General features: G+C 35.1%; 1 long non-coding RNA gene across 1 annotated transcript; it reads right to left on the bottom strand.

Moving 5' to 3' along the window:
* Positions 1-40,721: 40,721 nt before the first annotated feature.
* LOC147826796 (uncharacterized) lies at positions 40,722-71,128 on the bottom strand. Its single transcript, XR_015453479.1, has 3 exons — positions 70,502-71,128; positions 50,340-50,430; positions 40,722-49,576 (listed from the first exon to the last, which is right to left on the bottom strand). It is a non-coding gene; the product is annotated as an uncharacterized LOC147826796 (long non-coding RNA).
* Between the last annotated feature and the right edge of the window lie 961 nt (positions 71,129-72,089).

Raw genomic sequence — 72,089 nt, 5'->3', positions numbered from 1 at the left:
CATATAATTAATCCTTTCAAAATTTCACAAATGAGAAAATGGTTCTAGAAAATAAGAAACTGAATCATGTTTGGGTAATATACTATGGAATAAATGACAATTTTGTGTGGATTAAGGTGAATGTGGTAATAAATTCATTTGAACCTTTTTAGAAAGGAAAATCCTAAAGTTTAGAAGTGCTGGCATCTGACCCTAGAGCTCTATAAGATGAAGCCAAAGATGACAAGTAGCTGTTTTAGCTGTCTTGAGAGTGAAAATAAGCCACAATCAGAGATAGGTAGTGAGATAGTCAACCTTAGGATAGTCCCAGTTTAGCCTCCACAGCTTGACATCCCAGAAAAGTCCTCCCTGGAATGCAAAAATCCAAAAGTTTCATGGGAAAATAGAAATACTCATTGGACGTTTCAAAAAAATAAAAGGTCTGAATACAATGCTGTTTTTAGTGTCAAGTGATCAGAGCATAAACTACTTATCTGCTGCAATCACTGCCACAATTTGGTCTCTGCCGCTATGACTTGGTGTGACTTGCAATGCACAAAGGGGATCTTTGGGATCTTCCACTGCCCCACCACTCCAGGGGACAGGAACAGACTCCTATCATTTTTCATCAACATGGTGTCAAGGACCATGTTTCCTAAAGGATCAAGTAATAAAAATGAGACTTATTATGATATTAATATTAATATGATCAAGACATCACCAAAGAAGGCTAAGTAGTTGTGTTAATTTAATCACAGGAGAAAGGATTAGGAAGCAAGATAACCAAAACAGAACAACATGTACAATATGTCAAAAAGTGTGTTGATTTGGTGTGGCGAAGAAAAGAATATGAAAATACATATGAGTCAGGCACGGTGTCACTTGTCTATAGTCTCAACACTCTGGGAGGCTGAGGCAGGAGGATTGATAGTTCACACATTAATGGCTTAGTGAGAGTCTCTGTCTCAAAATAAAAATGCTGGGGATGTAGGTCAGTGTGAAGGCCCTGGTTCAATCTCTAGCACTGAACAAAATCTATTTTCCAGAAAATAGAACCTCAGAGATTCTGGAGCACAAAAATGTATGGAATCTTACAACAACTTGTGTGTAATAGAGGCAAGTACTTCCAAATAAATAACTTTTTTCTTCATTTGCCCAAATACTATCAATGCTTATTTGAAAATAGCAAAAATAGCAGGCACCAAATTTACTTGAGTGTACCATTGGCAGGAAGCTACATAATCCCATCATTCCGTTGATTTTCCATGAAACTGAGTAATGTTTTGGTTCCTTACTTAGATATTGCAAATGAAATGTGGGCAAGCAAAAGAGAAAATTTAGATTGAATATGTAGTGGTCTCTTGTAGTGTGAAGTTGATTACGTCAGATCTAACCAAGAACCAAAACAAAAACTTACATTAAGATGAAATAACTCTTTTTTGCGTTGGAAATAATATTGCTTCAGAACCCAAAAATGTGTCACCATAAAAGGGCAGCCAAGTTCAAAGGAACTTTCTCAATTTGCTTACTAAAAGTCTAACTTATTTGAATCCAACTTTTCAAATTACTTCTGTACTTCTTTTTAAAAAGCATTTTAACTGACAAAAACAAGTTTCACCTATGATAACATCCAACATGTTTTAAAATGATGACATTTTAGACCCAGCTACCCTATGTGGTAAATTTAAAGATGCAAAAGACTTGATTGACTAACAACAGCTGGTCTACCAGAATAAGCCTGTAGATAGTAAGCAAATTCATAGCTTTGGAGAGGTTCAAACTAGTTTCTACAAGTTTAAAAGCCTGCTTTTGCCAATAGGAATAATTCCAGGGATTTTGTTCTTGGATATTTTTGTGGAAAAGATATTAGGTTGTTAATGTCATAACTTTGGAATGATTCCACAATGATTGTCAGGTGGGCCAAGCTACAAGTAAAAATGCATTGTACATGTGACCGTTTTAAGTTTTGCTACTGTAAAAAAGAAAAAAAATCTTCAGATAATTCTAGAAGAATTATTTGGAAAAGAACCAGGAAAAGTTAAAATGTTCATGGCACATAAATGTGCTTAAAAATTAAATATAAATGACATCTTTTAATTACTTCTTGAGTTTGGGTTCTCTGTTTAAAGTATCTTACATAATTTTTTTTAAAAATAGGTTGGTATAGCCTACAAATTTACATAACCATATAGAGTAAGTTTTAAAAAGTTAAAAATAAGCCATATTTCTACATGATAAAAACATTGTTAAGTGTTTTTATATTTTTCCCAACACATTATTTAACTAGTCCTTCTATTTAGTTTCTATAGCACTGTTACTATTAATTGTCATGGTAAACTAGCCCTTTTGGCTTAAATGAAAGCATTTATGTAACAAAATAAATTACACAGCATAATATGAGTTTTATATTAATATTTATTTTATATAAGTTTGTAATTATACACATGTATGTATATAATTATTTATTATATATTATATTGCTTATCCTACATTGACTCTTAAAAGGTTGGTCACTTTTTTCTGTCAAAAAATAGAAAGTAAGTTTAAAGGAAGAGGTTAAGAAATAGCCCCAAATATCAGCAGCTTAGTAAAACAAGGGCTGATCTTATCTATGCCTTCCCAAATTGGGCCATTGGCTATGCTTCTGCTATTCTTGTCTTCATTTGGAAAGTGAGTCTAAAGGAGCAGCTCCTATTTGAGGCAAGCCACTCCTATTGTGACAGAGAAACAGTAAACCTTTTCTCAGATGTAGCATGCACTCATTCTAGGATATTCAATTAGCCAAATGAGCCATGGCAATGAATTGGGGAGGTACAGAATCAGGAGATACTACTTGAGAAAAACCATAATTTCCTCATCTTTCTTGGTCATAGGTATTTGCCTTCCATTCTCAATATACCTTTAAGTCCTCCCCAAGGAAAATGTCATGTACCCCAGATTCACTGGAGATAGCCCTGGTGTTTGTTTTTATTCTGACCCTGAGCCTGAAGAAGCACCCAGTAGGGCCTGCTGTTCTTGGAAGAGAGAAAAAGGGAATGGTGAAATCGTGGTACGGCTTTTCAGTTTTCTGCTCACAGTGAGTGTCTCATTCTGTTCAGTTTAGTGACCATTGCAAGTTGCTATCACCACAATTGATTTTAGTTGGTAAGTTGACATCATTTTCTTACTAAGTGAGGCTGGGGAGTCTTGGAATCTATAGTCAGTCTTCCCAGAATGGGAGAGAGAAACCACAAGGCAAAAAGAGAGGATCTGACATAGAGAGTGGAAGACAAGAAATAGTGTGATCCTATGAGCCAAGAGAGCACCAGCCCATTTTGTCTTGTGCCTGAAGCTTTGGTTTCACATGGAGAGGACTGGTAAGTGAGGATTACAAACTACCTCACACAGTATGTGAGGAGTACTGTATGTTCCTCAATGTGGAATTTCTGTCAAAGCTTCCTAGACAGTATAACAATTCAATGCCTCTAATTAATATTGTCTGTGTGTTATCTACAATTTACAAGCTATTTTCCTTCCTAAAGTTAAATAGGTAATCACAACTATTTCTCATTTATTCTTTAAAGGTTATTTACAATAATGTGGTAATTATTGATGTAGTTCAATATTCTTGACAAAAATGTACAAATCTCTAAGAGGATACTTTTTAAGAAATATCAAGAACATACATTTTAAGTCCATAGTGACACTAATAATAAAGAATGAGTGAAGAGATTTTTCATTAATACTATAAAGTACTTGAATTAATCAGGGATGCTCTACTAGGTTTATTATTAAATATTTTCCAAAACTCTTTACCATATAAGACCAGAAATAAGATTTGAAGTAAGTGTCTAAAACAAGTCTTGAAATAGGAATTAGGACAAAGCTTGCAGAATGCTACATAAGGAAAATATGTAAAAATCTATGGTTTTGCCCATTCAGACCATTAAAAGATCTAATAGGGAAATAATATTCTATTAGAAAAAGTATCATAGACTATAAGGAGAGACAGAACATTAAATGTGTTGTCAAATTGAACTGAATTTCATCCTAGGTCTGCCACTTGCTGTGCATACCTTACCAAATTGTTTAGCTTTCTAAGTTTCAATTTCTCTCACTTGTGAAACATAGATGACAATACTACTTACCACATAAGATTTTTTCAGAGATTAAATAAGTAAAACTTTTAATATGTGTGACAATTAAAGGACTTTTAATATGTGTGACAATTGCACATAGTCCCACTAGTTCATCCCTACAAGGGCTTTATGAGGTGATATCATTAACTCTGTTTTGAGATAAATAATGTGAAACCACTAAGTGCTAAGGAGCTTACAAAGCATCACTTGGCTACTAAAGCAGTGGTGGAATCTGAGCCCAAGGTATTTTCCTTCAGCACTCACACTCTTAGCAACTACACACCATTCATTGCTATTTATTGAGGGGCTACTAAGTGTTTGAGATATACCAATTAACAGAATAAAGATCTGTGATCTCAACAAAGTTACAATCCAGCCTGTAAAAGAAGATAGACAATATGAACATAAATAACAAAGAGATTATATATTGAGCTAGAAGTTAAAGATGCAAAAATATTTTAATGGAATCACAATAAAGAAGTGCTAGGAGACATGGAATGAGCTTAAATAAGATGGTGAGGCATGAGCAAAGACAGCGAAGAGAGGGAGTTTGCAAAGCAGATGTCTGGGGAAAGTAGTCTAGGAAAAAGGGGGCAACTAGTTCAAAAACCTGAAGACAGAGTCACTTATGAAGCAGAAATAACAAGGATACATAAAACCAAGGTGGACTGAAAAAAAGAGAGTACGGTAAGCAAGGAGAGGCAATAGCAGAGGAAAGGACATCTGCTCTGATACGGCAGCGTCCAGCATAGATACCACTGTAGTGTACACCACGGCAGCTGTGGGAGAGCTGGTTGGATGCAGTTATATTGTCAATGTAGAAAAGAGATCCAACCATTAGATGGATTGAGTGTGAAATATAAGAGAAATTGTGGCATCAAAGATATCACCTTTTTTTTTTTTTAACCTGAATTAACTGGTGCAACTGGAAGATGAAGTTGTCATAAACTTCAGCAGAAAAATAGCAGGAGGGATGTATTTGGTAAAAAAGAACGAAGGGTTTATTTGGGCCTGATGATCATACAATATCTCTTAATGGTGTACATGGAGATGAGGAATTGGTAATTGGATATACACATGAAAAGTTAAGGAGAAATGCCTGTGCTAGAAATATACATATAACCATGACAGGATACAAATATAAATAGAGATAACAATGAAGGACAGAACCATGGAATGATTCAACATTAAGAAGTTAGGAGAAAGAGAAGCATCCAGCAAAGAAGAATAAGAAGAGAATGAAGTCATAGAAAAGCCAAAAGAGTGTGTATATTCTGCAACCAAGGGAAGAAACTGTATGAAAGGAATACAAAATAAGTGTGCTAAATGCTATGAAATCAAATTAAGTGAGAATTGATCAGTGGCCATCAAGTCATTATGATGTGAGTGGCATGGTAGAAGCAAAAGCATAACCAAGGTGAGTTTAGAATGGAGGTGAATTTATGGTTTGTGAATTACATCAGGGGAGAGTCAAAGAAAGAGAGAATATTGAGGAGGAAGAGAGCATGGTAGAAGGACAGGAATTAGAACATCTCAACTAGGGAGTTTTTCTACAAAAGTGAACAAATTAATAGTGTGAAAGTTGACAAGAAGGTGAAGCCAAAGATTTTTACCTTTTTCTCTCTCTCTTGTCTTATAAGATGGAAATATATTTTTATGTTGATAGATATGATAGAGAAAAAATTTGATAATGTAAGAAAAGGTGAGGAACATGGCTGTAAAAATATTCTCATGTAAGCAAGAAGCTAGGCTATAATTAGCAAGTGTTGATGTCGACTTTAGTTAGAGATGTGTCTAGGTGTGTTAGCTATGCGAGCTCTTGTCATTAGTTAACACAGAAGGCAGGCTACTGGTGCAGATACATGTAGAAGGGTAGATATGGTAGTGGGAATCTACTTGTGTTTATTTCAATTTCTCAGTGAAGAGACAGGATAATTAATTAGCTGAAACTGAGAAGAGCAGAAGAGCTGCTGGAAAATTTGAAAAGATAGAAGAAGAGGTGAAATAGTCACCTAATACAGTAAAAAAGCAAATGGAGTAGGAAGTATGTCTGACAACCTGGCATGAGTCAGGTCCAGTAGAGGTCTGTGTATCATGCTACACTATAGGAATGCAAAGTCCAAATTAAGCACATTGTGTGGCACAGGGTAAATGTTCAGTGTATGTTACCTGTCTCTTTTTTTTTTCCATTCATTTAGTCATATAGCTTGTATTATTGCATGCCATCCATGCACTAGACACAATCCTAAAGACTGGTGGTACAGCATGGAAGAAAAAGTATATATCTGCTCTTATGAGGTTTGGAGTCTAGAGGAACAATTTAGAAATGAAAGCATAGAAAAAATCAAACCACATATCAGTTAAGATAATAAGTAAAATGAAGAAACAGAGTGGCAATCTGGGGTGTTGAAAAAGTCACCTCCTGGAAAGTGACATATGTGTGAAATAAATAGATGTATACAGCACAAAAACCCCCTGAAAAATAGTGACCCAAAGAAAGGAGAAAACAAGTCAAATGCCCTGAATCAGGAATGACTGGGTTGTGACCAGAAGAACAAAATAAAGGCAGGTGTAGCTGGTTCTAAGGAGGAAAAGCAAACAGAGCCTTATGAGTTCTGATGAAGGAGTTGGACTATTTCTTCACTATGGTGAGAAGCTCCTAGAGGGTAGAGTGTATGCTCCACCCATTTTCCAATTTCTACTTAGGAAGTGGAAAAGGAAGGTACCAGATGGATTACAAGGTGGTCAGGATAACCTCAGCAATAACCTAGATAAGAAATGAAGGTAGTTAGGACAAAGGTTATAATGATGGTTACAGCAATTGAGATGACAGTGGGAGGATCTCAGGAATATTTTGGAGGTCATGTTAATGGATTGGATAAAATTAAGATGAAAGTGTGTATGAAAAAACTGTACTACACGAAAATTGACCTCAGTGAGATGCTTTATGGCTTATATCTAGATGCTCCTCCAAAGCTTCATCCACTCAGAGGTGGGAAATTTCAAAGGTGTCTAGATTGGGGTAGGTGAATGTTCTCATTATGGGTGTAATGCAAGAATTAAGGATGTTATGCTGGGATTAAGGGTGCCCCACTTGATGTGGGTGGCACCAATCAATTGGCTTATAGCCTGTATGTAATATAAAAGGGAGACTCATGCTGCTGCTCCTGCTTTACCATTTCAATACTGTGCTGCCTTTTGCCTGCCCAGCCACACCATAGACTCTCTCCTCTGTGATGCCACCCCTCCTTGGAGCCAGCTGACTATGGACTGAAACCTCTACAAGCTGAAAGCTGTGATAAACCTTTCTTTCTTAAATGCTAAGTGTCAAGTATTTTGTCTCAGCAAGGAGAAAAATAAGAAAGGCAGAATTTGATACAGTTCATTAAGGCAAGGAAAAAAGGAAAGCAGCAGGTTTGGGAACTAACTGAGGACAAGTGCAATCCGCAAGTTTTATGGTCACATTGGTTTTAAGATGACTGTTAATAAACTTCAAGTAGAAATGCTGAAATGATTGCATATTCTCTCTGAAAGTCAAACTAAACATTAGCTTGTTTTAGTTCAGGATTAGGTATTGCTAAACATAGAGATTTAGGAATAGTTTCCAGATTTAGCAAATATAAAAGACAGATAGAAGTCCAATTCTATTTGAAATTCAAATAAACTGAAATTTATTTTTTAAATACATGCATTTATTTTATTTTTTTATTTTAATATATTACATATAGAGGTTAATAAAGAAAATATAAAAGCCATTCTATGAAAGAATAATTTTTCATAACAAAATTTATTTAGAGACTAATCATGGTAAATACACTGAAATTTTTAGTAGAGGTATCCCATGTAATATTTGGAATACACTTATATTAAAAATTGTTGTGCATCTGAAATTTAAATTTAATTAGGCCTCTTGTTTTTAATCTGATAATCTTATCTGAAACTCTAATATGTATTTGCTTAATATTATTATGTAGTAATATCTTGGTTCACAAATGCTTCTATTTGCAAACAAATTGGTTTGCAAATAGAAACATTTTGCAGAATTGTGCTTCTGTTTGCAAATTCCACATTGGGTGGTGAACACAACTGCTCCAGGAACATGACTCTGTCCCCCAGAATCGTAGGACAAATTAAGTTAGTGAACTGAGGTACTAGTGTACTTACTTTTTATTATTTAACTTGAATAACCTTTATAAAAATATATGCTCCTCAAATATACAGATTTTTAATAAAAATTGCTGATAATTTAAAATCTTAAATGATTGAAAGTAATTTTGAAAATAGTGTATTCTAGCCCATTGAATTACTAACAAAACAAATTATTATTTACTATTATGAAGGAGTTTATGACATGAAAACATCTACTGTGAATATAATCAAACTAAAGGTTTCTAAAGAGCAGTTTGACAATATGAATCAAAATCAGTTGAGTGATATCAGGGATTTCAGGATGGCCTACCTCAGATCAAACTTGTCTCTGACATAAGAGCGACTTGACTTGTCACCATTATTCAATGTTACTGTGCAAATATCACCAGAAAGGGCAGTGCATAAAATGGTATCAGTCATAAATACAGGTGATCTCAAACTTACCATAGCTCAAATTAGATCTTTCAGTTTTATGAAGGTGTGAAATAAACCTGCATTTAATAGCAATGGTGTTTGAACATTGAAATTTGATGTTTTCCCAGTCCCATGGTTGTCTTGTGATCATGGGGAGGGCACTGAGCTGCAGCTCCCAGCAAGCTGCAAGACCAGGAAAAGAAACAGTAAATATTCTCTAGAGTAGTGTGATTCTGTGACATGATAATAGGTGGGATTCCCATTTAAAGATCTTTTCAATTTACAATAGGGTTGTATAGACTTAACCTCATCATTAGCCAGGAAAATCTCTACTTGTTTGTTTTGGAACTGATCTCCAGACAACTAGTTTGAAACAATATTCCATAGATCAAATCCAGGAAGAGCTTAGAAATGCTCCTTTTCAGAAGGGAAGGAGAACAGGAGATGGAGGGGAGGGTGTGGGAAGGAAAGGAAAAGGGATGAAAAAGGAGAATTGAAGAAAAAATGGAAATAGAGCTTTTGAAAATGGGAAAGGGAACAGGAGTTGGAGGGATCAGGGAACAAGGAGGGATGGGAGAGAAGGGACAAAAAAACAATCAAGATGTGTTACATACATGTACAACCTCCCCATGATAAATGTAATCATTATGTACTGCAAATATGTACTAATAAAAGTATTAATAAAAATTAGACTCATGTGTGGGAGAGCAACTAAGGATAGGGAAATACTAATAATAAGGAGATAACATTTAAATTTATGGGAAACCACAGCTTTTTTTAAAAATCATCTTACTTTAAAAAAAACTATAAAAAATATATTGCAAAAAAAGTTGGCATAATCAATAAAAGGCATCTAGTCCAAGAGGTTACAAAGGTGACTCCGAAAAGATGCCCTATCTCTGGCCCATCTGGATTGTGTGAGCCTGATCTCACTGAAACACAGGTTGTGTGGTGTTAAATAGAACACACCAGTGGATTTAGTCATGAAGGGGCTTGGGGGAGCAGCGCCCTAGGACCTCGCATTTTTACATTTGTTAATATGATAAATGACTTTATGATACCAGTTCCTTTGTCTTTTCTTCACACTCCACAATACTTCCAGAACTTCCTACTTGCCTCTGTATGTTGAATCTTTCTAATGAAAACAGCATTAACTCAGGCTCAATTTTATTTTGGGCCAAATTTTCATCATTGTAGCATATGGAATTAATTAAAATGTAACCAAGAAAATCTGCTGTGGATGACAGAGACAGAGTTTGATTCTAAAAACCTGAGGGAAACATGAAGGGCAGCCAGCCAGACTGTGCCAGCACACTGGCTGGTATTTCCAATACCATTTGTGAAGGAGGGCACGGTGGGTTATGGGCAAGGGGCAGAGAACACAGAGGAAACATGACTAAGAAATTGAGATAACAGTTTTGAAAACAAGCTTGGGCTGTTCAAGTTGGAAGCATCATTTGGTGTAATTGCATATGTTCAGCATTTAATATCTCTAGAGGGATATAGCTTGAGTTGCGACTTCTCACATTTAATGAAGCAAAACTCTCAGGCCACTGCAAGACATAGCGAAGGATGAAAACCAGTAATTTACAGCTTTAGTGACCTTATTACAGTGTACTTTGTGCTTGGCTGCTCTTCACTCTTATCTGGGCCATTATCAAAGACTCCTGTGGAACATTGTCCATTAGCTACATGCAGACCAAGGGGCTTTGTCTTCAAGAGCTGTGAGAGGGTGGCAAGAAAGATATTGAATATTTTATCTTAACTCTTAAGAAAAATCAAAATAGCAACACACTCTTGGAAACGCTAATATGCATGTGAATGGTGGTGATGAGGCAAAGTCTCCAATAACAACAAGCCTTGGTGCAAAGGCTCTGAAAAGATGAGCTAATTACACTGACAGCCCAAATAACAATGAATATTATCCACTAGCTGATGAATAGCTCCTGATTTGGAGATGTCTAACCTACATCTGTGCTATGGAGATGGAAATAACAAGGGGACAGAAAACACTATCCCATCAGCCAGATGCTAGGGGCTCACAGAGGGAGGATGAGGAGACCAGGTTCTCTCACAAGGATGGGTCTTATTGCCTGGAATTAACTCTATTGAAGACCCACTTCCTCACCCATGCCCGCCTGCCCTCATTCATTCAACAAATACATAGACCCCCTATCACATATATCTTGCTCCCAACAAAATTCTAGGCCAGGAGACAGCAAACAACAGAGAGTAGGTATTTCAGGCTTTTACAGACATACATCATCTCTATCACATTTTCTTCATTAAGTCATTTTATTAATAATGCTTTAAAAAGGTAAAAATAAATCTTAGTCTGAGGGGTGGGATCACACAGAAGTCCAGACTTATAAACTATAATTTGCTGACCCTTGCTCTATGCATTTGAATGAAACTACACAAACAAAAACAAACAACAAGATATGATCCTATCTTCAAGGAGCTTTGGGGAAAGAATGAAGCATAAAACATATTTGAAAGATCAAAAAGATATTAAAAGGTGATTGATGGTATGACAAAAGAAAAAACAGAAGGGGATCTTGGAATAGTGGGAAGATTACACTAAAGAAACATTTCACAGAAAAATGCGTTGTTTGATTTGAGATTTCATGATTTGATATCATAATGTGAGAAGCACATTTTGGGTTTAAATTTCAGTGCTTAGAAATGCAATATGTTTCAAGGAATCTCAAATAATTTACACCCAACATACTTCAGCTTAAATAACATCTCTGTTCCTTAAAAGTTGTATGGCAAAAAAAAAAAAAGTTTTGTGGCCACAAGAAAGTGGCCTAATACTGCTGGACCTTCATTCTCACATTTGAATGTGAAAGTCCTTATGCATATTTTGCAAGTTTGCTCTGAAGTCCAAGTAAGCTAATGTATGTGGCAATGCTTTGTAAATGGTAAAGCAAAATCACATCCACTTTAGAATTGCAGCTACTAGAAAGGTTGTGTGTGTGTGGAATGTATGAAAATAGATGGTCAGAATGATACATCTTGGCCTTTCTATGGCAAAAACAAAAGGGACAACCTGTGTCCATGGAGAAACCATTCTCCCATGTAAAGTGATTTAAGAGACACTATCCAAAATCCCATTTAGCATAAAATTTTCTTTTACAAAGATTGTTAAAGTCCCTTTAATTCTAGGTGCTAGTCTTACTCTCTCAACTAAAATAAGGCATGTAGCATCATGAAATCTCCCACAAATATGAACAAATTTGCCTGTGGCATCTCATCTTTGTGTATTATAATCTATGGTCAGGGAATAATCAAGTTCTTAACTAAGGAAGGGCTGGGCTCCAGATGAAGCATGATAAACTAGATTAGAGGCAGATGCTCAGGGACATCTGGCACAGAGTATGGATTCTTGTGCCTATGAAATACCCAGGTGGGAATCTAGGCAGTCAGGGTAAGGCAGAAGTTCATGGATATCCTTGGCTAGCTCTTAAGGCTAGAAGGTGAAAACCAAAAAGAAGGCATATGAACCCAAATATGACTGTCTTTTTTTTTACATTTTTCATAAAAAGTAAATCTTTGGAAGCTAGCAGGAAATTTTGCCATAGTCCCCAAATATGTGACCCCCATGCCATAATCTTGAATAATAACCTCTTAAAAGATAAAAACTCCCTGATGTTTAGATCCGTAAAATAAAAAAACCTCCAAACATCACAATGCTAAAAGATAAAAATCTTGAATGTTGACATCTTGAGAGCCAAAATCCTCATAACTAAAATTCTTATACAAAAACTGGCTAAAAGAGGCAAAAAGCCAATGACAAAAGAACATGTGATATCCATATATAGTGGAATACTACTCACCTATAAAGAAGGACACATTTCAGATATTTGTAGGAAAATGGATACACCTGGAAAATATAATGTTGAGTAAAATAAATCAGACACACAAATTTGAATACCATCTGACATTTCTTATTTGAATAGGGCAGCATACAAACTAAGAGAAAAATAAAGGAAAGCCAGAAAGAGGCAAGGAGATGGATCACTTAAAGACAGAAAGGTATCAAGGGGACCAAACACAAGTGGCAGGATGGGGGAGATGGGGAAATAGGTAGAGTGAAGATGTCACATGTGTGGGATCCTAGTAACCTCAATTTATGTGGACATTGTATCCCATAAATACGAACTAAGTTTAATAATATCAACAAGAATGAAAAGTGGGAAAGGGGAATTAGAGGAGAGAAGAGGGAGGGAAGGGGATTATTAAAAAAAAGAAGCAAGCTGTATTATGTATTTGTACCAACTTCCCAAGATGCTTGTAAAATGCATTAATACATTTTTTAAAATGAAAAAAAGCCAATGACTAGGGAGGGAAAGAGTATATGTCTGGTTGTATACAAGATAGTTCTACCAGGTCAGGTGGAACAATTGCCTAATGGCCTGGAAAAGCATTATTTTGGATGTATCTGTAAGGTGTTTCCAGAGCAGATTACATTGTGAATCTGAGTGGACAAGGTCAGGAGGATATTCCCTCAGTGTGGGCAAGGGCTGGGGAGAACAAATACAGGAGGCAGACAGGTGGGTCTCTAGGACAGTTTCCTTTCACCGCCTTGGACATAAGGACTCTAGACTATCAGCCTTTGAATTCCAAGATGTAGGACAGTACTTGCCCTCCTGTCATCTTCCTCTCTTCATCTGCTCATAACTGCAATATCTGTGCAGCTCTTGTTACTTTACCAGAGAGTTAATGCTTGCAAAAGCTTGTGTTATTATTACTGATTTGACTGTGTAAAGAGTCCTAGGAGTGTTCTGTCATGTTTTTGTGTTTCTCAAGTAAATCTCCTTTTAAAATGTAAATTTCTTTTAAAGAATTTATACAATTATTTTTTCCAGAATTATAATTTGGGAATTTTGACTTTTAGGGGTTTTCAGCACTCAAATGAGGTATTTGAGATTATTAGGGGAGGGTTGTTATGGCTTGTGTCTAGATGTCCCCGCAAAGCTTCATGCTTTTCAGAGGTGGGTGAACCTAGCATGTGTGATGCTGGTATTAAGGGTGTGTGATTACTAAATTAGTCCACTGAATGGTGTGGCATAGCTCTGGGTGTAGATAATGGGAAGGCTCATCCTGGGTGTGAGTGCTACCTGTCCTAAGGACATGTAGCCTGAATAAAATATAAGCAACAGGATGAGGGCTGCTGCTGTTATCACTTGCTGTTTGCTCCTTTCTACCCCACTGCCTTGTTGCTTCCCACCCTTCTGCCCACCATGAGCTGTTTCTCCTCTGTGATGTCCCTCTGCCATACCACTTTGGCTTGGAGCCAGACAACTATGAACTGAAACCTCTACAAACTGTGTGGTACAGTACCCCTTTTCTACTTTAAATGTGGTGTTAGGTATTTTGTCTTAGCAATGAGAAAGATAACTAAGACAGGGGTATTGTGGTACAAAGCTACAGAACATAATAAAATATTATGCATGTTGAAGAAAAACCTGACTTAGACACCATTGAATTTCTATAAACTTTTAGTTATCCACATACCCTGTGAAACCAAATGATAAACTGGTGTTCAGTCCTATCCCTTGTACTTAACAAGTGCTACAGAGTCTCCTTATGTGGAATCTGGTAACTCTGCCCTAAAATATTAACAAAGCTGGATGCTAAAATATAAAATGTTTTGAAGTCACTATCCTTGAACTGATGGAGAATCATTAGTAAAGATTTGACACCCCATTTGAAAGGGAAAAAATGGTACCACAAAATTCAAAAGTGGTGAGTACATCAGGGACAAATGGGGCACCATGATGTGAGGACATGTTAGGAGGAATGTCTTCTTGAGGTGGCAGAAAAAAGCATACCTGACCCCATAATTAGTCCAGTATATCTTTTTCTTCATAGCTACTCAGGTGAACTCTTTCTTCTAAAAAGATATATATGCACACATACACACACTGAACCAAAAAAAATATATATATTAACTTGAAAGCTATCCTTTTTAAAAACAATGAAAGGTAAGATCTATTTGCAGATTTCCTATGACAACCTATTACAAAACTCTTCTCTTTAACAGTCTGAGGTCAGTTCACTTCTAAAGATTTTTTTTTTCCTATATAATTAAAGAACCACTGCCACACTCTGGCAAGGTCTACCAAATATACTTTTAAAAAACAAAATTCAAACTCCATTTAGCTGGCATTCATCAATGTTTCCTCCTTGCCATCAGTGATTAGCAGGATATTTATATGTAAACAGAAGCTGTTTCAGCTCCAATCAGCCTGCCCCTTGCCTCTGGTGATTCATTCAACATACACTAGCTCTGAGGTGTCCACAGCTGGTGAGCTGGCTTGTCAGGAGGGGGTGGGTTAAGGGTGGACCCTAAGCCTCATCAGTGAGTCGGTCGATGTGCTATAGCTCAGATCACAGACTTTACACTCCAAATTTTTGAAATAACCAATTTTTACTTAAGAAAGTTATTCCCAGCTAGTTTTTAGTGCTCATGTGCTGTCTGATACATAGAAAGACCTCAATAAATATTTGTTAACTAAATATTGAATGCTTTCTTTTCCCCTGATATAGAATCTCAACTTCAGTAAGGTTAAGTGATTTGGTATCAGATGAAAATATAGATCTAATATTTCTATCCCATCCAACCTATGTCATAGATTCTGTATTGTGACAAGATTTCAATTTACAAAGCAAAATGGACCTTTTAAATACATTGACTTGTCATGTTTTAGGTATCAGAGATGTAAAAAATTACCAACAGAATCTGACTAAGATGATCAGCATTACCAGTTGGTACTGATATACCTTCAATCAAAATGAAAAATCTGACACGCACTTTGCCTGTGCAGTTGATCATGGCTTTTCATATTTAAAATAGCAAAAATAACTCACTCATTCTATTTTTTATATGTGTCTGTAGATCTTGCATAGGGTCTTGATAATTCAATAAAATTTGTAAAAGTTTCTCAGTTGTCATGAGTAACAAAGACTTCAGGTGGACACCCACTTTAATGAGTAGGTTACAGAGTTGTTTGTTTACCTGGTGTAAAATCTTAGAATGTTCCAGATGATTTGGATTTCTAGTTTAACTTGACTGCTAAGTAGCAAGGCAGATCTCTTAGCCATATAATCATTTACCTTTAATTTCTTTAACATGAATAGATAGGGATGTGCTACCAGCTATAAAAAATCATGGGTATGACATTGCTTCTAAACTATAACTACCACATTAACTTAGGTATTATAAAAAAAACAAAAACACCTCTTTAGCAAAGAGCTTGGGTAAAGAGGTGAATTTTTTACAAATATCATCTATCACGTGTCAATTTTGCCTGTTAGGAACATAAGCTATCAAGAGGACAAGGTCAGTGTCAAAAAAGTGTTCTTTGCTGTGGTAGTCATCAGTGTTAACATATGATGAACGGTAATGGGGAAAATGAGTAATGTTGATTGATTTCCAACTTTACAAAGAACAAAAATATTTGATTGCTATTATATTTGTTAGTCTTTAGTGAAAGATACAATGAAACATTGATTATTCTTTACATAATAAAGCCTAATCCCAGCAATAGCAGATGGAGGAGGAAGAAGAGGAGAATTTCATTAACAAACATGTGTTAAGGGACCATTGTGTGGAAGACTCCTTAGAGGGGAAATGGCACATTGTATACACTTCAAATAATCTGAAAAAAAATCTGATTGAGAAAATGCATGACATTAGATTTTTAAGTAATTTCTTAGTTTCTATGTAAAAAGCATTCTATGTTCCTCTTCCAGCTGGATTCACTTTTTCATTTAAAGATGCCAATATTTCCCACTCAGCTTGGGATTCAGCACAGTATCCTTTGTCTCCCTTGGCCTTTCCAACAATTGTGTGTCATGGAATCTAGTTCATTGTAGCTCCAATTATGTCTTAAATATGGACTTTCTTTTGTGTAGAAGACCTAAGGGAAGATCTTCATTGTTTACAATAGCTTCCAGGTTGTTGCACCTTTTATTAAACTGTGTGGATTTTTTTCAATGATTTGTAGTGGAATTAATTTTCTAGCATAATTTCATCAGGTCAATTCCCTGCTTAGAGCGATGAATGTCTCCTCCTCACCTGAAGGGTAACATAAAAATAATTGCTTGATATATAAGACTTTGCGTCATTTTCTGCTGCCTCTGTACATGTTCACCACTTGTTGATGCCTTGTATCTATTCTCCAGTGATCAATGAAAGCAGAGCCTCTGGTAATACTAAGGCTAGGACTTGGCAGGGACTTCCTAAATGTACTTGTTTGTAAATCCAAGCTCAAATTTATGTTTAGTATATATTATAAATTAAAATTTTCAACATCAAAATATACATAGTATGGCTTTTTAATTTTACTTTAAAAAATTTCCACATTTCTGAATATATACACACTTGTACATACATAGTATACTATTATTTTATGCTAGTATATGTATTAGATATATATATAAATATATATGCATACAGGAGATATGTTTTATAATTTCTTTGTATGTTTCCATTTTAACGTTTTGTCTTTGTGTAATTTTTAGATACTGTCACTGTTTTGTCCTTATCTGATATGATGGAATCAATAATGATCATATTGTTTTAAAATAAAACTTAAGTTCATCCCTTGCTTTGCATGCAAAAAGCTGAAATTAGACTTTAGAAAAAGACATTTATCTACAAAATCAGAAATTTTCTAGAATGCTTCAGAAAACTTTGGTCAGAGGGCAACCGAGTATCCTAAAATTTAAGAACATCAAAATACCTAATGCAAAAGTCAGAACAGTGCTTTAGTAGCTGCTCCCTGGCAATTTCCTTTTACAATGAGTGTTGTATTCACTTGTCTAATGAAGGCTGTATTTCAGTCTTTCTCAGCTCATCACTAGCACTTTAGATCTTTGGCTAAAGCAATGGAGCTTTATGTTAAAAGAGGGTGAGAAACTCAATGAAACCAAGGACAAAATAATTGAGGCAAAAGAAAGGAGCATTAAGCAGTAGTGAGGACTGAGGAGCACTGGTTGCCTCCTTCTAAAGGCTGTCGCTGCTATGAGCTTTAGAGGAATATGTGATTAGCAGAATGAGAGTGAAGTGGTGCCCATTCTTTGAATTCCTCAAGACAAGCTATAGATCCCTCAATTTTGCTTGAAATTCCCCAATTTGAAAATATGATGACTACATCCTTTTCTAAATCCCATGCACAATAAAATTCTATTCTCTATTCTATAGATTTTTCTCTTGTGTAAAATAAGGACAAAAACCAGGATAGCAACATAAAGGATAGGTGTACACCACAGTTTCTATTGCTCTCCCCAACAAACCATATCAAATTTAGATCATCAAATCAAGAAAACTTGATTTAAAGGGACCTTAAAATACATCCTCTTATCTTATAGAAAATTATACTTCACCCCTGTTTGATAAGTTATTTTAGTTAAGTTACTTTTACTTAAGTAAAATGACTGCAGAAAAAACAAAAATGAGCAAAAGCAATGGGATCATACAGCCATGTATGCAATACATATATTAGTATTGCAATAATTGTAGAACATGATCTCTCACATCCTCTCTCTCTCTCTCTCTCTCTCTCTCTCTCTATCTCTCTGACAATATACACAAAGCATTTAGCAAAATGGTTGATTAAAGGATATTTCTCTTAAAAAGTAGGCCCAATTTGTAAATACTTCAAGGACTATTTTATATAAACATTCTTAAATTCCAATTTTAAGGAGATTTGAGTGTAAGAAAAAAAAGACTACCTTCACAGTTTTAGGCACTCAAAACTTTATAAAACTTATAATTTATTTAAAGTTAGATTGGGTCCTTATTTTTGGTCGTGAGAACACGAGAAGATTGTCAGAGTTTAGTTCAACATGACAAATATCCTTTCTTTATGTAAGGGCTATTAAATACCATAGTAGCTTGTCACTAGCCTCAAGAGACCTTTAAAATTGGTGGACAATTTTGTCATGTGGGATTAGCTGCTGACTGACTAGGACACAGACAAGGACTATCTGGTTACCCTCCTGTGATTTCTTCCTCTATTGATTTGGATTGACTACCAATGCTCTTGGATAACCCCACCCCCATGCTTCTGTGACTTTACCATTTAAGGAGCACAGTGTGAATAACATTGTGCTCCCACTTCTAATATCATAGGAATTGTGAAAGGAAAGGTGAGACTTGAATGGCTTCATGAGAGGCCCCAGAGCACTCTGGAAGTGGCTACCTTGGTAACTTAGTATCATGCCATCCTACTTAATTAAATCCTAGAATCCTGACTCTTTTTTAAAACTTATACTGCGGCACTTAAACAGTCTCCTGGTCATGGGTAAATCCCCTTCTGTTAACATTTAAAGCTACCAGGGCAATTTTTAAAAAATTTACATGTGTATGTAAGGTGTTGACTATTCATTTAGTAGTCTTGCACATATACATTAAGGATCGTAAAATACATTTTCATAAAATACAAGATTGACATACCAAATCATATAAGTAAATATAACTAATATCAGCACTTAAGAGGGAAAAAAACTGGCTTACTACTATTTCCTAAATAAGAACTATACTTCAGAGTTCTCCTTTCATATGGCATGGGAGGAAAAATCAAAAGAATATCCTACAAATCAGAGAAGCTGCAAAAACAATAAAGTATTGAAACTCATTGAAAAGTTGAAGATACAAAGTACCTAAATTCCAAAAGTGACAAGCCCTACCTAGATCATTCATAGCTATCTTTATTCCTGCAGAAAAAAAAAGATGAAAAAGGTGACCACTTGAGGAAGAGAGACACTGTAAAAAAACAAACAACTAGAGATTGACTAATGTGACAGAGTAAAATACTGAGGAGTGCTGACACAGAGTAAGTCTTTATCTTGGTATCAAACTGATTTGGGCTTTCAGTCATTGGACGAGAGTGAAACAGCAAAATCTGAGGAATGGCAGCAGACCTGAAGGATATCCAACAGTGCTGCTTTAAGCCTCCATTGGAGGCCGCACTGGTCAGCTTCCCTGTCACTAGAACAGAATACTCAACCCCAGCAACTTAAAGGAAGAAGAGCTAAATTTGTCATTTGGCTTATAGTTCCAGAGGTTTCAGCCCATGATTAGATGACTCCAAAATAGAAATATTATGGCAGAGGGTGTGATGAAGCAAAGCTGCTCACTTCATGGTGCTCAGGAAAAAGTGCAGGAGAAAATCACCAGTGAGATATATACTTTTCAAACACACACCCCAGTGACATACCTCCAACTGGCCTCCACCTCTTAATAACACATTCTCCTATGAACTTCAGTGGTATAATCCACTGATGCACATAACACCTCCATGATACAATCACCTTTTCAGAAGTCTCTAAATCCAGTCAGATTAAAAATTAATATTAACAGGCATAAGTCTGTCAATTTGACACATAATCACATCTCCATAAGCAATACTTAATCTCAAAATAAACATAACAATAAGGTAACAATTCCACTTAATATGATACAACTATCCTGCATACAACCAAAAATATAATTTCATTATTGTTCAAAAGTCCAAGTCTAAAGTGTCCTCTAAGACTCTTAGCTGAGAATGCCTGTTAAATACAAACAGCAAATTACATAACTGCAACCACCAATGACATAGGGGAAAGAGTCCCATTCTAGGGGGAGGAGAATAGAAAAGAATTGGACAAAAGCAAGTGTAAAAACTGCAAGAAAAATATTAAATACTGCAACTTCTTGATCAGTATCTAGGGTAGGTTTTGGTGATATGTGAACTGCAAAGTTCTTCATTGACCCTGCTTCTTGGGCCTTGAGGTTGCAGCTCACAAGGCCTCTTTTGGACTTGTTCTACTAGCTATCTGAAGCTTTCTTCCAAACATCCCATATTCCTGTGGAACAATAGACAGACCCCCTTTAACTTTGGCTGCAGTGGCTTCTGAGTATCTGAGCCCAGTAAAATAAATTCTGGTATGTGAAACCAAGATAGTTCTTCCCAAGTAGGGTGCCCAGGGTCTCTTTTCTTAAATGGAAGTTTCATACTTTTGCACACTTGAGTGATAGATAGATGAGATGTGCTGATTCTTGGGATTCCCTCACAGCATCTTTCTTTTTGTCCAATTTCAAAGTAAATTTCTTATAAGATTATTCTCTTCAGTAACTCTATTTCTTTTGACCTCAACTTCACATATGCTTCTTTTCTGGCTAAAATTTAAGTTTTTCAAAAATTTTCACATCCAATTCTCACTATAAATCCAGTTAAAAGCAGCCAGCAGTATCCATGCCATAGCCTGAACACTGGGATGCACTTAAATTTCTTCCTTTTTTTTTTTTTTTTGTGATACCATGGATTGAACTCGGGACTTGCACTTGTGAGGCAGGTGGTGGAACCACTGAGCTAAATCCCTGGCCCTGCACTGAAATTTCAATTAGTCCACAACCTTCAAACTGGGCCTCATGCAAGATATTAGGATATGGACAAACTATAGGTTAAATATTTTGCCAGAAAGTAATATATAGAGCTTCTATTCCAATTCTGAAAAGCTCTCATTCCCATCCGAAACATTCTAAGCCTACCTTTACTGGTCACATTGCAATCAGTCTTCTGGTATTCTGAGCTCAAAAATGAATTGTCTGTCAAGCTCTGGTTCCAGCATTCTAGCACACTTTTCCAAATCTTTTTTCTAGTGCACTTTTTCAAATATTTCTAAATTACTTCTATAAACCAGTTCTAAATGCTTCTGAACCTCATTGTCAAGCACAGTCAAAGCAAAAACCCTACTTTTTGGGTACAAATTGTCTCTATTGGTCAGTTTTCCCACTACCAGGACAATATGCCCAACACTTGCAATTTAAAGGAAGAGAAATTTAATTTAGTTCATAGTTTCAAAGGTTTAAGTCCATGATCAGCTGCCTCCAAGGGAGAAACATGAAGGTGGAAGGGCATGATGGGCTAAAGCTTCTCATTTCATGGTGTCTGGGAAATAGATCATAGGGGAAGAGTGCCAATGAAATATATACCTTCCAAATGTACATTCCAGCAACTAATATCTCACTGGGCCCCATTTTCTAAATATTTTTAGCTATGAACATCATTGGATCAATCCACTGGTAAGTGTAGATTCCCATGATCTAATCACCTCTCCAGGAATCTTAATCCATAAAAGTTGAAAATTAACTGGCACAGAGGCATTTCAGCCATCTGGTTAAACTGATTGCAGGTCAATAATGTAGAACATCAACTAACTGCAAAATGCCGAGGGTAGGGCTTGAGAGTAATCATAATTCCTAAACAACTCAAAAACTAGCAACTAGGCTCTACAACAAGTGACCTCCCATCATGATATTCATATCCTTGCAAAATAGAATTATGAAAATGTTTGCAGCATTGGTAAAGTGAATCTGAATAAATCTGCTGCCAACTCAAACCCGACTCAGCCTATTATATCAATATTAGAGAATTAATGAGAAAAAGGACTTGACTTTAAAAAAATACTATTTCATAATACTATTTTAGTCATAGGTAGATAGGTTTTTTTTACACATGTACACACACACCAACTGTAATGCAATAAAAAATTATTAGGACAAAAGCAAAGAATTGTGGCTCATGGTTAAGGGAGAATAGAGTTCATATAAAAAAATTCAGAATTAACTCAAATATTTAAATTATTCTATGGAAATTTTATAATAACACTGACAGTTTTTAGTAGACTTTTGAGAAAGGTAGAAAACACATAAGAGTAAGAATGAAATATCATTAAAGATATGTAAGTTATTACAAATCAAATAAAAATGTTATACATGAAAAATAAATTGGAAAAGAAAAATTTCCCTTATGTACTTCAAGTGCACTGTACACAGAAGAGGAAAACATTAGTGAACCTAAAGAAAGGTCAGTTAAAAATCAACCTAATACAAAAAAGAGAAAAAAAGAAAGGAAAAATTAAAGCATCTGATGTCACTGGAGCACCATCGTGTGATCTAATATTCCTATATTTTATGTGTCAGAAAAAAAAAGAAGAAATGGAGCAATACTTAAAGAGATGATAGCTTACAATTTCCAAAATTGTTGAAAGGAATAAATTAAGATAAGTGAACCAAGCAGGACAACTACAAAGAAAAAGACATCTTGGCATATTAGTCATATCACAGAAGAGCTAAGATAAAGAGAAATTTGAAAAGAAAGGCAGGAAGGCAAAAAGGATGCCTTACAGACAGGGAACAAGAATATGATTGATGCTTACTCTTTTTCACATGTAATAGAGGACAGAAAAAAATAAATGATATCTCTAATGTGCAAAAAACTCTTCTCACCTGAGAATGTATAGTGAAAATATCTTTTAAAAATGAAAGCATATTCAAAAGACAATACTGTACATATTTACCTACAGTGGGCCTGTGAAAAAGGAAAAGCTAAAGGAAGACCTTAAGGCTCAAGAGAAGTAATGGCAGATTGATGTCTGAATCTTTAGGGAGTAATAAAGAGACCAGTAATTACATTGTAAATTAAAAACAGCATTATGGGAGGTTGCTTGTTTTAAAGCCTATCTTTTACTATATTTTTCTTTATATCTATTTATATATCTATCTACCTATAGATACTCACATATATCTATATGTAGATTCATAGTTATATCTATGTTCTCAAATTTCTTTAGAGTCCTTGACACTTTAAAGCAAAAAGAGCAATATATGATATTGTTTTTATAAATAGAGAGATATGATGTATTAGGCAACAAAAGGGTAAATGGCTAAGAAATTTATTTTATTGAAGTGATAAAATGGAGCAAAAATATTTCGCCAATAAAAGGAAGAGGAAAAGTGCCACAGAAATACAAAGAACTGATAGGAAAAAAATAAAACAAATATTAAGATGCTAGACAAACGCAACTGTTAAAAATTGCATTAAATATTAAGGTAATACTAGCTCTATTTATCAGAAATTGGAAAATGCAATAAAAAAGCATTATCCAATTATGTGCTATTTACTTATATATACTTTGAATAGAAACACAGTGGCAAATTGAAAAATATGTCACATGCTTGTGCTAATTTAAGTCATCAAAACAAAAATTACTAAAAGAAATACAGAGGGGCAGTCTATAATGATAGAAAAGAATATTCATCAAGCAGATTAAAAGCTCTAATTGTTTCTGTACCTGGGAAATTTTTCTATCACAAAGCAAAACTGGCAAACTAAAGGGAAAGATAAGCAAATTTACAGTTCTTTTTAATTCTTTTATTGGTACATTTTAGGTATACAATGTTTACATTTATCATTGGGTGCTTGTACCTGTACATGATTGTATCTTAGTTCTTATTTTTACAGTTTCATTTAAAGATTATTAGCATTACTTTCTTCTATAACTGATAAAACATGTAGAGATCCAAAAATATAAGTAAAAGTAGAATTTCAATAGGACTGTCTATCAATTATATCTACTTGGTAGTCATAGATGACACCAATCAGTTCAGAGCAATTATTCTTTTTAGTGCATTTATAACCATAATAAAGCATGCACTAGACATAAAAAGCATCAATATTTTTGAAAGTGACATCACAATACAATGAATGTTCACAGGTGACAAAAAAGTCAAATTTGAAATCAATAGTTATCTTGAAAATTCCAAGTACTTAGAAATTAATTAAAATATTTCTAAATATTCTGTGAATCAAAAAGTCACACCAAAAATTAAAGTACAGTTTGAACTGAATAAAAGAACAACGTATCAAAATTTATGGAAAATAGCCTATCATAAAACTTGGAAATAATTTTGTATTTTTGTACATATTACAAAAAACGAAAGGCATGAAATCATTCAGATGAATGATTTACAAATATTTTATCACTGCAGTCACGCTGCCGAGTTCCACATATTTCCTCATATTATACAGGTAGCTTGTCTCTTCACTCTACTCTTTGCTGTTCAGAAATTTCTGAGTGTAATATCTCCCTGCTTTTCTGTTATGGGTTTTTGTCTAATGTTTTTGGAGTCATTGCCAAACATCATCTCCCAAACCAAGTCAATGAGATTTCTCCCTATTCTTTCTCTTTCATTTTTAAAAATAAACAAACAAAAACACTGTAGAAATATAAATATAATGTATATAAACCATTGAAATGAAATATAAAAATGAAAGAAAATAAATAAAATAAAAATAGATTCTTTGAGAAATTAGTAACATTGAAAAATTCCTAATATAACTGGTCAACGTAAGGAAGAAAGCAAACACTAAATACAAGAAATGGAAGAAGGCATACACACTTACAGCTATACATATTAAGCATATTATAAATGCATAAGTAAATTCATCCAAATAGACTTCACAGATTAAATAAAACAAATATTTTGGGAAACCTACCTAATTTCAACTGAAGCAAATAAAAATCTTAAACACTATATTCATGAAGAAAATTAGTTTATAATAAAGACAATTCTAGATGTGTCCACTGGCTGAATTCTAACAAATATTTCATGATAATAATCAATGCTAATATTATACAAACACAAAGAAGGGACTAAGAATAAAGTCCCTGGCTTATTTAACAAAACTCTACCTCAATTAAAAGAATACAAAATCGCAGATCACTATATTTATTAAGTGATAGAAACTAAAACTCAGCAATTCATGAGAAGATAATATGTCCTGTCAATATTTATTGGAATGTTTATTTGGTTAAAAATTCAAAAATTAATCAACGTAAATTGCCACACTAAAAGAATAAAGGAAAATGTAACCTTCAAAATGATCCAGACAATTGACCAAGTTCAATTACCATTCATGAAAAGAACTCTCACAGCCAAAAGGAAATGGAGGAATTTTTTTTAACTTTACAAGGTGTAACTGTACAAAACGTAAACTTAATATCATAATATTAGTTATGACTGATATCATAAACACAGTCTTTATGATCGAAAATAATATAAGGATGAGCATTCTAATTCTACTTAACATTGTACTGCATGTCTCAGCCAGTGTAATAAGACAAGTTAACAAATAAATGTCACAAACAATAAAAAGAAGATAAATTGTCTTTATTTGCAGATGAAATTGTTGTATACTTGCAAAATGTTTCAAATTTAATTATTAAAACAGCTCTTAACACTGATAAGATTTAGCAGATAAACAATATATAGAAACCATATTAAATAAAAGTATATTTTTGTGCACTGTAAATAAACAAGTAGAAGTACAACTTAGAAAATAATATGGTTTATCGCATATTCAAAGACCATTAAAAATCTTAGAATATATATAATATAAAGGTTTATGACTTCTATACTGGAAAAAATAAAACAGTGTTACAAGAAAATAAAGAGGTCTTACATACATTTCATATATTAGAAGATTCAATATTGTTTAGACATTCATTATCATCAAAATAATCCTTAGTTTCAATGTGATCCCAATCAAAATTCTAGAGTAGCCATACACTTTTGAAAAAGAACAGAGAGGACTGTCACTACTCAATTTCATGGATTACTATGAAACAGCAGCCAAAAGAGTGTGGTATTAGAATAAATTAAACAATCTAATCAAAAGAATACAATGGAAAGTCACACAGTCTCACTTATTATCAGCAGATTTTAATTAAGCAAAGTATCAACTCAGTTTAGAAAGTGGAGAACAGTTTATTCCACAAATTGTTCTAGCACAGGTATTCATGTGAGAAAAAAATGAACTTGAAATTTATTTCATTAATAAAGAAAATTCATTTTTGATGGACTATAGACCTATGCACAAAAAACAATGCTATATACTAAAAGAAAACTAAAATGCCTGTGACCTCAGGCAACTATATGGTGTAATTGGAAATACAGTTAATATTTAAATTTTTTAAATTTATTAGTAAAAGATACACCACCATTACTCGCACTCAAAATGCTCCCTCTTTCTTTGAACACTTATCCCATCACCCTCTACCTTCTGAAGCAGTTTTGGAAGTCTTCTTTCATGAGTGTCTTTAGTTGGCCTGCTGTGGCTGACTGGATGTACTGAATCAATTCAAAATGTTTACCTTTCATGGTCATTTGGACATTGAAGAAGACTCACAACTCTACCAGTGTCAGAAATGGAGGATAAGGTGGATGCAGTTGCACCATAATGTTTTTAGAAGCCTGCCTTTCTGTTGGATGGCACTGAGCTGCAACATTCACTGTATCCTTTTTATCACAACTTGTAAAAATATTCAAGAAAGAGGAGTTCCAAAACTGCTTTAGAAAGTGACAAGAATGATGGGCTAAGTGTGTTTGAAGGAAGAGGAAGTATTTTGAGGAAGTTAATGGCAATGTGTCTTTTATTGTAATAAATATTTTTTTATTTAAACATTGTATTTTTGATAAACCCTTGTATGTATCTTTTAGGTAATTATAAAATAAAAACTAGGAAAGAAAAAATAAATTATACTTCTACAAAACTAAAATTTTTGCCAATCAAAAACACCCTTTAATAAATTAATCAGCAATCCACATATCTGAAGAAATTATTGGCAATACATGTGTCTGACAATAATCTGTATCCAGAATATATAAATAATTTTTGCAATAAACAGCAAAAACACAAATAATTAAAAATTGACAACAATCTTAAAATGGGCAATTCACAAAAGGAATACATCAAAGGCCAATAAACAACTGAAAACATGGAAAAATGGTCAACATAATTAGTTATTAGGGAAATGCAAACAGAAACTAAAATGAAATACAATCCTGCATGTTAGTGTGGCTATTATCTAAGAGATATAGTTAATATAAATACCAGAGTTAAGCTACAAAGCTTGAAAAAAAAAAAACCAGAAACCTCATCAGTAAAATCATGCAATCACTTTTGAAAATTGTTCAGCAGGTTGTTTTTTATAAGCCAATAGGTAACAAATGATGCAGAAATTCATCTCTTTGGTAAATATAAGAGAAATGAAAACATGTTTTATATATAAACATCATGCATATGAACATTTATAGCAACTGTATTCATAATAGCCTCAAACAGTAAACATTTAAAATGTCCACCAGCATATTACTGTATGGATAAATTACTGTATAATCATAGAATGAAATACTACTAAATAGTAAAATGGAACATAACTTCTTACACACACAACATGGATGAATCTGAAAATAGTATGATGAGAAACTGAACCCAAATGCAAAAGAGGGAATACTATGTGAATTTGTTTGTATAAAGACCAAGAACTGGCAAACCAAAATATAATAAATCAAAAATGATTCCTCTCTGGGCTGGGAAGGGAAATGGGGAAGGACCAACTTAGGCAAATCAAAAGGGGCTCAAAAGGGACTTTTGGGGGTGATGGAAATATTCTGCATCTTTTTGCTTTGGTCTTTTCATAGACGTGTATTCTATGGGTTTTTAGAGTTGGCAAAATTATCAGATTGATCATTTAATACCTGTGTATTTTACTATATTGAAATTATATCTCAATAAGTAAGAGTAAATAAACATAAGGGTAAACAAGAATTGGTAATCCAATTGAAGAAATTCAAGAGTAGTGGTACACTTGCATAATAATATTCACACCACCCTGTGGAGAAGTGTGCTCTCACATATAAACATTCATCTGCTCTGTGGGTGTTTTTCAGTGGAGAGCATATTGTATCGACAGCCCTGCAAGCGGCTGTGTTTATTTTCAGTTTAAGACAATGAGACAATAACAGGCTGTGAATTAGAGATGAGAATTATTGTGAGAAGATCTGTTAGGTATGTAAGAAATGGCAAGCAAGAATGTGAATCAAAAAGAACAGTCTGTCTCCTTCTCAAGAGGCTGACGTTATAAGGAGACAAGAATCAGGGTAAGGGGCTTCTGTGAACATAGCAGTTTGTATCATCCTTAGTTTCAAGCACCGTTCCATAAAGAAGCTTAAATGTCACTTGAAAAAATTAAATCTACAGGGTAAATAAAATCCTTCCTGGACAGACTTCCTACTCCCTTTAAAGAGTTCTAAACTCCCGATGGTCAATCATACATAAGAAAATCCCCACTGACAATCCTATTTGTGTTCTCATGAGTATAAGTAACATATTTCTGTTGTTACTAGATGGACCAGGTAGCAAATGTGGGAGAATCAAATAATTTTTTACATCTAAAGAAATCAAGAAATTAATCAACTGTGGCCAGTTTGCTGGAGTGAAGCCCTGGGGTAAGAAAAAATGGTCAATGATTTAGAAAATTAGCACTGAAAACTTCTACTTTTTATGGAAACAATAATATACTTAAGCCAATTATGCTGTAAAGTACACATGAATTAAGTATACTTTAATATACTTTAACCTAACATCAATTTTGCCATTTTAAGTTTTAATGTTCTTGTATACTATTATTTTGATAGAATACAGAGAGAGTTTTATCTTCCTTTGGTTTTCTCATTTTGCATGGAGATTAATGCCTTGCTTGCATATGTAGTAAACTGAGAAGCTCAAAACTGCACTATCTCCCAACATTATACCTGTATTATTGATGTACTTCCATCCTTATCTCTGTTTCTTCACCTTTATGGCAACCAGTCCTAAGGGTTGCACTCAAGATAAACTCTCAGAACCAGGGCGACTAAAGACATTGATTACCATGAACCTTCCATTATCTCAATAAAATTTTCTCTGCAAGCGGAGATCTATGGAAAGATACAGCCTGAGATTTCAGACAGTTATCAAAAAGAAAAAATATATATTTGAGAAGAAAGTCCTTGACTACAAAGAATGTAATTTGCTGAATGAACCTTAGAACTCATTTCCAGGAACAGTCCCCCATTCCTGTTTAGAAGAAATGAGCCACAATCCAGGAAGCATTGACTGACATCGATTCCTATGCTGCCATTTTTCATGCTTTTCTGGGTGAACACAGTATTTTAATTCCCACTGTTAGTTATTTAATTTGGGTTTATTTGGTTTTTCTCTTACTTGAGAAATCCTGCAGTCTCTTCTTCATGAAAAGTTCATAAAGATTAAAGAGAACAGCTATTTTTTACATGGCAGAGGCTTCATGGGTGAAGTGAAGTCTGGAAGGTTAGTGTAAAGAAGAGGAGGAACAAGCCCATTTTGATTGGATAGTCCCAATGGAAGACAGTGTACAACCCAGAACCAACACAGAAGGCTTCATATTCCAGTGGCAGAAGACTGGATAGAAAGCCTATAAGAAGGGGAGAGCTATTCACCCAGCTCTTGAGGTTAATTTCAGATGAAGGACCAACTTTCAGCATATTAATTCTACAGGTATTTACTGATATACTATCACTTGCCACATATGCTGTTCAGAGCTAGGAAAGCAGTTGTAAGGAAGAACAATATGGGATATAAATAACCATTGTCCTTTGGATCTTGAGGGTCCCCTGAAGGCCCATGTATTAAAGGCTTTGTCCTCAAGGTGCTGCTATTGGGAGGTCATGGAACCTTTATGAGGTGGGGCCTAGTGGGAGGACTATAGGTAATTAGGGAAATGGCCTTGGACTGGATTATGAGAACTCAGCCCCTTCCTCTCCCTTTCTCTTGCTTCCTGGCCATGCAGTGAGCAGTTTTGCTCTACCATGCAACTCCCATGATTATCACCTGGCACCCTCACCAGAGGCCCGAAAGCATTGGGTTCATCTGATCATGGGCTCTAAGCTGTGAACCTGTAAAAACATAAGCAAAAAAAGTGCCCTTTTTTCCTTTATGAGTTGATTATCTCAGATTTGTGTACACTAATAATAAAAAGCTGACTAACATAATGGCAGTTGACTCCATAATTTGAGAGAGATATGGACATGTGGAGTGTGTGGTACAGTTGTAGAAATATGGAGATAGGAGATTTATTGTTTTTTCTTTTTCTTTATTCTGTTTTTTAAGTTATTATTTTTAAATTCAGGAACTGTGACAACTGGAACTCTATTTTGAAAGTTTGTATTATCTGTCCCTAATTTCAGAACACTGTCAATATATTTCCTTTTGAGTCATGATACTATTAATTTAATTACATGGTGAATTCTTCAGCAATCTTCTTGAGTAGTATTTGGGATTAGAACTATTATTCCCTGCTGCTCAGATGCATTTTTCATTCTATTGTACTCTCTTCACATCCAGAGGTCCCATCTCGTTAGATGCCAAAGCTCTGTGTGCAGAGAGTTGGCATTATTATGATTGCTACATTATTTATTCCTATTAAACAAAAGGTGGTTTTATGTAAGTGTTAAAATGTTATTGCTTTTTGACTCCCTGGATCCATCAACCACCAGCCTGTACTCTATAGCCTAGCAAGGAGTAATTATACATTAGCATTCAGCCCTGATGTATGCAGAAAATGAAACCAGTACTGGCTTATCTTTAAACATCAGAAACCTGATTCCTTCCTGATGGTGATTCTTTCCCAGAACACCAGGAGGAGGTAAACAGATAGCTCTCCTAAATCCTGCTCCTGAGAGCAAGGTAAACAAAAAGCTCTCAAAAACGTAAGTCTCACTCTCCAGCTCTGAGACAAGAGAAAGAAACTTTGGGACTTTTCAAAGTCTTTGGGAAAATCTGAGTAAAACAGTAGCTCAATTAGTATCTCTAGGATGTGGCCAGAGAGATATGGAAGATCTGTCCATAAGCCTGAGACAATCAAACTGCTTGGCTTCTTCTGACCCAAAGAGTATCCTTAAAAGAAGTGAAGGCAATTTTTTTAACTCTCAGTTTTGCCTTTAATTTTTCATTTTTCAATCTGAAAAAAACTCAGCAATTAATTCCAGTGCTATTTTATTTATCTATATGTTCTTACCATGAATCACTAATGCTGTCCTGAATATCTATCCAAAGCAGCCCCTGTGTAGCACAGTCAGAAGACTGGGGGCCATGCCTTTGCTTTGCCACTGACTGGCTCCCAGTGTGATGGTGGCTGGAGTTTCCCAGCACATGGAGGGAGGATCTGGAAAAAAAGTCCTCTTTCTCATGCTGCTTTTCACATCACTCTGCCACTCCCTGTGGCACCCTGCAATGTAGTTTCAAAACTAGAAAAGAGATTATCTGTGAGGATCTTCTGTGAGGGTTAGCTTCTAAAGAATCACAGGAGAAAAAATAGAAGCAAATGCATCATATATTGAAAAACAAAATTAGCGGCACTGAGTTCTTTTTTGTGGTTCGTGTTTAATGATAATCCACAAAATAAAATCAAGAGAAGAACAATATCTCCCAAAGGACTATACTTCATAACTCAAAAAAGTTTATAACGTTTTAATAAATGAAAATGTTGCATTAATCAGAGTCTTTCATTTGAATGAATCTAGCTGAACTGAACTATCTTTTATGGCATTCAAAACTAAAGTAACCAGGGAATGAGTAGGGATTTTCCTGAGAATAATGGAACCTAAACCACATTTCTTGAACGTAGACTTACTTTTTGATAGTTGAAACCAATCTTTGGTATACTAGATTATTTTCAGAGACAGTTCTACTGCATGTTTATGTGATTTTGTGAAAGGGAAGTACATGTTATCCGACATAAATCACAAGGCTTACTGAGCACTTAATGCTCATGTTCAGTCCACATCACAATCCCTAGTCCATCCTATTTAGAAAATTTAGAAGGCATAAACATTTGAATTAACTGTAGTTTTACAACAACTAGCAAATTTCCCCTCTTTTAAAAAAATATTCTCTTTCTGTAGTTCCCCACACTACCTCTATGGACGGCAGGGAAGTCCATGAATATATCCTAGAAAAAAAGACATGAAAATTCATGAAATCTTCTGATACTTCTATGAAGCATGATTGCCATTTAGATGTCTTCTTTTAATATTTTTTTCCAATGCTGGGGATCAAAATTAGGGTCTTGAGCATGCTGGTCAAGCACTCTATTGCTGAGCTACACACCAAGCTCTGTTTTAATATTTCTTATCAGTATTTGGATACACTTCTAGTTGCCTATTCTTTTATTAAAGTGATGTTTTATTCAATTTTCAAACAAGTACTATATATTAATTATAAATTACTGAAAAAATTCAGAAAAGCAGATATTAACACACTTATATGAAAAAGCATTCATAATTATCAGCATTAACCACTGCTACCAATTGAGTTTTGATACTTCCCAGTTTTTTGCTACCTGTGCACACAAACCAAAAGGATGCAAAAATCACCCAGTACATCATTAAATATCTAGACTTAATAATTATTAAAACTAGAAGGGCACACAGGTAATGGGAGAAAAAATAAGAACCAAGATACATCATGTTCAGGTACAAACACTCAATGATAAATGTAAATGTATTGTATACCTAAAATGTACCAATAAATATATAAATAAAAATAATAATTATTAAAACTATTAATAGTTTTTATTGTAATTATGTAATTCCACATGCACATAATGTAATAAATACACATTTCACAAAATTGGGAGTATATTGAAGATATTAAACTGCTACTTAACTTTTTTCAACTTACAACATCGTAAACATGATCTACTAGAGTCCTTAAGATTTTCCTAAAGTTAAGTTATATGAACAGAAACAAATTATTTATTGTTATGGTTTGTGTCTAGATGTCCTCCCAAAGCCTTGTGCTGCACTCATATGTGGGGCTTTTTCAGAGATGGCTGTAACTAGAGTGTGTGATTGATTCATGCTGCAATGCTAGGACTAAGTGCTAGGATTAAGTGTGTCTGTGCTATCTGCCCTAAGTGTGGGTAGCCAGGTACAATATAAGTGACAGAAAGAGGCTTCCTGCTAGTTATTTGTTTGTCAATTGCTTGCTCTTGCTGCCTTCTACCTGCCATGAACTGTTTCTCCTCTGTGACACCTCTCTGCCTTGGAGCCAGCTGAATATAGACTATCCCCCTTTAACTCTGGGTGTCAAATATTTCATCTCAGGAACAAGAAAAGTAACTACAAAATTTAACATTCTGTTGTCATTAGTGTTCACTATTACTAATATCATTGTGACTAATAATCTTAACTATAAGTCTTTGCCCACACCTAGCTTACCTCTTAGGATAAATTCAGGAAGTTGGATTGCTGAACTGAAGCTATGCACATTTTAAATGCAGTTGAATAATAGTGTCCATGATTTTGGATTTAACAATTTATATTCCTAATAAAAATTAAAACATTTTTATCATTTTCACAAACATCAAGATTTTTCTGTTTTTATTTTTCAATAATTGATAGTTAATTATTTAATTGTTGTTCAAGTTATATTTAAAAAAATCACTAGTCCGGGCTAGGAATTTAGCTCAGTGGCACCATGCCTCGCTTGTAAGTGCAAGGTCCTGAGTTCCATCCCTGGTATAGAAAAAAAAAAACACTAGTGAAAATGAACTTTTTGTCAAAAATATTTTTGGTGATGTACATTTCTTATTCATTGAATTACATTTTTATGTCTGTACAACTTAACTCACTTTCCTTATGGTTTATGTATTTCATTTAATTCTACCAACAAAATATTGGCAGCAGCAAATATATCTCTGTAAGACATAGTGGTAACTGAACTATATAGGAACTTACTTTCTACTTGTGGATAAGGAACCTATGCCCTTCTGGCTAAATAATATCATAAATGGGTGAAAATAAAGACATTTGAAAGCTTATATTAGAGAAAATTCCTCTGGGACTTTCTGTAACTTAAATTTGAAAAAAAGTGCTTACTTTCTTCTGCATGTGAAGCTACCTAATCTGTTCTCCACAAAAAAAAAAAATGTATCTCAGAAAGTTGAAAAAAAGAAAAAACACTTCCACAAATTTGAATTCTTGAATACTGTTAGTGTCAAGCTGTTCCTTTAACATTTTCAGATTGCTTCTATAACTCCTATTCCTTCTGAGAATTTGTGCTCATGTATACTTTACTAAAAAGGGAATGATGAAAAGTGAAAATGATTTTTTTCTTATGCTGGGTTTTGGTTATTTTTCATTCTTGGATTATGATACAATTTTGGCCAGCGAAGCAATTTTTGGTTACATTTTTTCACTGGATTCCTTTGTCACAAGAGTGTGGTATCAAATATTTAATAGCTTGTGGATTTCATGAGTAATAGCACAGTCAATGAAATACAATGACCTTTTCAGTATTCTGTATTGTGACTAGCTGTAGTCAAACCATTCATTTCACTCTTTTATGGCCTCCCTGAGCTTGAGAGCAAAGAAGGAAATGGCCATCCGAATCAAAATATGATGCGCCAAAAGGTCAAAATAGTAAAGTGTGCAAGTATATTTCATAGAATATATTAAGGTATTAAAATACTAATATCTTGCCCTGGTGCCAGAATCTATAATGGGAAAAGAAAATGGCAGTTTAGGAATTTGCCCTTGTGAGAAGTGGAACAAATCCAAATGGATACTGACTATTTCTCACCTTCCAGTGAAATTTTGTTTCTTACATTCAAAATCTATATATATGATGTTGCATTCATCTGAAAACATATGTGGAGGGTTTGTTGCAACATAATCTCACTACTGAAGGCAAGAGCACTTGTCTCTCTGTGGCTCGTACCGTATGGTACATTATTTTCCATACTTTCATCATTCTAATTTCATCTCACTTAAAAAATATATATATATATGTGTATGTGTGTTTATGTGTTCCAGATGGAAAATAGAGAGAAAAAACAGAAGGGTAGACAGAAAAATACATAGCATAATTTCTTTTCGTATGCTTTCATTGATTTTTAAAAATTTGATCTTCATTTTAGTAATGATAATCTAATATATGCCTCTGGTCAGAACTCTAGCTCATGGATTTTGTTGCTTTTTTCTCCTAATTTTGTTGTGAAAAATCTTAGCACATTTTTATCTAGGAGAGTTTCAACCAAAACTTATGTCAAGAGTTGAGCCAACTCTGTATTTATTTAAGGAAAAATTATCTTTCAATGAAATGTCACAAAATTAATTCAATGGAAAACTTGCTATTATGTTCATGATGATTTCTGTTGAATCAGAAGTGAGTAGAAAGTCAAATATCCTGTGAACTTTCTCCCTACCAATACAATTAAAATATTATTTTTATTGATGAGAAGAAATATCCTTATTTTCAACATATATTGTCTTTAAAGTCAAATGTTCACAAACTGAACTCCATTTTTGAACATTTGAAATGTGAAAAGACTTCACATTTGAAAAATGTGAATGGAAAAAGATTTAAAATAAAAATCTGTGGGGAAACTTAAAAAACATAATTTATAAGGGAACTCAATGAAAAATTTAATTTATAAAGAAAATATTTATTAAAATTTTCTTACTAAGATTCAAATTTACTGTTCTATTTTAAACAATCTATAATTAAAGGATTGTACCTAGTTTTAGGTTTAATTTTCAAATGCTATCAACTTTGGTGTTACTCAAGGATATAGTATGGCAAGGAAAAAAATAAATTATTTTTAATATATTCAATAAATTGTTAAAAATTTATTCAGTAATTATTTGAAAAAGCCACAGAAGTTTTTCTTACAGACACAGTAACAACAGAAGGAAAAATAAGCATCTTTAGTTTTAGATGATTAAGATTGTCAACTTTCTCCTTTTAGGACTATTTTGATGATTAACAAGCACTTGCTATCACTAATGACCAAATCATAACATCTAGTTGGCCTGAGCTTTTCCAACATGTCTTTCAATACTCTTCTGGCTCTCATGTATGTAGTGAATTACTCACTTTCTACTATCATCTTTACAGCAGACCACTTGCTCCCTTGCAAAATGTACAAAGGGAAAGGAAGAAGAAAAAGGATATTTCAGTGGCTTTTTAAAACTTTTCTAACATATGTAGATTAATCTGAATGGTGACACCATATGTTTCCAGTCAGCCTTTAAAAAAAGAAAAATGCTAAATCACATAACAACTAATGACATGACAGAGACCATGGGAAAAAATTTTTGAAAAAGGAGATAAATAAATATGAAATTTCCAAAGATAGACACACATTCCACATCACTGAAAGGAAATAAAGAAGTTCAGAATAGTTCATGAGTTCCTCAACTGTAGCCCTAAGAAAGTCTTCTGGGTTCATGGTGTCACTTTGTATCACTTATTTGGTGCTCTGATAATATTAAATAATAAATATTTTTCAGATACCTGAAGAGTGCTCTGGGAGTATGACAATTTAAAAAATAAATTATCTTTAATGAAATCCTTAGGGGGAAATGCACTTTGTGTTCTTATCTTTTAAACAAATTATTTTGTGAATATGACTATATTTTGTTTAAATTTTGAATAGTCACTTTGAACATGCAGTGATGTAATATTATCTTTGGGGCTATTTAAAAGTGGTCCTGGGTTGCTACATTTTGAATTCTCATAGGTGAACTATATAGAGACAACACCTTTCTAATTCTCTCAACCTACTTGCTGCAGGGAAAGGTCCCACTGGTTATATGGTGATTTCCTTCCATTTTCTGCTCTGGTTCTTCTCTTCCAGTGATTGAGTTTCTGACCTGCACATATGTGAAGAATTACTGTGTGGAACAAACTTACAGGCAGGTGCATTATTTTAATAAGTCTTAAAATACGTTCTTTAAATATTTGTTCAGTATTTATTTTAACAGAAGCCCCTATGATGCCTTAGGGGAAGGACAGGAAGAAAGACTGCTGATGGAGCAGGGCTCTGTCTTTCCCCTGTTGTCCTAACTGTACACTTTGCTCTCCAACTTTTGCACCTCATTCTGATTTTTGTAGTTTTTATTATAGAAAAGAAGTATGAATCACATGTCTGAATATCCAACACCCCACATTTAACAACTGTTAATATTTTGCCATATTTGCCTTACCTATTTTATTTGCTGATATCTGAGGCATACTCAAAATGTACAGTAAATTTTTCAATAAAATACTTCATTACATTACCATTAAACTCCCTCAAAACACTCTCTTTCACTTCAAACACACTGATCCCATCATCTTGCTATTTTCTGAAGCAGTTCTTAAAGTCCTCTTTCCTGAGAGTCTTCACAAGGCATGCTCAAAAATACAATGATTGCTGCTGCCAAGTGCTATCCAATGGAAAGGCAAAAACATTACATCAGCCACCTGATTTGCTGGATCTGGCCTCCTGCAACCTCTGGTTCTTCTGCCCTGTCAAAATGATCATGAACAGTCAATATTTTCAATCAATTTAAAAAGGTATCAAGTTAGTCATGAGCCCACAACTAAAAACTCAGAACTTTCAGAACTGCTTTAGAAAGTGGCAAGAACAATAGGACAAGTGTTCAAAGAAGACTGGGAGTATTTCAAGGGTATGTTAATGGTATGGTGTCTTTTACTCTAATGATTATTTTTAATGTAAAAATTCATTGTATTTTTATTACACTGTAGCTTAAAATAAATTACAAATAATAGGGCAGTTTGGCCCTGTATACTTAAACATGAATGTTCATAAAACAGACATTTTCTTATGAAAACACAAAACAATTATCATTTCTAAAGATATTAAAAATATCATGTAATGTAACATCTTGCATTTAGCAAATGCCTCCTTTAGACAGGTCCAATGACCTCAAGATGGATTACTACTATTATTCAAACCTGCATTCTAAAGTGTTACTCCCTTTCTAAAGTCAACCCAACCTCTCAAACTTTCAATCAGCAGGCATATTTATACAGACAGAGGCTTATTCAAGAAATCTCCACCCTAAGTAGGATTGCAGAGAAGCAATGACAATTGAGCAACCTGCCATTGTTTTTTTTTTTTTATTCTCCATCTGGCAGGTTATAAAGAAGGAGGTCTGTTTTTGTTTAGGGATGAGGAAACAGCAGAACTCAGATTCACCATTGGAGTTCAGGAGACTAAGAAATGAAGCAGAAACAAAGACCTAGGCTGAAGTAAACCTGTTCAAGTGGGAAGAAAGCTGACACGTTAAGCATCTGCAAAACTCATTCTTGCACATAGAATTCCAAGCTTTGTAATAAAGCTTCTTAATAAGACAGAATATGACTCTTAAAATTGTTGGTCAAAATAAGTTCAGCAGTCTCTGTTGTATAAGCAGGTTGCTTTGTCATTCTACTGTTTTGGCAATAGTCTCGATGTTTTTACTGGAGTTGAAGCCCTGGGCATTGAATGCTAACTGTAGGCATTAAAAAAGTCATGAATCAAGGCAAGGACAGAATGTATCTTCAGAGCATTGTGCCCTGGGTTGTGTGGTGGAAATGAAAATTGCTGTTATTATCCACATTTATTCCCCAAGGGAAGATGAATCTGGAAGAGCAAAAGCAGCTACAGAGATTCACATGTAGAAGATAAAATATTCTTTTTCATCAGCAGGACGAAAGCTGATGTTCAGATGAAAGGGGAGCATCTTCGTGGGTGATTTCCAAGAGTGAGGCTAAGCAGAATCTCTGTAGAACTATATAATCATTTTTGATGATAGTTTTAAAGTTTGTGTTTTATTGATAGCAAATTGAATATCGTTTTCTTTGGGAAATTAGATATTCCACAGTGGTGATTCTCAGCTACAGAGTTACCTTAACAACTAAGGGACAAGGAAAGAGGGAAAAACATATCTGGATGGCAGAATATGGAACATAATTTACAACCTGACTCATTGCAGAAGCCAGAAAGAAGAAAAGATGGTATGATGAGGACACAAGTACTCAGGAACATTATGTTGTCAGGAAATGTCAAGATGGAAATAATGCTGTGTATTATTCTATAGAAATTCAAACAGCATCAACATTGCACTGGTTCACAATTTATCCTTACAACTTAGTAGGTGGGTAATATTGTATATGACAATAAAATTCAGCCTCTTCAACTTTAAAGTGGGGAGTCTACCCAAAGGAAAAGTGGTTGTAAGCATTAAGTAAATGGGAGGAAAAGTCTTTTAAAAATATATGTTAGCTGTAATTCATGTTTTACTGTGACAGCCAGCCTCTGAGATGATCACAAACCAGAGATTCCCCATCTTCTGGTGTTCTATGGCCTTATACAGTCTTCTCCACAATAAATTATACAAACCTATGTAAATAATGTAATAAGGTGGAATGATAATGTTTAACTTCTAGATCATAAAAGATATCATAGCTATTGCCTTGTTCTCCCTTAGATCATTCTGGAGGAAGCCAAAAACCACATCACCAAATACAATCCGTCCTATGAGAAACTGATATCTGAGGCCTCCTGAAAAGTTAGCTGGCCAAGAACTGAGGTGCCCTACAAATAACAGTGTGCAAGAACTCTCCTGGATCTAATTGCCTACAGACGACTGCAGTCTGCTTGAGATGCCTGAAAGCAATCTCGTGGAAGACTATCATGAACCACACAACCAAGCCACTTCTGAATTCCTGACCCTCTGTAATTGTAAGATAATAAGGGTGCATTGTGTTAAAGAGCTAAGTTGGAGTGATTTATGAAGCAGGAATAGAAAAATAACATATTTCCCATCTTAAGCGAGGCTGGAAATGACTAGGGTACATGTGGTTTTGGTATAAAGCAATCAGCACTGTCTATACAAGTTTCTAGGCTGACTGAATTCCCATTTCATGAAACAAGCATATGGTGATATCCTGCTGGAAAAACTAGCTAATTTGAAGCCTGTGATACGAAGTAGGAAGACTGAGCAATAGGAGAGCAGATGAGTTGAAAGAAACTGAAAATTCAAGTGTGTGAGACACAATGTTCATGTTGCCTAAAAATTCACATCTTGACATTCTTATCTCCAAAGTGATACTATTAGGAAGATAAGAGCTTTGGGAGGTGATCAGGCCTTGAGGATCAAATGTCATAAATGAGATTTGTGTTCTCATCAGTAAGAACTCTACAGATCCCTCACACCTTCTTCTCCTGAGGTTACTGTGAGATGGCACCTGTTTATGTGCAAGAGGCCCCTCACCCAGACTCCAAAGCTGCCTGAATTTTGAGCCTGGACTTCTTGCTTCCCATACTGAAAGAAACAAATTCTTATTGTTCATAGTCTATGGTACTTTGTTATAGCAGACAAAGATAATACAGAAAGAATACAGAAAATAATCTGATAATTAAAAATTCTATCAAGGCTAGCCACATATCTTACCTTACCGCATTTTAGACTTTATATGTAGTCAAGCCAGAAGTCACTACAAACCAAAATCACCTATGTAAGATGTAGGGAGACAGTTTTTGACAAGTAACAATCCAAGTTTATTTATGGCTCAGCGATGTGACAAGTTCTTTATCTATTGTTTCTTTTCCTTTAGAATTCACTCCTATTTTTTTAAATTAATTTTATTGGTACATTTAAGGTATACGATATAATGACACTCATCTTTGGAAATATGCACCTTTACATAATCCATCTTGGTTCTTATTTTTTCCCCATTCCCCTGCCCTCCCTGCCACCCCTCCACCCCTCCCTATCTACAAAGACTTTGCTTCCATTTTTTTTTCTTTTTCTTTCATTAATTCCATTCCCTTCTATTTTTACCCCTGCGCTTCCCACTTCCTGTTCCCTGTTGTCCCTTTTCTTCCTAATTCACATTATCTATTATACCTTTCAGTCCTTATTTACACTTTCAGTTTCTCACAGTAGAGAAACTATTCAGTATTTACGCATGTGTCCTATTTATTTCACTTAAAAGTGTCACATCAATGGGCATCCATTTAGATATAAGTGTCTCTAGTTTCTCATTCTGCAGGGCTAATACTTCATTTTATAAAACAACAACAACAACAAAAAACACATTTTCTTTATCCAGTCTCCAGTTGATGGGTAATGGGGTTGTTTCCAAGTTTTAGCTATCACGAGTTGTGCTGCTATGAACATAGGTGCACACATAACAGTGTGGTATATTCTTTTAATTCCTTGGGGAAGAAACCCAACAGCACAATAGCTGGGTCAAATGGGACTTATAATCCTAGTTCTTTGAGGTAATTCCACACTGATTCCTACAGTGGTTGCACCAGTCTACACTCCCACCAGCAGTGGAGTAGGGTTCCTCTTTCTGCACAGCCCCACCAGTATTTGTTATTGATTGATTTCATGATACCAGCCATTATTTCTGGGGTGAAGTGGAATCTCAGCTTTGTTTTCATTTGCATCTCTCCAATGAGCAGTGATGTTCAACATTTTTTCATGTATTTATTTGCTATTTCTCCTTCTTTGTGTGAGAAATGTCTGTTCATTTCAGATGCCCATTTTTTGATTGGGTCTTTAAATTTGGGAGGTCTGATTTTTTAAAGTTCTTTATAAATTCTAGATAGCAGACCTTTGTCTGAAGGACAGCTGGTGAAGATTTTTTCCCACATTGTGGGTTGTCTCTTTACACTGTTCATGATTCCTCTTGCTGTGCAGAAGTGTTTTAGTAAGAAGAGGTCCCACTTGTTGATCCTCTGTGCTAGTTCACAAGCAACTGAGATTTTGTTCATAAAAGTTTTTCCTACAACAATGTCTTCAAGAGTTCTACCTAAGCTCTCTTCCAGCTGGTTTAGTGTTTCTGTTTTAATATTTAGATCTTTAATCCATTTTGATTTTAGTTTAATTCATGGTAAGAGATTTAGGTCTAGTTTTAAGCTTTGTTGAAACAAAGCTGAAACCCGATTTTTCCAGCAACATTTATTTAAGAAGCTATCTTTTGCCAGTGAGGGTGTTTGGGACCTTTGTCGAAGATGAGGTAGCTGAGTTTGTCTGGAGTTGTTTCTGGATCTTCTAATCTGTTCCACTGGTCCTCAAGTCTGTTTCTTTGTCAGTACTATGCTGTTCTTATCGCAGTACCTTTGTACTGTAGTTTCACTTTGGGGATTGAGATACCCCCTACCTTGTCTTTATCGCCTAGTATTGCTTTTGCTATTCTAGTTCTCTTCTTGTTCTAAATGAATTTTTGGATTGTTTTCTCCAGGTCTGTGAAGTATGCTGCTGGGATTTCAATTGGGACTGCATTCAATTTATATGGCAGTTCTGGAAGTATTGCCATTTTCACTATGTTGATTCATCATACACAGAATAAAGTGATGTCTTTCCATTTTCTGATATCATCTTCTAGCTCTTTTTTCAGAGTTCTATAGTTGTCAGAGTAGAAGTCTGTGATTTCTTTTGTTAGGTTGATACCAAGGTATTTGAATTTTTTGGATGCTATTGCCAAAGGAATGGATTGCCCCATTTCTCTCTCATAGAGTCTATTTTTTGAGTATAGAAAAGCTACTGATTTTTGTGTGTTGACCTTGTATCCAGCTACTTTACTGAATTAGGTTATTAAGTCTAGAAGACTTTTGGTGGAGTTCTTAGGGTCTTCTATATAGAGTATCATGTCACCTGCAAATAATGACAATTTGACTTCTTCATTTCCTATATTTATTCCTTTTATTTCTTTCTCTTTCCTAATTACTGTGGCTAATTTTTCCAAAACTATATTGAACAGGAGTGATGATAGTGGACATCCTTGTCTTGTTCCTGATTTTAGTGTGAAGGATTTCAGTTTTTGACCATTTAGTATGATATTGGCTGTTGGTTTTTCATAGATGGCTTCTATCAGCTTGAGGCAGAGACCATCTATTCCAATTTTTTATAGGGTTTTTCTCATAAATGCATGTTGGATTTTGTCAAATGCTTTTTCTGCATCTATTGAAATGATCATATGGATTTGTCCTTGGCTCTATTGATATAGTGTATTCCATTGATTGATTTGTGCATGTTGAACCATCCCTGCATTCCTGGGATAAATTCTACTTGTTCAGGGTGTGTGATCTTCTTGATGATCTTTGACATTCTATTTGCCAATATTTTATTAAGGAGTTTTGCATCTGTGTTCATTAGGGAGATTGGCCTATAGTTATGTTTTTTGGTTTGGTCTTTTTCTGCTTTGGGGACCAAGGTGATGCTTGCATCCAGGAATGAATTTGGGAGTATTGCTTCCCTTTCAATTTCATTGAAGAGTTTAAACAGCAGTGACAGTAGTTCCTCTCTAAATGTCTTGTAGAATTCATCAGTGAAGCCATCAGGACCCAGGCCTTTCTTAGTTGGAAAGTTTTTAATTACATTTTCAATTTCATTGATTGATACTGGGTCGTTAGAATTTTTAGATCATCTTCTTTCAACTTTGGTAATTCACATATCTAGGAATCTGTCCATTTCTTTTGTGTTTTCCATCTTATTGACATAGAGTTTCTCGACGTAGGTATTGATGATCCTCTGGATTCCCACTGAGTACCTTGTAATTTCATCCTTTTCATTCCTAATTGCATGGATTTGGACCTTTTCTTTCCTTTTTTGGATAAGGTTGGCTAAGAGTTTGTCAATTTTGTTTATTTTTTTCAAGAAACAACTCTTGGCTTCACTGACTTTTTGTATTGTTCTCTTAGTCTCCATTGCATTGATTTCTGCCCTGATCTTTATAATTTCCTCCCTTGTATGAGCTTTGAGTTTGTCTTGCTCTTCTTTTTCCCAAAGCTTAAGGTTCAGTATCAGGTTGTATAATTCAGCTTGCTCTGTTTTCATAATGTGAGTATTCATTGCTATGAATTTCCTTCGTAAGACTGCTTTCATTATGTCCCATAGTTTCTGATTATTGGCATTGTCATTTAATTGTGGGAACTGTCTCATTTCTCCTTTAATTTCCTCAGTGACCCATTGGTATTCAGAAATGTGTTGTGCAGTTTCCAACTGTTTATGAAATTCTTCTGGTTTCTTTAGCTCTTGATGCCCAATTTCATCCCAGTATGGTCTGATAATATACAGGGGTTAACTTCAGTTTCTTTGCACTTACTTAAACATGTTTAATGACCAAATATGTGGTCTATTTTAGGAAACAGCCCATATGCAGCTGAAAAGAATATGTATTCTGATTTTATAGGGTGGAACACTATGTAAACATCTGTTAAGTTCATTTGTTCAAGAATTTGATTGAGTTCTAGTATTTTGTTGTTTATTTTTTGTCTACTTGAGCTATCTGTTTTGGCAGTGGGGTATTATGGTCTCCCACTACTATTGTATTGGTGTTTATTTGATTTTTCATGTCCATTAGTATTTGTTTTGTATAGTTGGGTGCACTAGTGTTTGGTGCACATATATTAATGATTGTCATCTCTTCCTCTTGGATTGTTCCCTTTACAAGGATGTAGTGTCCTTCTTTGTCTCTCTTAATCAGTGTTGCTTTAAAATCCACTTGATTTCTAAAGAGAATAGCTTTTTTTTTTTTTAGCTGTTTTTTTCGGGTTCATGTCACATGGACTATTGTTTTCTACCCTTTAACTTTCAGTTTACAAGTTTGTTTTTTAATTAAGTGTGCTTCTTGTATGCAGCATATTGTTGAATCTTGCTTATTGACCCATTCTGCCAGTCTATTTTTTTTGATTGATGAATTGAAACTGTTAACATTGATGGTTATAACTGATATGCATTGACTAATCCTTGTCATGACTTTTTCTTTTTGTTGGATTCTCCCACTTTGCATTAAATTTCTTGTGTTGCCTGATAGATTCATTCTTCAGGGTTTCCTGGGCTTGTGACCCTTGTCTTTTCTTAGGATATTGTTTTAAATTTTTTGAGTGCTGGATTGGTAATCATCAAATTTGTAAGGTGCTGTTTGTCACGAAAGTATCTTATTTCGCCATCAATTTTGAAACATAGTTTTGCAGGGTACATCTATCTGGGTTGGAAATTGTTTTCCTTTAGTGCTTGAAATACATCACTCCATGCTCTTCTTGCACTGTAGGTTTGTGTTGAGAAGTCTTCTATGATTCTGATGAACTTTCCTTTGTATATGATTTGTTTCTTTTCTCTAACTCCTTGTAGAATTTTGTTCTTCTTTTGGGTTTCTGTAATGTTAACTAGTATATGCCTATGTGTAGATTTTTTTTGATCATGGCTAGTTGGAGTCCTGTATGTCTCACTTATCTCTATGTCAAGTTCTTTTCCTCTATTTGAGAAATTTTCTGCCATTACTTCTGTGAACAGTTTTTTTATGTTGTCTTCACTCTCTTCTGTTTCTTCATTGAGTCTGCTCAGTCTTATGTTATTCTTTGCATTGTCTCGCATCTGCTGGATTGATTTCTTGTGGTCCCTTACTATGTTTAAGAAATTTTGCTTTTTTGGTCACTAATTGCAATCCTATCTTTTGTATCTGAAATTTTATCTTCTCATTGGCTCATTCTGCTGGGTAAATTTTCAGTGGAGTTTTTAATCTCCTGGAAATCTGTTCGCATCTTTTTTATGGATTCTATTTGTTTCCTATGTTGAGATTCCATCATGTTCCTCTGCTCTTCTATTTTTTTAATCTGTGTCTGATCTAGATTTATTAATCACATCCTATACTATCAGAACAATCTCTGCTGTTACCTGAGAAATTCTTTCTGACTTCATTTTTCCAGATCCTCTTTCATTGCCAGTTCAGGGAGTCCACATGTTTGAGTATCAGATTTTTCCTTCCTGTTGCCCTTTAGGGTTGGAAGATCTGGAAGTCTGCTTTGGATACTTATTTACGTGTCTTCTCTTTTTAACAGATGCAGGGTGCTGTGTCATTTTTGAGGTGACTTTTGCTTATTCAGTCATCTTGAATTCTAGCAAGCCACTGAACAGCCTTTACTCTGCTGCTCACCAGTACACCAATTCCTGGCTTCAGAGTTGTGGCCTTCTGGGTCCCTGATCTGACTTGTTGTCTGGGTGGGCTTCTGGCTGGGGCCTGTGCACACTTGGGATGGTATCTAGGCATTCCTCTCCATTTGTAACCTATGTAGCTGTTGTCTGGGAGGGCCTTTGGATGGGGGCTGTGCAACCCAGTTCTCATTGTCTGTACAGGCTTTGGTGGGTTTCCATGCACTTATCAATGGCATCAGGCAAGCCTCTGGCTATTGCATGTGTGTCTGTACAGCTCTTTTCCAGCATGTCCCTGGCAGTGGCCAATGGCATGGTGAACTTCTCTCTGAAGCCTGTGTGCCTGTGCAATTCCTCTGGGAAGACCCCTGGCTGCATGGGTGCACCAGAGCCTCTGGGATGGGAGCAGACCCTGACTTGGATCTTCCTGCAGGTGCACTGCTCTGGGCCACACCGCTGCTCCCCATGATCTGCACACACTCACTGATGGAATGGTGGGCCTCTGCAGGATTCACTCCTATTTCTGATACTCTGCCTGTGCATCAGGAGAATAGTTCCATCCACCCCTAGAGGAAAGAATGAGGCCAGTGCAGCCTGTACACAGCACTAATTCCTTGGTGAGGTGAAGAACAGGATAACCCCGGTTCTTTGTCCATAAGTACATCAAGCAGTTTAAATTTAGAAAAATGTTTAAAAAGTTCAACGATTTCCTGCTACTTCTTCAATACCTCCCTCATAATTTCCCCTACTATTGAAACCTTCCATTTCTGTACTACATTTGTTAAAATCAATGAGAAACAATGATTCAATATTAATGGATGTGGATAGCTTACTGTAAGATTCACTCTTTGTGTTGTATTCTGTGTTTGGTAAATGCATACTCACATGTATCCACCATTTCACTATCATAAAATGTGTTTGTATTGCCCTAAATAGGCTATCCTCCACCTATTCATCCATTTCTCTGTCCTGCTGAACCCCTGGCAATCATTGACTTTTATTGTCTCCACAATTTTATCTTTTCCATAATGACATATAATTAGAACCATACAGATAATATTCTTTTGAGATAAGTGTCTTTCACTTAAAATATGCATTTAAGTTTCTTTCATGACTTTGGGTGACTATATAGTTCATATTTTATACTGAATTTCTATGCCCCAGAAATTTTAAAGTTTTTGTCTTATATTAATTAGATTCCACTGCACAGTGTACCAATTTTTGTTTATCTATTCAAGATTTTAAGTTTTCCAAATTTTTAGAACTATGTGTAAAGATATGATAAAAATTTGTGAGTAGGTTACTGTGCAGACATAAACTGCCCATGCATTTGGGAAAGTACCAAGAGCTGAAATTGCTGGATCAAATATGCTTAGCTTTGCCATAAATTGCCAAAGTACCTTCCAAAGGAGATACATCACTTTGCATTTTTGCCAGCTACATTCCAAAGAGTCTACATCATTTTGAATTTTTATCAGTAACAAGTGCAGGTTTCTATTGCTCCACACTTTTGTTAGGAAATTTTGTTGTGGGTATTTTGGATTTAATGTATTGTAGGAGGTATATTAAAGTATCCCACTTATTTTGTTGTGCAAATATCCACTGACAAAGATACTAAGCATATTTACATATGTCTTTGTCTTCACTGTTTATCTTCTTTGCTAAAGTGTGTATTTAACATTTGCCTATTCTTAGCTGAATGTTTTATTTTCTCATTGTTTGGTTTTAGGAGTCTTTAAATATTTTGGATTGTAGTCATTTACTAATTTTTTTCTCAATCTGTATCATGTCTTTTGACTCTCTTATAGAGACTTTCACAGAGGAAAATTTTTAGTTTTAATGAGCAGCCACTTAATTCCACTTAATTTTGTCTTACATAGGCTGCACTTTTGGTGTTTTACCTTAAAAGGTACTACCAAACCTAATATGACTCAGATATTCTTCACCGTCATCCACTAGAAGTGTTACACTTTTATGTCTTCCATTAATTAGGTCTACAGTCAACTTTGCATAAATTTTGTGAAAGTAGAAAGTTTGTCTTCACTTATTTGCTTACATATTGTTGTCTGGGTGTTTAAGTACCATATATTGATAAAGCTATAATTTGTCCACTGAGTTGTCCTTGCTCCTTTGTCAAATGTCAATTAACTATATGTGCTTCTGCTTCTGGGTACTGTGTTCTACGGTTTATCTGGCTATTTTTCTCATCAAAATAATTCCTTCTTGATATTGTAGTTTTATAGCAAGTTTTGTACTTGGCTAAAATCAGTTCCTCAATCTTTGTACTTCTTCAATATCATTTTGGCTATATGGGATCTTTGCCTTTCATATAAACTTTGGAATCAATTTGTCCACATCCACAAAATGATTTTCCAGTATGTTGATTAGAATTGCATTGGGAATAAATATCAAATTGGGAAGAACTGATATGTTTATAATATTGTATTCATAGCCATGTGCATAGATGATCTCCCCACTTATCTACATTTTATATGATTCCTTTCATTGGAGTTTTGTCATTGTTCCCTGGAGATCTTGTACTATTTTATAGGTACTCCTAATTATTTAATTGCTTTTATGATAAAATAAACAGTACTTTTTTAATTTCAATATCTTCTCATTCATTGCTGGCATATAAGAAAGCAATTGCCTTTGTAAATTAAATTGGTATCTTACTGGATCCAGGAATTGAAGTATATTGTTTGTTGTTTTTGTTTGCTTGTTTGTTTTCGCTATCATTTCAGATTTTCTACATTGACAATCATGTCTTCTATGAACAAATACAGTTTTATTACTTTCACTCAAAAGGTATATACTTTCTTTATTTTTCTTGTCTTAATGTAGTAGCTAGAACTTACATTATAATATTAAAAAGGAATTGTGAGTGGGGGGACTATAGTCTTATTTTTTATCTTAGTTAGAAATGTAGTTTCTCACCATTATATGTGACATTAGCTTTAGGTGTTTAGCACATGTTCTTTAATAATATGAAGAAATTTCATTCTCTTCCCAGTATGCTGAAAGATTTATCATAGATGCATCTGAGATTTTGTCAATTTCTTTTGCTATTTGTATTGATAAAATCATACTTTGTTCTTTAATTCATGGATGTGCTAGATCACATTAATCTATTCTTGAATATTGGATCATCCTTGCATACTGACCTTATACAGCAGAAGTATTTGCTGAGGGTTCAGAAAATATTGCCCAAAATCATAGTGAGTGGAGAAAGGTACAAGGGTAGTTTTTCAGGAATTCTGAAAACATAGTCCATCTGCCTCAATGCCCCCTTCATGTAGTCTGCCTCAAAGGATCATAGTTATATCCATGAAGGAACAGCTAATGTCCTGCCATGTTTCAAGAGAAATCTGAAAAGTTGTTCATCCTCTTGCTTCAAATCACTCTCTACTCTGATGCAGTGGGGTCTGAAATGTTACAGGTAGAAAGGCATTGTTAAGTATCTTCTTACTGCAATATTCTTCAAACATAGATACTCCTAAAAAGATAAAAACATTTATTCATCAATATTTCCATCATTTATCAATGGTTCACTTCTAAATTATGAAAACCAAACATTCATTCAGAGAGAAGAGGAAAAAAGAGTACTGAAAGCTACTGACGTCTTACCAGTATGGGAAGCTGACAATTAGAGTTTTGAAAATTTGTTCATGTGTGTAAATGTGTGCACATCCATATTTTTACTCAGAAGTGGTCTCACCAGTCTTAAAATCTCCTCTCATTTTATTTGAACCTCTTGTATGATGCATATTATTTAAAGTATCTGGTTCATATGATGCTTATACTTTGTTACAATTAACAGACTTTAAACTCTTAAAGTTCAAAAGTATATCATTATAGAATGTTGGGTGAGTGAAATAATTCATCAGTCATCTATTTAGGCATTTGCAGGATTGTGATGTGCTGAACAGATGTATGAAGGTATGCATTGATACTTCATGGTAACACTTTGTAGATTATTTGTGTAGGGACTAAACTCTTTCACATACAGAAGGGTTGGGGAAGTAAATACAGGACCCCAACCTAATGGAAGTAGAATCAAGCACTACACATGCATCATACAATTAGAAAATGCCATTGACATTTCTTTTTCGTTTCCTTTTAGGTAACTACTCAAAGACAAGCTCCAGACAAGAGGGAAATTGTAAAAGAGCTTCAAAACTATCATACAGTTTGCTAAATTTCACCAGGTCTTTTGATGATAACGAAACATAGTGTTATTACTAGGTAATAGAACTCACCTTAAATTAGAGCAGAAATGAGCAGAAATACTCTGTGGCTCTTGGAACTTTGGAAATCTGAAAGCAATTAGCCTGCCAACCTATGGTTGATCTGTAAGGAAAAATAACATCACAGTTGCTTTTACTAAGTCAATTTTAACAAAATACAAACTAATTATTTTTAGTATCGCAGTGCTTCATATCTGCCTTATACACTGGAGCTGAAATGGTATCCTTTCAGTTTTGTCTTTGTAGACACCTTTACGTGAGAAGAATATTGCCTTTAATTGCATTAAAACTCCATAATAATAGTGTGACTTCCACGTCTCTTTTGCCACCATATTGAGGCTTACTATACACAAATATAATGGAAGTAGATCAATCTATACCAATTAGAATTGTTGTCCTTGGAAGTTGCCCTAAATCTCTCAATACTTCATGACTCAGGAGGGAGGGAGAGAGAGAGAGAGAGAGAGAGAGAATGAATTCATCTTTAACTCTCTATAGGAGTAGCTTCACACAGCTCAATATTCCCATTTTTCTTACATAAATGAGCACCAGGTAGAGGAATGAGTCATGTAGTTCTTTGCTTTGGGTGGCCTTATTTATCTGAAGATGCCTCAGTTCTCACAATATTGACTAATGTTAACATTACCATCACATAGTGCGATAATTTCACTGTCTTCTAAATTTGCCTGAAGAAAATCATATTGGTTATTTTTAAAAGCATAAATTCTGACCACCAAACAATCTACTAAATCAGATTTTTTTCTAAAGGTAAATACTGATAATTTCTCTGTTTGACAGAAACACAGGTGATTCTTATTATCAGAAAAGATTGGGAAATATTGATTGTTTCATGCTCTTTAAAATTTATCTGTGCAGGATCTGAAGTAGGAGTTATGAAGTAGATGATATCCCAATTATTACAAATGAGAAAATCGACACTTAGAGACATTTAATGTCTTAGTGAAGGTCACATAGCTGAAAAGTGGCAGTACATGTTAATCAAAAAATTTAAAGAATGTGTAAGGAGATGGAAATGCTACTTAACTACACTTATTTTATCATTATACACTGCATAGGTATACTTAATTATCACACAGTACTTATAAAATTGTACAATTAAAATAATAATAAAATAGGAGGGCTAGATCTTAAAGCCACATAATCTCTTCTGTTTCCTAATATTTCTCCACCAAATACTGAACTGCTTCCTACTCCACTGGGCACAAGATTACTTTCACAAAAGTGAAAAGTAAAAATCAACACTTCCTCATCATTCAATAAGTCTTTCTATTTCCTGTTACTCCCATTCCACACGCAAAAGATATCTGACATCTTTGGGTGCTTGATACATTGCAGTCTCTTACTGTGAGGACACTACCAGGCTCTAATACTACTTCCTCTTATCAAGCCTCCTATTATCCTTCTATCAATTCTTCCAACAAAAGGCTGAAACACAAGATTAAAAAATTCATAGTACTTTAAAGACTAGGAATAAAAATTGGTGCTTTCTTGCTATTCAGGGCTAAAGCATTTTGCCTCTTTGAACCTATGTGAATTAGTTGAATTCAATCAGCTTCAAAGTTTTGAGACTTCAGGGTTAAAAGTATTTAGACATCAACCACTCAAAACCCTTATTATAAAAGAAGGGAAGCTAACCAAACAGTAAAAAGTAATATAGTGATTCAAATGAAATTGTAGAGTTAAAATGTATAAGATAATATATTTGAGGATGTAGTGACTTTAATTGACTCTTTCTGAACTGAACTTTCCCCTTCCAAGTCTGTGTATACAGAAAGTCAGTAATTCATATTTTTGTACAACTTCTCCATGACAAACTTTGCACTAATTGCTTACATTATTTTACTGAACTTCAAAACAATCTTTCAAGAAAAATGTTGAAATCTCCAACTGACTTAGAAAGAAACTGAGTCATGGGTTTGAAACATTTATTTTTTGCAAAAATAATTATACTTGAAAGAAGATATTTACACTTTGATTTTTTTAAAAAATTCTAAAACATGTCTCATAGTTAATCCCTTCTCAAATAGTTATTGCTTTACACATTCCAGTTTTCAAAATTTATGAAGGCTCATAAAAATATTTTAAGCAAATACAAACTAGAAAACAATGAATCTGTGTACAAAGCTAACATGAGGAGCTAAGAGGATAGGTTATAGATAAAAATGAGAGATTCATAATACAAAGAAGGCTTAGTGGGTAAGATTAGTGGGCTATAATCCACAGAATGAGATGTTGACCCACCATGTAAATCTACATTTCAGTAATTGCAGAGTAGATCCACAAATACAGAATAACAAGTCCTAGCAGTATCTTTGGTCAGTGGTAAAGTATTAAATATTGATTACCTGCCATGTGCTCTTTTAGACCTTGGGAGTTTAGCACCTAATATTTACATGAACTTATATTTTAGTATGAGAGTGAGAAATGAGATAAAAATATAGAACAAAACAACAATAAATAAGCCAAATTCAAGAGCTGATCTCAAAAGAAAAAAAAGAATGAATTGCATGAATTTGAAAAAAAAAAAAAAAAGGTAACGGAGAGAACTGGATAACAAACAACTGGGAGGACTTCTTTAAATAGAATGACCAGGGAAGGCCTTGGTGATGAAATAATTTTTGCATCAAGACCCTAAAAAGAAGCTGTTAGCTATGCAAATGTTTGAAAGGAAGAAAATGGTCCAATCAGAAGAAATTGCAATTGCAAAGTTTCTGAGGTAGAAAAGACTTTGGAGTGCTCAAGCGACAGAAAAAAACGTCAATGGGGATGCTGAATTATAAACAACTGAGGGGATGAATATAGATAGATGAATTTAGATTCATAATCACAGGCCAGTTCATGTATGGCCTTATAGGTCACAGTGAGATTTAACTCTGGATATAAAGTAAAGCTATGTCTGGATTTTACACTGTGTGAGGGCATACATTGGTTGATTGGCTTCACAATTTCACTGTATAACTAAAACAAATTAGCATTCATTTTAAAATATTTTTGAAACAATCTAACAGGTAATTTGGGGAATTATATGAACTTCTCCCTACTTCCAATTTATCTATCTTATCTTTTATTTTGATCTTCATTTGTATATGTTTTTAGTTTCTCATATAAGTAAAACCATGAGATGTTTATGCTTGTATGTTTGACTTATTTCACTTAACATTTTGTTCTCAAGTTGTATCCATTTGCCTACAAATGCCTCAAGTTTATATTTATTTTCTAATTATTTTGTTATAAAAGTTTGCTTTATTTTTATAGAAGTAAGAAGGATCCTTTATGTATTTTATTAATATCTGTTTGTATTACATTAAAATAAAATTTTTAGAAATCACTGTAGCTGCTTGGTGGAAGCAGCTTCATAGGAATATGTCAGTATATGTGGGGTGTTTGGAAAAGGGGAGTTGCCGAGATCCATGAGGACTGTAGGCTTCTGAGACTCTCACACAGCAGTGGAGATAGTGAAAAGTGGTTGAATTTTAGTTATAATTTAGCAGGTAGAAGGACTTAATTAATAGATTGGTAATAGATTGGGTCAAAAATACAAGACAGAAAAACATCAAACGTATTTAATCCTACATTTGTAGCCTGAGTTTCTAGATGGCAATGGTGGTACCATTTCCTGAGGTGATGTGGTACAGTGGACTGGGCTGGAAAACCCTAACAGATATTCTGCTTTGGCCATGTTCAATCTGAGATAAAGTAAAATATTGTGGTATTGATTATTTGGTTATCTTAGACTATATGACACTTGAGTGCTAGAAAACATTTAGATGGAGATATTTTAAAAGTTCAACAAAACAGAAAAATTATTTGAAACAGTGGGAAAATAAGTATAAGGAAAATCAAAAGGCTGAGGGCTGAAGCTAGAATCTTAGGGCATTTTATTAATTAGAGGTTTCACAGAAGGCATGGAGCCGTGACAGAAGAGTGAAAGAGCCCTCTCGCTGACATGAAGGAGTCACCAACAGAGCACAGTATCCTGAAAGCAAAACAAATCACGTTTCAAGCTAGATGAATTAATCAAATTACCTTCAATATTGCACATAGCACTTGTTAAAATGATAGAGAACTAACCGTCCTCCATGGAAGGATACAGAAGAACCATCTTGTAAGAACTACACAGGTAGAGTGCTGCATTTAGTCGGCCAATTAAAATAGGTGAACATAAGACAAGAGATGAGCATGTGAAAATAACAAACGCAAGGAGTTAATATTCATGACCATTTTTCCATGAATGGGAGCAGAGAATAGGAGTTTACTGCAAGGTGAAATGAGGATAAGAGAAAATATTTTAAAATGTTTTGAAAGGAATATATAAATAAGAGAAATTTGGTGATTAAGGAAAGAAATTGTTTAAAGGTATAGATTAAATTTTTAAGATGATAATAGTGAGTGGAATTTATGGCATGAATTTCCTTGCCCTGAAGTAAGGAACATCATTTATGCTGCGGTAAAGGAAACTACAAGAAGAAACTATAACAAAAGAAAAAATACAGCAGGGAGGTGGAATTTTTGATAGATATTAAATAATTTTCATTTAAGACCATTTATTGTGTTCAAAATTATCAGTGGCATTAAAGATTTGAGATAATGACATGAATTGTTACCTTACTAAATGGCTGAATGAATGTAATACCAAAATCTAGCAGCATTATCTGACATGGATGGAATTTCTCTTTACACTAAGAACATAAATTTTAAGCAAATCCAATTAGTGAATTTTCTTGTTGAAGTATTGATTCAAAGGTATAAAATAAAAAGACAGTTGAGCTTAATCAGAGTGAAGTGTTTACCAGATGAATAGAATTCTGGGAGACAGATCATAGAAAATTTAAAGTTATGCAAGGGCTCCGATGGATGGAGTAAAAAATCACAGCTTCTGTGAAAAGTGAGGACCTTGAGTAAGTAATGGTGAAATAGTGTTACAATAAATGGATTGCAGGTTTTCATGAGGTTGAAATATTGTTATAAGGAAAATATTAAGTAAGAGTATTAAATAATAGTTGATAACTAGAAATTAAAATATTTGAAACTAACTTTGTTGACAGTGGTGTAGCTAGAAGGAATGACAGTATCTCGAGAATGATCATACAAGTGAAATTGATGGAAAGTTATGGGAACAAGAAATTCAAGGTTGTAGGACAGTAGGAGTTTGGAAAAATCAAAGCTGAGGTAAGGTGCAGTGTGAATGGGGGGTGGGGGGATAGATGCCAGTACATGGCAGTAACTGACAGAAGTGAGAACTAACAACAACTGATGAGTTGAACCTGAGAAAGGTACTGTTTTTAAGAAGAAAGGAGAAAAAATGGTTTTCAATGGTTTTGAGTTGTGTGGAGGGTAGAAGATAAAAGAGTCTTCATTTAAGGTGTTATAGGTATATAATGTCTTCAGTGCAATCACATTTCAGCTAAGCAAAAGAATAAAGGGATCATCCAAAGGAAAGGTTGAGAATAGAATAGAGTATACTTCTAATAGTAATTTCAAAACATATTGAGCAGGGCCAGGGATTTAGCTCAGTGGTTCTGCCACCTGCTTCGCAAGCGCAAGGACCCGAATTCAATCTCTGGTACAAAAAACAAAGCAAAAACATATTGAGCAATTTAAGCAGGTGGAAGGAAAGAGTGCTAAGATCAGATTGGAGAAACACCTGTTTATTGTCTCCGCTAGCCATGGACTTCACTCCATCTACCCACTTTAGAGATTCTCTAGCATTGAGCTCTGTATAGGTCACCTTCCCTCAACTCATTCTTGTCTTTTCTTAACTCTCTTATTCTAAACTAAGAGGGAGTAAATTCTTTCATTTGGTTGTTCAAACTTGAGGCTAATACATACTTATTCAACTTCCCAGGCTGGATCTGTATTCTGTCATAAATCGATTAGGAAAATCTCACCTGGCCTGCAAAATGCTCAGAGCTTCTAACGAAGTCTATCATGGTCAACATGACAATGCCCTGGTCACTTCTAGAAAAAGTAGAAATAAGACTCGGCAAGTTTCAGCTGGGCAGGATGGCGCATGCCAGCAATTGGGAGGCTGAGGCAGGAGAATTGCTGTAAGTTAAGGGCCAGATTGAGCTACATAGTGGAACCCTGTCTCAAACAACAAAAATAAAACAAAACAAAATACAAAAAGACTTAGCAAGGCCAAATATGGTCATTCATTTCTCATTTGAAGAACTGTATAATGAAAAAGTACATAGAGTTACTCTGAGTTTTTCTAAAATAGATATATGACTAGTTGGACAAAATATAAAGGACAAAAAATAATTTTTTTTTCTATAATGACACCAAGTATCTTAAAGTAGCCAGTTCCTTCTACATAGTGAGTTCAAGGCCAGCTTGAGCTACATAGTGAGACTCTGTCTCAAAAAACAAACAAAAACTTGCCAGCTTTCTTTTACTAAAAGAATTAAATCAAGCAAAATATTTATCCAGAAAAGAATCACAATGCTTGAAGAAACTTTAAAGATAAATTTTAAAATATACTATTCCAATCTCATCATTTTATATGTGAAATCTGAGTTTCAGAAAAATGAGAACTGTGTAAATCCATATAGCTTATTGAAGCCAGCAGTAGGACTGTAACCTGATCTTAGAGCTTTGTCCACTATCTCCTCAAATTGTAGAGGCAATAATTGGATTCATTTATAAAACTCTGAACCTGTTGTCTAAATTCTAAGACTTACAAACCCATATTTTGAATACACCTTTTCCATTTTTGTTGATATCCACATTTTATACTTAATTAATTTTACACAGGAATGAAGTGAATCATGACGCTCAATTTGCATATTTACAAATTGAAAAAAAGAAAATAAATACATCCGCCTGAAACAGCTTTGACAATCTGTTATTTACTGAGAAAAAAAGCTCCCCCCCATGAAATAAATTAAATGACATCCACCTTCTAGTTGTATGTAACAGGAACTTCCTCTTGGGTCTAAGAATACAATTTTGCCAGTGATTGGGAAAGGAAATAACATTTGCAGAACGTCTGCTTGGTAGGTGCTTCACATATGTAATTACATCTAATTTTGCTTAATCTACATAATATCTCTGTGAAATAGACATTATAACTACTTAACAAATGAGGAAATTGGATCCCAAAATGATTTAGAGCCCTGGTCAAGGCCCTATAATTGGTATATGGTAGAACAAGATTTGAATTAGGTCTTTGGGGGACCAACTGTTTTGATTTGCCAAGGGCTAATTTTTTCCTGTGTTAAATCTGAGAATATCCAGATGTGTGTTGGCTGCTTTCTTTGTATGTCCACTGTTCAGGAGAAGATGAAGAGATCTCTTCTCTCAACTCAGCAAATGCCCATAATTTACTTGAGATGTCAGTGTGGGGTTGTGATGTAATTTGAGAACACACAGAGATTTGAATCTGTTCTCTGTGATTTTGATCAAATGGTCAGATATAAGACTCCAGAACGTTCACCATTAATATCTTCTATGTTATTCTGATGTACAAGGTCCTCAGGTCACATTTTCAGAAACATCACTATATTAGAAAGAGAGATCAGACTTCCTGAGCAAGCTCTGTCCTTTGTATTTTTTTTGTGGGGGAGGGGACCAGAAATCGAACTCAGGGCCTTGTGCTTGCCAGGCAGGTGCTGTGCCACGGAGCTACATTTCCAGCCACTGTCCTTTATATTCTTAAAAGTTCCTGCAGTATCCCTAAGAGCCTGACACCTATTTCTGCTGTAATCTTTAGTAATATCTGATGTAAAGATCAGGGCAGCCTCCGTTCAGCTATATGAGACAGTAAGTGGATAACTAGCCCCTTCCAGAAGAGAAGGGATGGCCATTACATAGTTTTGCAGGCAAAGGCCAAGGGCCTCTGATTCCTGTGCTGTACATCTGAAGAGTCTGACTTGATAGGTGTGAGGTAAGGCTTCAGAATCTTCATTGTATATGTACTGTTCTCCACCACTAAGTGATTCTGATGCCTTCCTAATTACCTGATCTCATCCACAGACCTATATACCATCACTCCTCATTCTGTACCCAACAAAATGCTAGGTCCTCCTGGCCAAGACGGAAAGGTTTGGATAACACCAAATTGTGTAAGAACCAACTTAAAACTAAATAATTTTAGTCTACATAACAATGGATCCAATCACATGCTTGTGTGTGTGTGTGTGTGTGCAAGCGCGCATGTCAAAATACCCATTTTGAGATTGTCCTGAGATGTTGCAGATGTACCAGAAAAGAATTTGCAGCTTAGGCATTTTACTAATTCTTTGCCTTGTCATTCATATTTCATTGCTAATTTTCCAAAGTCTTTTATACAGAGCAGTTTTAAATTCGATACAAGGCAAATTGAACAAATTCCATTTCAAAATTGTATTTCTGTTGACACAGGGTAATGTTATTAGCAATAAAAGGATATTACCTATAATTGAATAGTTCTGCAATTAGCAAATTTCAGAGCTGGAAAATTCATCATTCTTCTGTTTTACATTTGTTTTTACCCACAGCAGGAAATGTCTGAATTACCAACAAAACTATTAGCTCCACTAAATGAAAAAATAACTTAATGAAAAACTGTTTCACCCAGAATAAATATTAACTACAGTTCATGCAGATAAGCATACTTTAGCAATTATAACTGTATTATACTTGTACTTTGACAAATTATGTGTTTATTCCTCTTAAGCAACATAACAACTGCCTCACCCTAAAATCTGATTGGTAAAAACTATGTGCTAATAATAAAGGCCAGGCTTTTATTTATTTAAATAAATATATCTGTGGGAAAAATAATTAAAATATTCATCTGGGGAAGTTATATTTGGTTTCTTCATGAAAGCTATGTAATTGGGTCATTCTAATGTTACAACACACACAAACATGTGTACTTTACTTTCAAATGGATTTAGATATTTTCCAGGGCTCAACATAACCTATGGAACAAATTACATTAAAATTACAATTAACTTCTGCTCAGCTGTCAGCAGAAATCGATTTTGCTATGTACATACTGCCTCTTCCTCACTTTTATTAAACCTCTTTCAATTATGAAGGAACTTAAATTGGAAGGATGTTGCTATGTCATCTACAGTATTAAAATGTACGAGGAACACTGACCCTGGCCTCTAGAGATTATGTGAAAAGTCATTTATATGCACAGCTGTACAAATTGCCTGAGTTTAATGCTAAATTCTGTGGAAAATCATCTTTGCTGCTTTGCATCTAAAGAAGGACAGGTTTAAATATTTAATGTGTTCCCTTCCTAGATGAGCCCAGTCAGCAGTAAATTAGTGAACCGGTCAGTACAGAGAACTCTTTTTGGGAGTGACAGGTTTCACCTTTTAATACAAGGAGTGACCTGGGTTCACACTTGGCTAGAAACAGCCAGGGGAAGAATGAGCTGGGTTAGTTTACTTTGCTCTCACTGTTGTCATCTTCTGTAAAATGACTCTCAAATTGATTCCAAGAGTCCTGTCTTCAACTCATTCTTGAATATTTGTAACAAGTCTCCTTCACCTTTTCCTGTGTCCAACGTTTCTTCACACACAGATATGCACCAGTCTTGAGCAAATAGTTTGGATATATTAAGAGAGGACCATTTCAGGTTGTAGAGAAAAAGAAAACAACAGTTCATTAGTGGAAATCTTGTGTCAAAGTTTATCTGTTGCAATGATACCACAGTTCAACTCCCTCTTGGCCATTTCCTGGCCGACTCTGCCAATTTTCTTATCTTCCATGTGCCTCACTTTTTTTTTTTTCTGTAACACTTAGAAAAATAGATTTTCATTTAGAAGAACTGAGGTGACTATAACATATCAACAACATTGTTTTGAAGTAAAAGGCATGGTAAATGAAATATGGTATTTTTTAAAATGTCAACTATCTCAGACAATCTAACTTCTATTGAAATGTGCTGTTCAATTAGCACACATGATCCTATTTCTATTGAGCAGAAACCTGTCTTGTTTCCTTTACATCCTATAATACTGAAAAATCTTCAGAGACAGAATTATTTGCCCAGGAGTTAGCATGTTTCCTTTCTTCTAAGGTGTTTAGTTAGAAACTGATGTTAATGTTGCAGAGAGAATTTAAACTTTGAGGATAAAATTGCAAGTCAACTTCCAAATAGAAGGACAGCTGGATGTAAGGAAAAAACAGAAGCCAGACGGGGAGCATGAATGTACAGAACAGTGTATATATCACTAGAGAACACTTTTGAAAATAAAAGCAGTAAGGGGAAATACAGAGGAGTTAAAGACAAACTAGAGCTCCTATCCAACCCTGTTGGGATCATTACTAAATCTATGGTACCCAAGCCTAGTTGGTCATTTGGCTTACCTACCTGGAGTACTATCTTAAGTCAGAACTGAAGATGTTTACCTAAATTGGAGATTCACACACATTAGAGATACATGGGGAACTTTTCTAAAGTACTAATGACCAGCTCTTGCTCCAGGTCAGTTAGATCAAAATCTCTGGGAGACAGGCCAGGGCCCTGAAGCATTTAAAGAGCTCCCTAGTTAACTCTAATGTGCAGCCAAAGTTGAAAATCAATGATCTATAAAAACTTACCTAGATAGTCTTAAATATTCTGTTTAACCTACAAACCCATGATTTGTGGCAACCTAAAACTAAACAAATGTGAATTTACAAAATAATATTTTATATAGATTAGAATATGTATCAAGCTGTATCCCCTAGAATAAAAATACAAAGAGAATAATAAAAATATAATAATATCAGTTTTCACTTGGATAATAATAAATTCATTCAACTATGAGTAATCAAAAGGTCTGTGCTTTAGGAAGTTTAATGGATCCGATCAAGTTTGCATAGCTAAGCAGAGACCAAATGAAGAATGAAGTTCACTTCTTCACACTATTATGTTAATTCTGCTTCCACTCTATCACCATCTGGTAGTTTCCCAGGTCCTTTTGTGCCAAATCCTGTTGCATTAATAGACCAGGGCCCCTCTTCTTAAAAGGACTGCACAGTAAAGATTACCTATCATTTACACCTTCAACCCTATTTCTATTTCCTTTGTAATCAGAGAGAGCTGGTGAATAGTTGAAGTTCAGTGAACCTCTCAAGAATTGTAAGGTTTTGCTTAGTCTTAGGTAATTTTATGTACAATAATCCTTATCACAATAAAATAGCCAATTTACATTTATTTTTCAGTTTCCTGGGGACTTCCCAGTATGGTGATTCTTGCTTGGCACTGCCTATGCTGCTAGTAGCATTGTAGGCTGATGCACTGATTTACTATTCTCTTATTTCAGATTGGTTTTGGCATCAGGATGTATGTCCTTCCTTTTCTACCTGTGTTTTTAGTTGATTTTTCTCTGAGTAGGTCCAACGTGACTCCTCTTCCTTCCAGTCATGTTGAATCCATCTCCCATGCATGTTTTTTTTTAAGCAAATGCCACCATAACTCTTACTCAAATACACACAAACTGAATTTTTAAAAACATAAAGCATAAATGAGAATCTCAATATTTAAATCATTTTGGAAAAATTGAGTTTGATATGTATAAATTTCTCTTGTCAATAACTAAAGTGACTGTCACTTTTAACAACATCCCTCACTTCACTTAGGAGGATGGAGTAGACATATTTTTCTTTCTCTTCCCACAAAGTACAAGCAAAATCCATGTTTACATGAAACAAAGGAGAAGACCCCGAAAAAGAGAAGAAACAAGATCAGCTAGGGCACTCAGAACCTGGTAAGTGGTGCAGTCCCTAATTCCCGGGGTTTTCTTTTAGCCTTACTTATCCCAACTTGAAGTTGAAGAACTCAGCAGTCTACAAAAATCAAAAGATAGAGATAAAAATAGATATGAAGGTCTAGTCTCTCTAGCCAAAGACCAGGAAAGAGGCACTCTCACAAAACTGCTCTACTGTAGGCAAACACCATAAAATACAAAACAGGCTAACTGGTTCCAGACATTCAAAGTGCTTTTGTCCAATCATTTAGATTTCAACAGCTACCCAGGACAAAAAATACTAGAGAAAAAGTTTAGCAAAATTACTAAATAAATACACAATAGAAATATAAAATAACGGCATAGACTAGGAAGATGACAGAAGGAAGAATTTAATCTCAAGAATCCTGTTATGTTATTTTAAATGTTCAATATTCAATAAAAATTTATGAAACATAAAGGAACAAAAATATAGCAAATGCACTTAGTGGAAAAGCTGTCCATTGAAATACTTTCCATAAGAAAATCTTTGCAGACATTGAACATATGGGAAAACGATTTTAAATTATTTAAATAAGTCCAAGAACCAAATAGCTTCTGCACAGTAAAGGAAACAACTTGCAAAATGGGAGAAAATATTTGCTAATTATTCATCTAACAAAGGATTAGTATCCAAAATATATAAGGAACACAAAAAAAGAAATAAAAAATGGGCAAATTATCTGAGCAGACATAACTCAAAAGGAATACACATAGCCAACAAGTATATTAAAAATGCTTAATATCATTAGCCACCAAAAAAAAAGCAAATCAAAATGAGTTATATATCATCCAACTCCAGTTGGAATGGGTATTATAAAAAAATAAAATTCTGGAGGTGCAAAGAAAAAAAAAACAAATATTTTTGGTTGGATATAAATTACTATGCCATGATGGAGGACCCAACAATATGGAAACATCTCAAAAAACTAAAATAGAATTACTGTGTGATTCAGCTACTTCACTTATGGGTTTAAATGAGCATACTTAATAGATACCTGCATGACCGTGGTTATTGTGACACTATTCATAATAGGTAAGATATGGAACTAACCTAAGTATCCATCAATGGATGAATGGACAGAGAATATGTGCTACACATATTGTGATATACATAGCTATATATCTATATATATATCAATAGATAGGTATAGAAATATTATTCAGCCATAAAGAAGACTGAGGTATTGCCATTTGTAGAAAAATAGGTGGAACAGGACAATGTTATGATTAGAGAAATAAAAAAGTCACAGAAAGACAACAACTACATATTCTCTTTCATATGTGGAAACTAAAGGGTCGATCTGAATACTGTATGCATATGTTGAAATATCACACTGAATCTCATTAATATGTGCAATGAATATATGTTAAATATAAAAATATGTTTTAAAAATACTAATGAAAACTCTGTTGAAAGAACTAAAGGACTGTAAGTTGGCAATACCATGCCCAATATAAATTATTAATAAAAATTATTTTAAAAGAGAACACGCCAAGTCAGCCCACTGCAGACGGGTGGGTCTGTGCACACCCTGCCGAGGTCTTGAGTCATGCGGAGGACGGGCAGGTCACCCTGCTGCAGACAGGTAGGTCTGCCCATGCCCTACCAAGGTCCTGAGTCACACAGAACATGCCTAATCAGCCCGCTGCAGACAGGAAGGTCTGCCCACGCCTTACAGAGGTCCCCAGTCCAGTGGAATACACCGAATCAGCCCGCTGCACACAGGAAGGTCTATGCATGCCCTACCGAGGTCCTGAGTCATGCAGAAGACACCGAATCACCCCGCTACAGACAGGCATCCACCTGGTTCCACACTACAAAGATGCAGAGGACACCAGACCACTAGACCAAGGTACTGAGTCACATGGTTCCTGGCCCAGAGGTAGGGGCTTCTGAGCTGTCATCCCACTGCTCCCAGCCCAGAGGGAGGGACTTCTCAGCCACCACCTCGCTACTCCTGGTCCAGAGAAAGGGGCTTCCCGGCCACCATCCCTCCCTCTGTTCCCAACCCACAGGAAAGGGCTTTTGGATCTCCATCCCTACTGCTGTTCCCAGCCCCTGGCCCACCTCACCCAGTTCAGAGGAGGTAATCCATGCAGGCGATAACAGCCCCCCAATCCAGTCAAAATGAGAAAACACATAAATAAGTCTCAAAACCAGATTTCCAGATCACCTACAGTAACCCCAAAGGGAAATGAGATGGAACACTCTGATACTCAACCACCTGGACCCACTGAACTGACAACAAAAGAGGATCTGGAAAAAATGAATTCAAAAATAATTTCTCAGATAACAGGAGAAATTGTGCCCCTACTGCAAGACATGATTAATAAATCTAGAGAGGAGATTAGGAACATGATGGAATCCCAACATAAGAAACAAATGGAATCCATAAAACAGATGCAAATACATTTCCAGGACATGAAAAACTCCAATGAAAGTCTACACAGCAGAATAAGCCAATGTGAGGACAGAATTTCAGATATAGAAGATAAGATTGCAATTAGTGACCAGGACAAGAAAAATTGCTTCAAAATTATAAGGGAACATGAGAAATCAATCCAGCAGCTGCTAGATGATGCAAAGAAGAATAACATGAGACTGATTGGAGTCAATGAAGAAACAAGAGAGAGTGCAGATGACATTAAAAAATCTCTTCATGGAAATAATGGCAGAAAACTTCCCAAGCAGGGGAAAAGAGCTTGACATACAGATAAGTGAGGCATATAAGACTCCAAATAGCCTTGATCAAAAAAAAATCTACACATAAGCATATAATTGTTAAGATTCCAGAAACACAACGGAAGAACAAAGTTCTACAAGCAGCTAGAGAAAAGAAACAAATCACATACAAACGAAAGCCCAACAGAATCACAGCAGACTTCTCAATACAAACCATCAAGGCAAGAAGAGCTTGGAGTGACATATTCCAAGCCCTAAAAGAAAACAACCTCCAACCCAGACTGATGTACTCTGCAAAACTATCTTTCAAAATTGATGGAGAAATAAGATATTTTCATGACAAAGAGCATCTTAGGAACTTCGTGAATACCAAACCAGCACTCCAAAGAATTTTACACAATATCCTAGGAACAGATATTGAGGATCACAACCACAGGAAGCAAAGCAGAATGAACCCATCTGGCATGACAAGAAATTAAATGTAAAGGGGGAGAACCCAACAAAGAGAAAAAGTCATGTCAATGACAAGTCAATATGTTTCAGTTATAACCGTCAATGTAAATGGTCTCAATTCACCAATCAATAGAAATAGACTGGCAGAATGGATCAAGAAGCAAAATCCAACAATATGCTGCATACAAGAAACACACTTAATTCAAAAGGAAACTCATAGACTGAAAGTTAGAGGATGGAAAACAATACTCCATGTGACAGAAACCCCCCAAAAAAGCAGGACTAGCTATCCTCTTTGCAGATCAAGTAGATTTCAAACCAACACTGATTAAGAGAGATGAAGAAGGACACTACATCCTTGTAAAGGGAAGAATCCATGAGGAAGAGATCACAATCATAAACATCTATGCACGAAACACTAGTGTGCCAAACTATATAAAACAAATACTAATGGACATGAAAAGTCATATATGCACTAATACAATTGTAGTGGGGTACCTCAACATCCCACTGTCACAAATAGATAGATCAACTAGACAAAAAATGAGTAATGAAATACTAGAATTCAATCAAAATCTTCAACAAATGAACTTAACAGATGTTTACAGAGTCTTCCACCTCACAAAATCAGAATACACATTCTTCTCAGGTGCACATGGGTCATTCTCCAAAATAGACCACATATTCACTCATAGAGCATGTTTAGGTAAGTGCAAAGAAATTGAAGTTATCCCCTGTATATTATCAGACCATAGTGAGATGCAATTGGAGATCCATAGCAAAAGAAACTCAAAAAATTTCATAAATATGTGGAAATTAAACAACTCACTTCTGAATAACCAATGGGTCACAGAGGAAATTAAAGAAGAAATCAGACAGTTCCTTCAATTAAATGACAATGACAATACAAAATATCGGAATCTATGGGACACAATAAAAGCAGTCTTATGAGGGAAATTCATAGCAGTGAATACACATATTAGGAAAACAGAACGAGCCCAATTAAACAGCCTCATGCTGAACATCAAGCTTCTAGAAAAAGAAGAGCACTACAACTCCAAAGCTCATACAAGGGAGGAAATTATCAAGATCAGAGGAGAAATCAATGCAATGGAGACTAAGAGAATGATACAAAAAAATCAATGAAGTCAAGAGTTGGTTCTTCAAAAGAATCAACAAAATTGACAAACCTGTAGCCAACCTTGTCAGAAAAAGGAAAGAAAATGCCCAATTCCATGCAATTAGAAATGAAAAGGGGGAAATTACAACAGACCCAGTAGAAATCCAGAGGGTCATCAATACCTACTTCCAGAACCTATACGCCAATGAGATGGACAACACAGAAGAAATGGACAGATTCCTAGATACATATGAATTACCAAAGTTGAACGAAGAAGACCTAAAAACTCTGAACAACCCAATATCAACCAATGAAATTGAAAATGTAATTAAAAACTTATCAACTAAGAAACGCCCAGGACCTGATGGCTTCACTGCTGAACTCTACAAGACATTCAGAGAGGAACTACTGCCACTACTCTTTAAACTCCTCAATGAAATTGAAAGGGAAGCAATACTCCCAAATTCATTCCTGGAAGCAAGCATCACCTTGATACCCAAAGCAGAGAAAGACCCACCCGAAACGGAGAACTATAGCCCAATCTTACTGATGAACATAGATGCAAAAATCCTTAATAAGACACTGGATAACAGAATACACAAGATCATAAAGAAGATTATACACCCTCATCAAGTCGGATTCATCCCAGGGAAGCAGGGATGGTTCAATATATGCAAAACAATCAATGTAATACACTATACCAATAGAACCAAGGACAAAAACCATATGATTATCTGCATAGATGCACAAAAAGCATTTGACAAAATCCAACATGCATTCATGATAAAAACCCTACAAACAATTGGAATAGATGGCCTCTATCTCAAACTGATAGAAGCCATCTATGAAAAACCAACAGCCAATATCATACTAAATGGTCAAAAACTGAAATCCTTCACACTAAAATCAGGAACAAGGAAAGGATGTCCACTATCACCACTCTTGTTCAATATAGTTCTAGAAACATTAGCCAAGAGAAAGAAATAAAAGGAATAATGATAGGTAATGAAGAAGTCAAATTGTCATTATTTGCAGATGACATGACACTCTACATAGAAGACCTCAAGAACTCCACCAAAAGTCTTCTAGACTTAATAACCAAATTCAGTCAAGTAGCTGGTTACAAGGTCAACACACAAAAATCAATAGCTTTCCTCTACACAAATGATAGACTCACTGAGAGAGAAATAGGGCAAATAATTCCTTTCACATTAGCATCCAAAAAAACCTGAAATACCTAGGAATCAACCTAATGAAAGAAATGAAAGACCTCTTCTCTGAAAACTATGGCCCTCTGAAAAGAGAGATTGAAGATGATATCAGAAAATGGACAGACATCCCCTGCTCCTGGGTAGGAAGGATCAATATAGTGGAAATGGCCATATTTCCAAAACTGCTATATAGATTTAATGCAATTCCAATTGAGATCGCAGCAGCATACTTCATGGACCTTGAGAAAAGAATCAAAAATTCATTTGGGAAAAGAAGTGACCCAGAATAGCCAAATCAATTCTAGGTAACAGAGACATGGCAGGGGGTATCATAATCCCCAACCTGCAACTATATGACAAAGCTACTGTGATAAGAACAGCATGGTACTGGTAAAGAAACAGACCTGAGGACCAGTGGAACAGATTAGAAGATGCAGAAGCAACACCAGACACACTCAGCCATCTCATCTTCAATAAAGGAGCCAAACACCCTTACTGGAGGAAAGATAGCCTCTTTAATAAATGGTGCTAGAAAAACTGGGCTTCGACTTGCCAAAGATTAAAACTAGACCTGTATCTCTCTCCATACAGTAAACTAAAATCAAAATGGATTAAAGATATAAATATTAAAATAGCAACTCTGAACCAGTTGGAACAGAGATTAGGTAGAACTCATGAAGACATCAGTGTAGGAAAAGATTTTATGAACAAAACCTCAATTGCCTATGAACTAGCACAAATAATCAACAATTGGGATCTCTTCTTATTAAAAGGCTTCTGCACAGCAAGAGAAACTACCAGCAGTGTGAAGAGACAACCCACAATGTGAGAAAAAATCTTCACCTGCTCTTCCTCAGACAAAGGTCTACTATCTCAAATCTATAAAGAACATAAAAAGATCAGACTTCCCAAATTTAAAGACCCAATCTGAAAACGGGCATCTGAAATGAACAGACACTTCTCAGACAAAGAAGTAGAAATAGCAAATAAATACATGAAGAAATGTTCAACATCACTGGTCATTCCAGAGATGCAAATGAAAACAACACTGAGATTCCACTTCACTCCAGAAAGAATGGCTGCTATCATGAAATCAACCAATAATAAATGCTGGTGGGGCTGTGGGGAAAGAGGAACCCTGCTCCACTGCTGGTGGGAGTGTAGACTGGTGCATGCACTGTGGAAATCAGTATGGAGATGCCTCAAAGATCTAGGACTGGAAGTCCCATTCGACCCCACTGTTCCACTGCTGGGGATCTTCCTCAAAGAATTAAAAGAATCATACCACAGTGATATGTGTGTGCCCATGTTCGTAGCAGCACAGTTTGTGATCGCTAAAACTTGGAAACAGCCCAAATGCCCATCAACTGGAGACTGGATAAAGAAAAAAATTTTTTTTTATAAAATGGGGTACTATTCAGCCATCAAAAATCAGAAATTAGAGACATTTATAGCTAAGTGAATGCACATTGAGGCCATACTCTTCAGAGAAATAAATAGGACACACGTGTAAATACTGAATAGTTTCTCTAGTGTGAGAAACTGAAAGTGTAAATAAGGACTAAAATGTATAATAGGTACTGTGAAATAGGAAGAAAAGGGGCAAAGGGGAAGGAAGTGGGCGGGCTAGGGGAAAGGATAGAAGGGAATGGGATTAATATGAGAAAATGGAAAAATAGGAACAAAATCTTGGTAAATAGGGAGGAATGGAGAGGTTGAAGGAAGGTCTGGGCAAGGGTGAAAAATAAGAACCAAGAGAGATTATGTAAAGGTGCAAATTTCCAATGATGAATGTCATTATATTGTATACCTAAAATTTACCAATGATTAGAATGAATAATCTATAATGCAAAATAGGAAGAAAAGGTCCAAAGGGGTAGGGGTAGTGGGAGGGGCTGGGGAAAGGAAAGAAGGGAAAGAAAAAATGATGAGAAATGGAAAAACTGAAAATAAAGTCTTTGTAAATAGGGAAGGGTAAAGGGTGTGAAGGGAGGGCTAGGAATGGGGAAAAAATAAGAACCAAGATGCATTATGTAAAGGTACAATTCCCAATGAGAAATGTAATTGTGTTGTATACCTAAAATGTACCAATAAAAAAATTTAACAAAAAAGAAAAGTAAGAGCTCAAAAGAAAAATTTAATAGTAAAACAAAGAATCATCAGTATTAAAAATCAGTCAAGTAAGATTATCTTGAGGCATAGAAATAAAAGATGAAGAAAAGTGATCAGAAATTAGGAGAACTGTGACACCTTTACCCTACCAAAATTGGGAATAAGGGGATAATAAAAAGGATAGAAAGAATAATTGAGGAAATAATCACTAAAAGCTTCCAATATTTGATGAAAATTATTAACTTAACACTCTAAATAATTCAACGTATCCAGGAAGGATAAGCTTAAAGAAATCCACACCAAGAGTCATCAAAACCAATTTTCCATAGACAATGACAAAAAAATCTTCAAAGCAGCAAGACATATGTTGATGTATGTTTTCTGATAATCTAGATTAAGGCTAATAACTGATTTGTCATCAGAGACCAAAGATGTCAGCAGATAATTGGATACTGTAAACAATGTGCTCAAAAAATGATAATCTATAATTCTTCATCCAGAAAAAACTATCCTTTGAAAATTGAGATATTACTAAGATATTCCCAGATACTTAAGACAACAGCAGATAATTTTTTTCTAGGGTGCTAGTTCAACAAGAAAAAGTAGAGAGAGTACTTCAGTGCAAAAAGAAAGACTTTAGACAATAATTAGAATTACCATGAGGAAAAGAAGAACATTATTAAAAGAAGCTTCACAGGAGTGACAGCAAGGAGTCATATATATGTGACTACAGAAATTTCAAGTTTGGTTCAGTACAGAGAAGAGACACATAATGATTTTAAAAAGATGAAAATAAGTTTATTATAAAAGTACAGCAGATATGAACATAAATTGTAGGGGACAGGGGAAGGGGACGTTACCAGAACCTCTACAGTGAGTCCTAGTCTTCTGTGAGCCACGGCAGCACACGGCGAATTACAGGATAGGTAGAAAAATGAGACTGAGAAGAAGCTGAGCTTTGGGTCTGATCAGTGCTGCTCTGGGCAGCAAAGACAAAAGCCCCCAGCTTACCACACCTTTTATTCAGTACATCCGGAGAAGCAAATGTAACAAATGACTTGCAGAGAGTTCAATAGTTCACATTGGGATAAACAAGGTGTAACGGAAGGCTTGCAGAGAGTTCAGTACATCTCCGGCAAACAAGATGTTAATCAGTCCAAGAACAATGAGGAACTGAGCAGATGTTTGTTCTCCCAGAATGTTTCTTGTCCTGGAGAATCACAGCATCACTGGATCACTGAAGTCTCAGTTGTGATGGGAGGCCAAACTGGAGTTATTCTGTAGCTTGGCTGTAGGCAAGAGAACTAGGCTAACCAAATGATTTTTCCCTAGAATTATGTAGCATTGCTCCCAACAATAAATAATATATTACCATACAACAAGGAAGGAGACAGCATCCAAGACGAAGGGGAATCTTCTGGGGAAGGATGTTGCATGAGCCTTCAGCAGGGGAGAGAGCAAAAGCTGCACCACACTTAGTTTGTCACATTCTTATGTACTGCTTTCAGAGGAAAGTGACTTGTTGCCAACAGGCCTGCGTGTTGATCATTCCCATTCTAGATGGATATTTCCCAGCCTTGTCTAGAGCCTGGGAACAGTCAGTTTTTTGTTTGTCAACAGTTGTTGCTATACAATCCTTTCGCAACAGTCCTCAGCTTCTCTTCAGACAGGCAGCGAGCAACCAAGGTCATTTCAGTGAACACTTGCATTTCACGGACTCTCATTTTTAACCGTTTCCCTGACAGTCACTAAATATAAAATGCAGTGTAAATGGTCTTTATTTTTATCTGTTTTCCACTTGTACAATCTTAAAAATAACTTCAAAAGTGGAGTTATGAACATAATAAAGATTGCAATGGGATCAAATAAAAAAGAATAGAGAATCAATTCTTAAATTTGGTAAACTCAGTAATTGACTTTGAAAGAATCAACCAAATGGATAAATCTCTTGCCCAACTGGGAAAAAAATGAATATCTTTAATTATTAAAAACAGAGCGGAGAAGGAGAAAAAAGAATATTATGAAGAAGTATAATGCACAGTATATATCAATAAATTAAGAAACCTAAAAGACAGATAAAAATTATTTTAAAAGGCAGACCACTGAAGCTGACTTGGGAAGAAATAGCAAATGAGAATAGATCTATAATGTAAAGGTGTTTATTTATTTTTTTTGCTTAAATTCTTTTATTTGTACATTTTAGGTATTTAATACATTTACATTTATCATTGGGTGTTTGTACCTGTACATGATGTATCTTGGTTCTTATTTTTTTTCCCTGTTGCCTGTGTGCCCTTCACCCCCTCCACCCTTTCCTATTTACATAGACTTTGTTTCCATTTTTTTTCTTGTCTCATAATTTTTCCTTTCCCTTCTTTCCTTTCCCCTTCCCCTCCCACTTCCCCTACCCGTTTGGACATTTTCTTCCAATTTCAAACTATCAATTAA

Source organism: Heterocephalus glaber, unplaced genomic scaffold (assembly GCF_053883595.1).
Source record: "Heterocephalus glaber isolate CG9 unplaced genomic scaffold, H.glaber_assembly_v1.0 deba00001461, whole genome shotgun sequence".
NCBI classification, from domain to species: domain Eukaryota; kingdom Metazoa; phylum Chordata; class Mammalia; order Rodentia; family Bathyergidae; genus Heterocephalus; species Heterocephalus glaber.
Note: the sequence above shows the minus strand (reverse complement) of the source record. Positions and strands in the feature narration are given on the sequence as shown.